The 69,674-nt window shown below is 47.9% G+C and overlaps 2 protein-coding genes across 16 annotated transcripts in view; both read left to right on the top strand.

Moving 5' to 3' along the window:
• The window catches only part of LOC105922610 (titin homolog), a 44,715-nt gene extending 33,321 nt beyond the window's left edge, over positions 1-11,394 (top strand). For 4 of the 5 annotated variants that reach the window (XM_036133811.1, XM_036133812.1, XM_036133814.1 and 1 more), the window contains 8 exons: positions 1-626; positions 711-930; positions 4,134-4,344; positions 4,655-4,843; positions 4,931-5,111; positions 6,286-6,365; positions 8,248-8,305; positions 8,928-11,394. The exon at positions 1-626 is cut by the window's left edge and continues 2,589 nt beyond it. In XM_036133811.1, coding sequence (XP_035989704.1) covers positions 1-626; positions 711-930; positions 4,134-4,344; positions 4,655-4,843; positions 4,931-5,111; positions 6,286-6,365; positions 8,248-8,281 — 1,541 coding nt within the window. In that variant the 3' untranslated portion in view covers positions 8,282-8,305; positions 8,928-11,394. The remainder of the gene's footprint in view (positions 627-710; positions 931-4,133; positions 4,345-4,654; positions 4,844-4,930; positions 5,112-6,285; positions 6,366-8,247; positions 8,306-8,927) is intronic. The other variant, XM_036133815.1, reaches the window with a different exon arrangement.
• Positions 11,395-33,118: 21,724 nt separating this feature from the next.
• abi3bpb (ABI family, member 3 (NESH) binding protein b) lies at positions 33,119-68,978 on the top strand. Of its 11 annotated transcripts, XM_036133824.1 has the most exons (23): positions 33,119-33,364; positions 36,229-36,408; positions 43,363-43,431; positions 43,499-43,631; positions 44,757-44,938; positions 45,076-45,128; positions 51,130-51,154; positions 51,296-51,370; positions 52,763-52,837; positions 54,311-54,511; positions 54,691-54,768; positions 55,185-55,367; positions 56,627-56,692; positions 58,455-58,517; positions 58,600-58,719; positions 58,812-58,901; positions 58,984-59,193; positions 59,299-59,404; positions 66,140-66,219; positions 66,751-66,780; positions 66,862-67,020; positions 67,106-67,228; positions 67,562-68,978. In XM_036133824.1, exons 1-23 carry the CDS (start codon positions 33,271-33,273, stop codon positions 67,675-67,677), a joined length of 2,511 nt encoding a protein of 836 aa, XP_035989717.1. In that variant the 5' UTR covers positions 33,119-33,270; the 3' UTR covers positions 67,678-68,978. The 11 variants fall into 11 exon arrangements, with proteins under 11 accessions (XP_035989717.1, XP_035989718.1, XP_035989719.1 ...); XM_036133825.1 differs by lacking the exon at positions 52,763-52,837 and having other exon boundaries at positions 33,120-33,364; XM_036133826.1 differs by lacking the exon at positions 54,691-54,768 and having other exon boundaries at positions 33,120-33,364.
• The last annotated feature ends 696 nt before the right edge of the window (positions 68,979-69,674 follow it).

Raw genomic sequence — 69,674 nt, 5'->3', positions numbered from 1 at the left:
AGCCTTCACAGGAGGAAGGAGAACGCTCTGGACAGGAAGTAGAGCCTTCACAGGAGGAAGGAGAACGTTCTGGACAGGAAGTAGAGCCTTCACAGGAGGAAGGAGAACGTTCTGGACAGGAAGTAGAGCCTTCAGAGGAGGAAGGAGAACGTTCTGGACAGGAAGTCGAGCCTTCACAGGAGGAAGGAGAACAGGAAGTAGAGCCTTCAGAGGAGGAAGGAGAACAGGAAGTCGAGCCTTCACACGGGACGATAGAGACAGAACCTTCCAGAGGAGAAGTAGTGAGCCGTATCCCTCCATCTTCTCCTCCCTCTCAGCCCAAAGCTAACAGAAGTTCTTCTGCGGTTGAAGTCCAGCCGTCTGAGCACGGCTTCTCCGACCTGCCCAGTATCGACGTCAGCTTTGATCTGTTCCACTATGGAACCGGGGAGGCTGACGGGGAAAGCAGCGGCTTCTCCAGCGAAGCCCAGGGCTCAGACCTGGGAGCTCTGGCTCTACCGGCCCGGCCGGGCAGAGCTCTGACCGTTTTCTTCAGCCTGAGGGTGACCAACATGGCGTTCTCCATGAACCTCTTCAACAAGAGCTCCTCGGAGTACCAAGCTCTGGAGCAACGCTTCCTGCAACTGGTGAGAAGGTCAAAGCTTTTGTTGCCATTGAATGCGTTCCCGGGTAGGATCTCCTCATAACGCCTCTTTGGTTTCCCTCCACAGCTTGTCCCTTACCTCCAGTCCAATCTGAACAACTTCCAGAACCTGGAGATCCTCAACTTCAGAAACGGCAGCATCGTCATCAACAGCAGAATGCGCTTCGGCAAACCGGTTCCCCAGGAGGTCACCAACATCATCTACCTGATCCTGGAGGACTTTGCTACCACCGCCTACCAGACCATGAACCTGGCCATCGACAAGTACTCCCTGGACGTTGAGTCAGGTAGGACCGGTCCGCCTGGAGCCGCGCCGTGAATACTGGACGGTAGTTTATGAGTAGAAACCCAGGTTGGGTTGGGTAGATCAGTAGGAGCTCATGATAGAACAAGTGGTACCAAGGTTCACCAAGGCTGAAAGAGCTTCAACCAAAGCCTTCAGTACTCTGGAGTTTGTGTTTCACTGGGCAGCAGCTCACCATTTTCCTCCAGAAGCAGTTTGTTGTTCATTAGAGGGGGAACCTTGATCATTTGAACCATCTGCCCTGGTCTGGTTCCTGATCCTCCACGTGTCTGTTAGGATTAAAGGGTTCTAGTGGAGTAGAAGACCATTCAGTGCACTCAGGCCAAGCTGGTCCTGCAGCATCCCAGCTGCCCTTTCACATCTTAGGATCTGATCTAATACCTCAGCTAATCCGTCTGGGAGGAACGTGAGCTGCTGCACAGCACTGACTCACTGAACATCATGTCTGTCTGGACACAAGGTGTCTTCAGGTACTTCACTAGTTTCACTCAAGACCCTTTTATCTACAAAAAAAACTAACCCTACCCTTGCCCCTACCTCCACCCCTGCCACTGCCCCTACCCCTGCCACTGCCCCTACCCCTGCCCCTACCGCTGCCCCTACCCCTGCCCCTACCGCTGCCCCTACCGCTGCCCCTACCGCTGCCCCTACCCCTGCCCCTACCTCTGCCCCTACCCCTGCCCCTACCGCTGCCCCTACCCCTGCCCCTACCGCTGCCCCTACCCCTGCCCCTACCTCTGCCCCTACCCCTGCCCCTACCCCTGCCACTACCCCTACCCCTGCCCCTACCGCTGCCCCTACCCCTGCCACTGCCCCTACCGCTGCCCCTACCTCCACCCCTGCCACTGCCCCTACCCCTGCCCCTACCGCTGCCCCTACCACTGCCCCTACCGCTGCCCCTACCACTGCCCCTACCACTGCCCCTACCGCTGCCCCTACCTCCACCCCTACCACTGCCCCTACCCCTGCCACTGCCCCTACCCCTGCCCCTACCCCTGCCACTACCCCTACCACTGCCCCTACCGCTGCCCCTACCACTGCCCCTACCACTGCCCCTACCGCTGCCCCTACCTCCACCCCTACCACTGCCCCTACCCCTGCCACTGCCCCTACCGCTGCCCCTACCTCCACCCCTGCCACTGCCCCTACCCCTGCCCCTACCGCTGCCCCTACCACTGCCTCTACCGCTGCCCCTACCATGAATCTCAGCAGCTTTTAAAATCCAGCTGAGTCAGCAGGTTAGCTGGATCTGTGAAAGAGATACAGGTAAAATCCCAACAGTCCTTAGAGGTAAACCTGAGCTGCAGTTCATCACTTAGCAGTTAATGATAATTGTTCTAAGGTTCTAAACAGGCCGCCCAGGGGAACCAGAACATTTCTAAGGCTCTAAAGAGGCCGCAGAGGGGAACCAGAACATTTCTAAGGTTCTAAACAGGCTGTTAAGGGGAACCAGAACATTTCTAAGGTTCTAAACAGATCACTCAGGGAAACCAGAAGATTTTTAAGGTTCTAAACAGGCCGTTGAGGGGAACCAGAACATTTCTAAGGTTCTAAACAGGCTGTTAAGGGGAACCAGAACATTTTTAAGGTTCTAAACAGGCCATTGAGGGGAACCAGAACATTTTTAAGGTTCTAAACAGGCCGTTGAGGGGAACCAGAACATTTCTAAGGTTCTAAACAGGCCACCGAGGGGAACCAGAACATTTTTAAGGTTCTAAACAGATCACTCAGGGAAACCAGAAGATTTTTAAGGTTCTAAACAGGCCGTTGAGGGGAACCAGAACATTTCTAAGGTTCTAAACAGGCTGTTAAGGGGAACCAGAACATTTTTAAGGTTCTAAACAGGCCATTGAGGGGAACCAGAACATTTTTAAGGTTCTAAACAGGCCGTTGAGGGGAACCAGAACATTTCTAAGGTTCTAAACAGGCCACCGAGGGGAACCAGAACATTTTTAAGGTTCTAAACAGATCGCTGACGGGAACCAGAACATTTCTAAGGCTCTAAACAGATCGCTGAGGGGAACCAGAACATTTCTAAGGCTCTAAAGAGGCTTTATGTCATATTTTACTGCTCCTGTTGTCTCATGAATGTGAACAGCACGGCTGACACTAACACCACCTGGTGTTTCTGTAAGATTTGTAAGTGAAAACGGTCTTTTCTGCATCTCTGCTGAGCGTTTTAATCTGTCTGAGCCATTTCTAAGTTTCTAAACAGGCCGTTAAGAAGAACCAGAACATTTCTAAGGTTCTAAAGAGGCTTTATGTCATTGGGTTTGTAAGTGAAAACGGTCTTTTCTGCATCTCTGCTGAGCATTTTAATCTGTCTGAGCCATTTCTAAGGTTCTAAACAGATCACTGAGGGGAACCAGAACATTTCTAAGGTTCTAAACAGATCACTGAGGGGAACCAGAACATTTCTAAGGTTCTAAACAGGCCGTTAAGGGGAACCAGAACATTTCTAAGGTTCTAAAGAGGCTTTATGTCATTGGATTTGTAAGTGAAAACGGTGTTTTCTGCATCTCTGGCGGGCGCTTTAATCTGTCTGAGCCATTTCTAAGGTTCTAAACAGGCCACTGAGGGGAACCAGAACATTTCTAAGGTTCTAAACAGGCCGTTAAGGGGAACCAGAGCATTTCTAAGGCTCTAAAGAGGCTTTATGTCATTGGATTTGTAAGTGAAAACGGTCTTTTCTGCATCTCTGGCGGGTGCTTTAATCTGTCTGAGCCATTGTTAGGAGCTCCTGACTGACTAATGGAGCTAATCTACAGCAGTGAGTCACTGGGGTCTGACCTCTTCATAAGCACTTTACCCTCCTCTTCCCTGGACTCTGCAGACAACCTTTCCATTGCACAAGCATCTGCTAAACCCGCCAGGTCACGCAGAGGCTACCGGGCTCCTTAGGGTCAGCTATGATAGCACTTTGTAGGGAATGAAGGTTAACAGACCTTGGTGCAGGTTATTAGAGACTCAATCATAAAAGGTGTGGTTCTGGGTTTGTAGAAATGACAGCATGTCTTGGTGGTGGCCCGTCTTCAGCGTGGTTCTATCCTGGTTAATTAAACTCTGTTCTTGCTCTGGTCGCCGCTCCTTGGAAACCTTCAAGCCCTGCATCCTGTACAGAAATATTGACTGCATGTCTTTGGGATGGCTTCAGGTGGGTGAGACAGATTGTTCTGTGTTCATCAGGTGAGCGGGCGGATCCCTGTAAGTTCCAGGCCTGCAACGAGTTCTCCAGGTGTATGGTGAACCAGTGGTCAGGTGAAGCTGAGTGCGTGTGTGACGCAGGCTACCTGAGCATCGACGGCCTTCCATGTCAGAGCATCTGTGACGTTCAGCAGGACTTCTGCCTCAACGACGGCAAATGTGACATCATTCCTGGCAAGGGCGCCATCTGCAGGTGGGAGGGGGACTTGTTACCCTGTAAAGAGTATCGCGTGTGTTTAACAGATGAAGCATTACAGCCTTCTGATTACTACTTTATGTAATTATGGACAGTCTATGGACAGGATGTTGTATATAATCACTATATTTCTGTTCTAACTGAAGCTGGTGGTTCAAACTGAATGCTGTGGGGAAATTTGTGGAGCAACAGCTAATTATATTTAGTAAATAAACATATTTATAAAAGATCAGATCATCTGCATATGGGTAAATATTTGCATTTAAAGCAGCAGAAGCCAAGTGAAAGACTAAGTTTGTTGGTGCAGGTGTCGTGTTGGGGAGAACTGGTGGTACCGTGGTGAGCACTGTGAAGAATACGTCTCTGAGCCGTTGGTGGTAGGCATCGCCATCGCCTCGGTGGCTGGCTTCCTCCTGGTGGCTGGTGGGATCATCTTTTTCCTGGCAAGAACGCTGAGAGAGCAATATGACGGTGAAGACACAGAGGACCCGCTGAGGTTGGCCAAACTTTTCATTTAGGAGCTGATTTAGTCTCGTCTAAGTATTTATAATATAATAAAATGTTTTATCTTCTTACATTTTAGACGGCACGAGAGTCTTCCAACTTTGGAACGAGCCACAAAGTTCAACCCAATGTTTGAGAGCGACCCGGTCACTTCTCAGTACTACCGCCGCTATGACTCCACCCTACCCCAGTACTGCTGTAACGAGCGGAGCAGTGAGGAAATACTGAGCCTCTGCCAGAACACCACCCTCACCAAAGAGGTAACGTCATTACAGCCGTGGCTCTAGGTCTGAAACAAAGGGACCCAGCACCCTGTGGAACACCCAGCCACGTCACGCTCCTTGAATAAAGGTAGACAACGTTTCAATGTGTGAAACGCAGCTGAAACACTTAAAAAGCCGCCCTCCAAGCCCAAAGCGTGGTTATGTAGGGATGTGAAGTTCAGGAAAACATCTGATCATGTTAAACAGCAGACCCTGGGTTAGTCTTTCTCTGTTATTTATGGCAGCTCCTGGTTATCAGGCCACTTTCTCCTCCGCCTTGGCTGCAGCTTCTTACTTTAGTCGTTATTGTCCTCCGCCTTGGCTGCAGTTTCTTACTTTAGTCGTTATTGTCCTCCGCCTTGGCTGCAGCTTCTTACTTTAGTCGTTATTGTCCTCCGCCTTGGCTGTAGTTTCTTACTTTAGTCGTTATTGTCCTCCGCCTTGGCTGTAGTTTCTTACTTTAGTCGTTATTGTCCTCCGCCTTGGCTGCAGTTTCTTACTTTAGTCGTTATTGGACTCCGCCTTGGCTGCAGCTTCTTACTTTAGTCGTTATTGTCCTCCGCCTTGGCTGCAGTTTCTTACTTTAGTCGTTATTGTCCTCCGCCTTGGCTGCAGCTTCTTACTTTAGTCGTTATTGTCCTCCGCCTTGGCTGCAGTCTCTTACTTTAGTCGTTATTGGACTCTGCCTTGGCTGCAGTTTCTTACTTTAGTCGTTATTGGACTCCGCCTTGGCTGCAGTTTCTTACTTTAGTCGTTATTGTCCTCCGCCTTGGCTGCAGCTTCTTACTTTAGTCGTTATTGTCCTCCGCCTTGGCTGCAGTTTCTTACTTTAGTCGTTATTGGACTCCGCCTTGGCTGCAGTTTCTTACTTTAGTCGTTATTGTCCTCCGCCTTGGCTGCAGTTTCTTACTTTAGTCGTTTTTGGACTCCGCCTTGGCTGCAGTTTCTTACTTTAGTCGTTATTGTCCTCCGCCTTGGCTGCAGCTTCTTACTTTAGTCGTTATTGGACTCTTCAGGCCAAGCCGACCCAATGTTGTGACGTTTCTTTGGCTCAGACGTTTTCAGGCTCAGCAGGATGTTTATACTACGCAGACGAGTATTTTTACTTCTCCTCCTGCTGGGCGCTTACATAAACTTGATCTCCGTGCGTTGACCTCTGACCTCTCTGCAGGAGATCCAGGAGCGTCTCAGAATAATCGAGTTGTGCTCCAGAGATCAGCGCTTTGCAGACTTTGTCCGGCAGACCCAAGTGTGAGTGTGCTGAATTTTGTCTTTTTCACCCGCAAACTGAGACACTTTGCTTTGATTTTATCCATAAACATCTTTTAAAATTATAGAAAAAACTGCTAAATCTATATACATCCAGATAACGCAGAACGTTTGTGCTGCTGTTGTTAAATTCTCTGGTTTAAATTTCAGATATCTAAAAATGTCTGAATCTAAATCTTAGATCTGATCAAACTTTTGTTAAACTAAAATGTCACGTAGATGTAAGCTATGCTGCAAAAATGATAGAAAATTATCAGATTATCTATAAATGAAACTTCAGCTACAGGATAAAACAGACAAATAGTGAAATTATCAAAATGATCACATCAAATAAATGCATAAAGCAAGTAATTGTTGATAATAAAACATTAACATTAAAAAGGGTCTATGTAAGACCAAAATGTTTAGTTAAAAAAGAATACTTTATAAGATTAAGAAAGGTAAATTAATATTTAACATAAACATCACATTTCAAACCAAGCAGCTTTTTGAACAACTCACTGATTATGTTCAAAGAATATATTCAGTGAACTTTACTATTATAAACATATTTTACATAATTGTTATATCATAATTTAACATGTATTATGTTAAATTATGATCCTGGACCAATTTTAGTCATTTGGTGTTTTCTTCCCTGAGCCGCCTGTTTAGACCCTTAGAAATGTTCTGGTTCCCCTCAGCTGCCTGTTTAGAACCTTAGAAATGTTCTGGTTTCCCTCAGCGGCCTGATTAGAACCTTAGAAGTGTTCTGGTTCCCCTCAGCAGCCTGTTTAGAACCTTAGAAATGTTCTGGTTCCCCTCAGAGGCCTAATTAGAACCTTAGACATTTTCTGGTTCCCCCCAGTGTTCTGTTTAGGACCTTAGAAATGTTCTGGTTCCCCTCGGTGATCTGTTTAGAACCTTAGAAATGTTCTGGCTCCCCTCAGAGGCCTAATTAGAACCTTAGACATGTTCTGATTTCCCTCAGTGTTCTGTTTAGAACCTTAGAAATGTTCTGGTTCCCCTCAGCAGCCTGTTTAGAACCTTAGAAATGTTCTGGTTCCCCTCAGCAGCCTGTTTAGAACCTTAGAAATGTTCTGGTTCCCCCCTTTGTTCTGTTTAGAACCTTAGACATGTTCTGGTTCCCCTCAGAGGCCTAATTAGAACCTTAGACATGTTCTGGTTCCCCTCAGCTGCCTGTTTAGAACCTTAGAAATGTTTTGGTTTCCCTCAGCGGCCTGATTAGAACCTTAGAAATGTTCTGGTTCCCCTCAGCAGCCTGTTTAGAACCTTAGAAATGTTCTGGTTCCCCTCAGAGGCCTAATTAGAACCTTAGACATGTTCTGGTTCCCCCCAGTGTTCTGTTTAGGACCTTAGAAATGTTCTGGTTCCCCTCAGTGTTCTGTTAAGAACCTTAGAAATGTTCTGGCTCCCCTCTGCGGCCTGTTTAGAACCTTAGAAATGTTCTGGTTTCCCTCAGTGTTCTGTTTAGAACCTTAGAAATGTTCTGGTTCCCCCCAGTGTTCTGTTTAGGACCTTAGAAATGTTCTGGTTCCCCTCAGTGTTCTGTTTAGAACCTTAGAAATGTTCTGGTTTCCCTCTGCGGCCTGTTTAGGACCTTAGAAATGTTCTGGTTCCCCTCTGTGGCCTGTTTAGAACCTTAGAAATGTTCCGGTCCCCCTCAGTGATCTGTTTAGAACCTTAGAAATGTTCTGGTTCCTCTCTGCGGCATGTTTAGAACCTTAGAAATGTTCTGGCTCCCCTCAGAAGCCTGATTAGAACCTTAGAAATGTTGCGCCCCCCCCCCCCCCTCAGTGTTCTGTTTAGAACCTTAAAGGCCAGACGCAGCAAACTGACCCTGTTTTCTCTGTGGATGGAGTAGGTTCCTGGAGAGGAGAGGGAGTTCCACCACGTAGCCTCCAGGCAGCCGGACTCCTCAGGTACCAACATCCCTGCATGGCTGTTCCTCAGCATAACTAGGCAAACAGTAGACTTTGACTAGGACAATGGAAGTTCTCAGTTAAAACCAGAGACGGTCCTATTTATCACTTTATCTCGATTATTGGCTATGAAAGTACTTTTTAAGTAGTTCTATTTTTATTAAATTAGCAGTTGTTGATTGCCCCGTGGTCCAGTTCTGGTTAAAGATGTGAGAAACAGCTGCGTTTCTACAACAGAAATGGACCACAGGGTCCGTCTGGAGAACCTCAGACAGCTGACCAGCCCAGGGTCCGTCAGGAGAACCTCAGACAGCTGACCAGCCCTGCAGCGTCTTCTCTCACCAAGGCTGTAAAAACAGTGAAATCAGAGGATCTTTTCATGTAGCGGCTCAGGAGACGAGGAGTATCGTGTTTGGGGGCTCGTCCGTGATGCGCTACCGTCTGCAGACCTGAGCTGTAGTTGGTTCAGTAAAGACTGCGTTTCAGAGCCATCCAGGCTGTCATCCAGGCTGGACAACAGAAATAACAACAGAAGTCAGACTTCAGGGACACTGCTAGCTTGTTGTAGACAGAAATGTGTCTTTTCCAGCGTTGAGGTGTTAACCTGGCCGTTTCTCCACAGGAACCAGCCTCTGTCTTTAACTGGAGCAGCAACACTAGTCTACCCTGGTGCTGACGCTGCCGGCTGAAGGGGAGCTGAAAGGGTCCAGAGGCTGACGGATGCTGGAGTTTTTTTTTTTCAAAGACCCTTTTTTCCTTTTGGTCTTGAAGTGGACTCTGATTTTTGATGTTGTTCTGTGTTTTTGTATCCGGAGGAAGACTTTCATTCCTGAGTACCTCTGTCTTACACGTTCTGCCAGATCTTCTCTGCGGCTTGGATTTAAGGGTTTCTGGGTGACTTCCTGGTCACCACTTTGGTCATGCATCTGGTGGGCTTCTCTGTGGCGTTCTCCTGGACAGGCGTGACCAGCAGCGTTCCTATCCCTGGTGCCTTCACTGCTCCGTCAGTTCTCCTGGGATGTGACTCGGAGCCCTTGGTCTAAAGTGACTGTGACATAAACCAACAAACATCCTGGACCTCCTGCTTTTTCTACTGCTTTCTCATCATGTTTACATTTCTGTGTCAGGGCTAGATCTTTACTCTGACTGCGTGAAACCACGAGGATGTGTAGTTTGTGTTCTCTTTCCCCTAGAGCCACTCACCCCCAACCTCCTCCTTCAGTGTTTATTTCTTTTGGTCTGCACGTCTGAATCTGCAGAGCAAATGTTTGTCCAAGAGACAACTCTTCCTGACACGAGTTTCACTCTCCGAGATCCTCCTGGTTCTGAGAGGGAACGGCTGCTGATAGGTAGAAGTTCTGGTACCAGAGCAGAACACCAGGCAGACCTTGCATCCATGGCTCACCTCTAATCAAGCTAGCTTAAAGCTGCTAACCAGTTGATCTGGTCCCTAAAATCTGCCGACTGGTTCAAGGAATGTTCCGGCTTGTCCCTGTGAGCTTCCATCGTTCCTTCTGGTTCTAAAGAGGTTCCCCCGTCTCTAACCACGGTTTAACAAGCAGCCGCCATGTTCCAGCCATAGACTACCCTCCTACAGCTGCACTGTTGGGACTAACCATCTGCTTCATGCTAGGTACTACCCAGGTTCTCATGAGGTTCTGAAGATGTTCTAAGTCAGTCTACCAGCGGACAAACTGGTTCTAGCTACATACATTGTCATCTTTTTCAAGTTATCTGGCCTCAACATGGTGTAAGGTCTAGGTCAAGCAAAGGTAATTTATTCAGATCAAACACTGCATACTTCTCTGGTTCCATCTTGGTTCTAACAGCTTCTCTGGTTCCATCGTGGTTCTATCAGCTTCTCTGGTTCCAGCATGGTTCTATCAGCTTCTCTGGTTCTGACGTGGTTCTATCAGCTTCTCTGGTTCCATCGTGGTTCTAACAGCTTCTCTGGTTCCAGCGTGGTTCTATCAGCTTCTCTGGTTCTATTGTGGTTCTATCAGCTTCTCTGGTTCCATCATGGTTCTATCAGCTTTTCTGGTTCCATCATGGTTCTATCAGCCTTTCTGGTTCCATCATAGTTCTATCAGCTTCTCTGGTTCCATCGTAGTTCTATCAGCTTCTCTGGTTCCATCGTGGTTCTAACAGCTTCTCTGGTTCCATCATGGTTCTATCAGCTTCTCTGGTTCCATCGTGGTTCTAACAGCTTCTCTGGTTCCAGCGTGGTTCTATCAGCTTCTCTGGTTCCAGCATGGGTCTTAATCTCTGATGTACTTATGGTTTCCAAGAAGTATGTGGTTCTGTAGAGTACTAACTAAAATAGAAGCTTTCAGGGTTCTCAAATGAACCACTGGGTTCCAGCAAAGAAATAGCCTGTAAACGTAGTACCTAGTTCTTGCTAATTGATCAGCTTTCATTCAGGTACCACCCGGTTCCAGGGATCCATCTTAGTTTAAACTGGGTACAGACTATTTCCAGCAAGGTTCTATGTACGCCACTGATCCTATTAATTCCTGAGGTTCTCATCCGACTGGTTTTCTCACAAAGTGGTACTTCTTCATTCTCAGAACATGGTAATACAATAAGATGGGGACTAAGTATGGAGGTATTTCCTAGAACCAGCAGAACCTCTACCTGAGGTACCTCAGACAATGTACTAATGGAGACCAGGAAGGTTCTAACACGTAGTTCCTGCTCTGCTTATCATGATGGTTAAAAGAGACGTTCCTACTCTGAATCTGGATTTCCAGGATCTCCAGTTTTATGACGCTGATAATAAAAGTTCAGTCCAGGAATTGTTTCCACTTTTACGTTCTTGAAGTTGTTGGTTCTGCTGAAAGCTAATGCTGTTCTGTGTAAGTTCTGTCCGGTGTGTTTTGATGTTGTTGTGTTTCTTAGTAATTGTCTCATTAACTGCATCCCTTCCTGAATTTCTCGTTCTGGTCCACAGACGGTTTTAATCATGTTCTCCTTCCTGTTCCGTCTGTATCGTGTGTTTTTATCCCCTCTTAGTGCACAGACTGAAACTTTAACACAAGTGTGCCACGTCACACTTTTCTAAAATAAAATGCTGACATTTTTTACACTCATCAGACTGCGTGCCTTTAATAAAGAGCTAGAACTGGTAAGCTGAAGGTTCTCCTGAGAACCTGCAGACACGTCAGAGGAACGTGACTGAGCTCGGCTAACGCTGAAGGAACCAGGTGGTCAGCTGACGTCATCGCCACAGCAACCTGAGGACAGCACAGGTAAAGGTGAGGGAACGTTTACTGGAGAACATTTTAGGTTAAATTATTTATTTAAAATATGTTCTATTATAGGAGAGTGGGAATAAAAATAGAAAGTTCTAGTAACATATCGTTTTCTTTGAGTATTTAGTATCCTGTGGTAGCAGGTTTTAGACAGAGTCATGAAGGAACTCAGGAAAGCCCAGAAATCAGCATCAGAACCAGCGGTTATGCACACGTTCTGGAGCAGAACGAGGAGACGGTTCCATTTGCAGCTGTGGCTATTGAAGAAGTTCTGACTCGTTTCCTCCTGTGATCCAGATGCTCCTGTGACCTTTAGAAGCAGATCTAAGATCTTCTGAGATCTTCTTTGGCATCTAGCTGGTTTTCCTCATAGTAAATTATCTTCAACATCATTAGAAAGTATTCACCTGCCACCAGAAAGTATTCGCCTGCCTTCAATGTTTGCATGTTGTAGACTTTTTTTTTGGCTTTTTAAGAAAATACAAAATTGGACGTTTCTATACATTAATACAAAGTTAAACTGAATATGATCATAAGTATTCACACCCTCTCCGTTTGAGACTGAGCTCAGGACTTACTGATAAACAATGAGATGCTTCTGCACCAGGAGCTGAGTCCATTAGTGGTAAATTCTGCTGAGGGGATGCGGCCCCCCCACTCCATGTCTGACCTCCAGGGGGGTCCGGACCCCCACCTCCATGTATGTGACCTCCAGGGGGGTCTGGACCCCCAACTCCATGTCTGTGACCTCCAGGGGGGTCTGGACCACCACCTCCATGTATGTGACCTACAGGGGGATGCGGACCCCCACCTCCATGTAAGTGACCTACAGGGGGGTCTGGACTGCCATGTCTGACCTCCAGGGGGGTCCGGACCCCCACCTCCATGTATGTGACCTCCAGGGGATACGGACCCCCACCTCCATGTCTGTGACCTCCAGGGGATACGGACCCCACCTCCATGTATGTGACCTCCAGGGGGGTCTGGACTGCCATGTCTGACCTCCAGGGGGGTCCGGACCCCCACCTCCATGTATGTGACCTCCAGGGGGGTCTGGACCGCCATGTCTGACCTCCAGGGGGGTCCGGAACCCCACCTCTATGTATGTGACCTCCAGGGGGGTCTGGACCGCCATGTCTGACCTCCAGGGGGGGTCAGACCCCCTCCTCCATTTCTGTGACCTCCAGGGGGGTACGGACCCCCACCTCCATGTCTGACCTCCAGGGGGGTCCGGACCCCCACCTCCATGTATGTGACCTCCAGGGGGTCTGGACCTCCATGTCTGACCTCCAAGGGGGTCCGGACCCTCTCCTCCATTTCTGTGACCTCCAGGGGGTAAAAAGACCCCCACCTCCATGTCTGACCTCCAGGGGGTTCTGGACCTCCATGTCTGACCTCCAAGAGGGTCCGGACCCCCTCCTCCATTTCTGTGACCTCCAGGGGGGTACAGACCCCCACCTACATGTCTGACCTCCAGGGGGTTCTGGACCCCCACCTCCATGTCTGTGACCTCCAGGGGAGTCTGGACCCCCACCTCCATGTCTGTGACCTACAGGGGGGTCTGGACCCCCACCTCCATGTCTGTGACCTCCAGGGGGTACGGACCTCCACCTCTATGTCTGTGACATCCAGGGGGGTCTGGACCCCCACCTCCATGTCTGTGACCTCCAGGGGGTTCTTGACACCCACCTCCATGTCTGTGACCTACAGTGGGGTCTGGACCCCCACCTCCATGTCTGTGACCTCCAGGGGGTACGGACCTCCACCTCTATGTCTGTGACATCCAGGGGGGTCTGGACCCCCACCTCCATGTCTGTGACCTCCAGGGGGTTCTGGACCCCCACCTCCATCTCTGTGACCTCCAGGGGGTTCTGGACCCCCACCTCCATGTCTGTGACCTCCAGGGGGTACGGACCTCCACCTCTATGTCTGTGACCTCCAAGGGGGTCCAGACCCCCACCTCCATGTCTGTGACTTCCAGGGGGGTCTGGACCCCCACTCTAGCTTGGTGGTCCAGAGCAAGCAGCCGTCATGAGCAGCCAGAAGGTGATAAATTGAGATGTTCTGGAAGCTGTTCATATTGGTGCTAAATCAGCTCAATCTTGTGCTATAGAACATAAAGCGGGAAGGAGACGAGGTTGTTTCATTAGGGGCTGTGATCCAGGTAGTTCAACGCGTCTCCCTGGGCAGGTTTAGTGACAGCAGCCTGATTATTCCAGCTGAAAGGGGCAGAGAAGAGGCCCTGCCTCTGCTCCAGGGTCTTCACTCATTAAATCCCTCTTACTGTTCTTTGTGAAGGTTCCCCTGGTTCCCCTTTTCATGGAGCTGCTTTGAGTTAGAACTGAACTCTCAGCATCTTCAGTCCCAGACACCTCTGGAGACTTTATTTTGGAAACGGAGGAGACAGAGCCGAGCGAGGAGACAAAATAAAGGACTAATATTTTATTACTGCTGCATGTGAGACCTCGATGACCCTGAGACTGAACCGGTCTGGGAGCTGGCCCAGGATCAGTCCACGATTGATCAGAACCAGCTGCTTCACCTGTGATCCATCAGCCATTTAGTGGCTGGTGCTGCAGAGCCATGCATGTTGCAGGCGTTAAGACTCAATGAATCAAACCAAGAACTGAACTCTTTCTCCTCTGTTGAACACGGAGCAGAGGAACAGAGACACTTTCCAAACACCCATCCTTCATTCTGGGCATCAGCCCTGTCTTCATCTTACTTTTTAGCCACACCTTTTCTCTTTCTGCCTTTCCTCCTTTGACCATTTTATCCACCTAACTCTGACTACCCATGATGCAATGCGGCACTGATGGGTGTGGCGTCCTGTCATCAAACAGAAACTTCCTCCTAATATGGAAATGGCGCTCTCTAGCAGAGCAAATATGGCTAAAACCATCAACATTCACAGAATGAAATATCATAATCTAAGAGCTGGATCAGATCCACACCCTGCAGGGCTTGGGTTCTGGTGGGGAATGCAGACGGTTCCTGCTATGCCAGAACCGGGGCAGCCTGCAGAACCTAGCATAATTCACATGTAATATGGTTCTTTCTGTGTTCTTCAAGCTGAGAGTAAAGTGATTCAGTTTTGGACTTGTTTTAGTTTACAGTGTTAAGGTTAGACCAGAACCTGGACCAGAACCTGGACCTACCGTTAACCCTGCAGCCTTCCTGGAACCTGGACCAGAACCTGGACCAGAACCTGGACCTACCATTCCCCTTGCAGCCTTCCTGGAACCTGGACCAGAACCTGGACCTACCGTTAACCCTGCAACCTTTCTGGAACCTGGACCAGAACCTGGACCTACCGTTAACCCTGCAACCTTCCTGGAACCTGGACCAGAACCTGGACCTACCATTCCCCTTGCAGCCTTCCTGGAACCTGGACCAGAACCTGGACCTACCGTTAACCCTGCAACCTTTCTGGAACCTGGACCAGAACCTGGACCTACTGTTAACCCTGCAGCCTTCCTGGAACCTGGACCAGAACCTGGACCTACCGTTAACCCTGCAACCTTCCTGGAACCTGGACCAGAACCTGGACCTACCATTCCCCTTGCAGCCTTCCTGGAACCTGGACCAGAACCTGGACCTACCGTTAACCCTGCAACCTTTCTGGAACCTGGACCAGAACCTGGACCTACTGTTAACCCTGCAGCCTTCCTGGAACCTGGACCAGAACCTGGACCTACCATTCCCCCTGCAGCACCACCAGGTGGAAAACTTCTCCATCCGTTGCTGCTGTGATCTTCTTTTCCATCCTCTTTGCATCTTTCTGTTGTCCCTCCTCCTCCTCCTCTTTTATTTTCCTGTCAGACCATCTTCTGTTTCTCCTTTCTTCCCTTCCCCTGCTTTTCTAGGTCATGCATCTCCTCCTCTGTTGCTTTTCCCCTTTTTTTGAGCCTCAGGATTCCAGAGTTGCTGCTTGCTTCATTTGGAGGAGCAGTCTTCCTCTCCTTTGTGCCGTGATAAAGATTCATCTGAACCTCTGCAGAGGAAGCAGAGCTCAGAGCTTGTGAGTCTGACATGCAGGAGAACCGCGGTGCTCTGCTCACCGTTAAATCAGCTGAAGAAGGATCTCCGGTCAAGTCAACGCTGCCGTGTTTTTATTAGCGGCTGCAGGCGTGTTTGCTTTGGCCTCAGTGCTGAGAGGAAACCAGAGCGCTGCAGCGTGACACCATCCTCTACAGGGAGGTCATGATGGAGCCACATGAGTTTTACTCATCAAGTCACCTTCACCCCGACCCGCCTCGCTGTGCGCCGATGCTCCTGGTATTTGGCCTTTTTAGTTTAAATATTAGAGCCATTAAGGCAGATTTAGATTTCAGCCGCTCACACATGGACGCAGCACTGAGCGGATCAGGAGCCGTTCCTCAGTGCCATGGAAGCGTTGCGGCTCTGATGCTAACCTCAGACCTGACCCTGGCAGGTCCCAGCTCAGAGGGGCAGCTTTAGGAGCAGGCAGGTGCTACCCGACCTCTGGCAGCTTGGGTTCCAGCAGGAGGAACCTGAAGTTTTCTGGCTTTGTTGGAGTTTAATGGGAAACACAGTCCTGGGAGAACAAGCGGCCCTCTGATTGTTGCCTGCAGCCGTCCTGTCAGACTCCGTTAGCTTCGCTTACATAACGCCTCCACACACAGAGGAAAAACACACAAATGGTTTTCCCCTTTTCTGCAGCGCTGCCGCTTCCATGAATCCACCTCCTCTAATGGGAGACAGGCGTGCTGGAACACTCGGAACCTTCGGCTCTGTTGATCCAGCAGGTGACGTCTGGAGGCCCGAACAGAGGTTCTTCAGAACCCACAGGAGCAGGTCCGCTGACCAGTAAGGCCTCGCGGTCCAGCAACGGAGGATGTTCAGCTGACCAATCAGAGCCCTGGATGTCCCGCCTGAGCGTTCATCCTGCAAGCTTACCAGAACCTGGACCGGAATCTGGACCAGAACCTGGACCGAAACCTTACCGGAACCTGGACCGGAACCTTACCGGAACCTTACCGGAACCTGGACCGGAATCTGGACCGGAACCTGGACCGGAACCTTACCGCAACCTGGACCGGAACCTTACCGGAACCTGGACCGGAATCTGGACCGGAACCTTACCGGAAACTGGAACGGAACCTTACCGGAACCTGGAACGGAACCTGGACCGGAACCTGGACCGGAACCTGGAACGGAACCTGGACAGGAACCTCGACCGGAACCTGGACCGGAACCTTACCGGAACCTGGAACGGAACCTGGAACGGAACCTTACCGGAACCTGGACCGGAACCTTACCGGAACCTGGACCGGAACCTGGACCAGAACATGGACCGGAACATGGACCGGAACCTTACCGGAACCTGGACCAGAACCTACCGGAACCTGGACCAGAACCTGGACCGGAACCTTACCGGAACCTAGACTGGAACCTGGACCGGAACCTGGAATTGGTTCAGATCAGGGAAGAGCGTCTGGATAGAAACGAGGTCAATAACTGTTCTTTCAGGCCAAGTAAAGATCTGCAGTCGTCAGAACCCGTTCAGAGAGAGAGAGAGCGAGCAGGGAACCCAGAGAACAGAGCTGGTAGAACAGGTCAGCAGAACCCCTCAGACACAGCTCTCTGGGACTAATTGGTTCACAGCTCCTGGAAGTCCTAGAGATCCACTAGAACAAACTTTCACTGGAGCCAGAGGTGGAACCACATGTTTTTTTCACAAGTAGGTCTCCTTCCACTCGGGTCGGCTCCCAAATCCAAATGTCCAGATTCTGACTTCTAAACAGGCAAGTTGAGAACCCTTAAACGGATCTAGTACCTGGTTTCATGTGCCTGAAAGAGAACTTCAGAACCCACAGCTGGAGAACATTAGATTCTTCTGGACCTTCCCTTTTTCTTTTATTGAAGCAAAGGTCTGGAAGTAACTAGAAAATAACAATGATTAGTAGAACATGGATCTAGAACATCTGAGCGGCATTCTACAGGAACATCAGAGAACTAATTAGTAGAACATGGATCTAGAACATCTGAGCGGCATTCTACAGGAACATTGTAGAACTAATTAGTAGAACATGGATCTAGAACATCTGAGCGGCATTCTACAGGAACATCAGAGAACTAATTAGTAGAACATGGATCTAGAACATCTGAGCGGCATTCTACAGGAACATTGTAGAACTAATTAGTAGAACATGGATCTAGAACATTTGAGCGGTATTCTAGAGGAACATCAGAGAACTAATTAGCAGAATATGGATCTAGAACATCTGAGCTGCATTCTAGTGGAACATTAGAGAACTAAATAGCAGAACATGGATCTAGAACATCTGAGCGGCATTCTAGAGGAACATCGGAGAACTAATTAGCAGAACATGGATCTAGAACATCTGAGCTACATTCTAGTGGAACATTAGAGAACTAAATAGCAGAACATGGATCTAGAACATCTGAGCGGCATTCTAGAGGAACATCGGAGAACTAATTAGCAGAACATGGATCTAGAACATCTGAGCGGCATTCTAGAGGAACATCGGAGAACTAATTAGCAGAACATGGATCTAGAACATCTGAGCGGTATTCTAGAGGGACATTAGAGAACTAAATAGCAGAACATGGATCTAGAACATCTGAGCGGCATTCTAGAGGAACATCGGAGAACTAATTAGCAGAACATGGATCTAGAACATCTGAGCAGTATTCTAGAGGTACGTTGGAGAACTAACTAGCAAAACATGAATCTAGAACATCTGAGCAGTATTCTAGAGGTACGTTGGAGAACTAACTAGCAGAACATGAATCTAGAACATCTGAGCAGTATTCTAAAGGTATGTTGGAGAACTAAATAGCAGAACATAGATCTAGAACATCTGAGCGACATTCCAGAGGAACATCAGCGAAATAATTAGCAGAACATGGATCTAGAATGTCTGACTGTCGTTGCAGACAGACATCGGTGAACTGACTAGCAGAACGTGGATTTAGAACATCTGACCGGTGTTGCAGACACATTTGTGAACTAACTAGCAGAACTTGGATCTAGAACATCTGAATGGTGTTGCAGACAGACATCAGTGAACTAATTAGCAGAACGTGGATCTAGAACATCTGACCGATGTTGCAGACAGACATCAGTGAACTGACTAGCAGAACATGGATCTAGAACATCTGATCGTTTTTGAAGACAGACATCAGTGAACTAATTAGCAGAACATGGATCTAGAACATCTGATCGTTCTTGCAGACAGACATCAGTGAACTAATTAGTAGAACGTGGATCTAGAACATCTGATCATTCTTGCAGACAGACATCAGTGAACTGACTAGCAGAACGTGGATCTAGAACATCTGAGCGGCATTCTAGAGGAACATCGGAGAACTAATCAGCAGAACATGGATCTAGAACATCTGATCAGTACTGCAGACAGACATTGGTGAACTAACTAGCAGAACGTGGATCTAGAACATCTGATCATTCTTACAGACAGACATCAGTGAACTAATTAGCAGAACGTGGATATAGAACATCTGATCATTCTTGCAGACAGACATCAGTGAACTAATTAGCAGAACGTGAATCTAGAACATCTGATCGTTCTTGCAGACAGACATCGGTGAACTAACTAGCAGAACATGGATCTAGAATGTCTGAGCGGCATTCTAGAGGAACATCGGAGAACTAATCAGCAGAACATGGATCTAGAATGTCTGAGCGGCATTCTAGAGGAACATCGGAGAACTAATCAGCAGAACATGGATCTAGAACATCTGAGCGGCATTCTAGAGGAACATCGGAGAACTAATTAGCAGAACGTGGATCTAGAACGTCTGATCGGTGTTGCAGATACATTTGTGAACTAACTAGCAGAACATGGATCTAGAACGTCTGATCGGTGTTGCAGACAGACATTAGTAAACTAAGCAGAACGTGGATCTAGAACGTCTGACCGGTGTTGCAGACCTTTAGATGTAAAATATCTGCAGAGTAAAGAGCGCGTGGATTATTGTACTTGCACTGCAGAGATGTACTGACCTTATAAATAATTAAAAATAGTCCACAGACTACACAGTAGTTGGCATGTGTTATTCCACAGTGAGAAGATGCCAAAGGAGGGGGGGGGGACCCGACCCGACCCGACCCGACCCGACCCGACCCTTGTCCCTCCTCCCATCACCTCCTCCTACCCCCCAGTGAGGAGTTGTACAGTTTGATGGCTTGAGGAACAAAGCAGTTCAGCAGTCTGTTGGTCCTAATTCTGTGGAGGAGCAATCTCCCACTGATCAGACTCAGATCCAGTTTATTGTCCAGCCACACTCCAAGGTATTTATGAGTCCACAGCCTCCACCTCAGCCCCCCCCCCCCCCCCCCCCCCCCCCCAGTAGAACCGGCTTAGTCTTTGGTCCATTCCTTCCAAAGTCTATGACCAGCTCCTTCGTCTTGGAGATGTTGAGCTCCGGATGGAAGTCCCCCACCAGACTCCTGTACTCCTCCTCTCTGTTGTCCCTGAAACACCCCAGAATGGCTGTGTCATCTGCGTACTTCTGTATGTGACACGGCTCAGAGATGGTGAAGAGGACGGGGGCCAGCACTCTTCCCTGGGGGGCTCCAGTGCTGCTGACTACAGGGTCAGAGATGGTGAAGAGGACGGGGGCCAGCACTCTTCCCTGGGGGGCTCCAGTGCTGCTGACCACAGGGTCAGAGATGGTGAAGAGGACGGGGCCAGCACTCTTCCCTGGGGGGCTCCAGTGCTGCTGACCACAGGGTCAGAGATGGTGAAGAGGACGGGGGCCAGCACTCTTCCCTGGGGGGCTCCAGTGCTGCTGACCACAGGCTCAGAGATGGTGTCTTCCAGCCTGACATATGGTGGCCTGTCTGTGAGCTAGCTGGAGATACATGCCACCAGGCAGGGGTCCACTTCCATGCTATTCAGATCTGATTGCAGGTCAGTCAGAGCCTGACATCCCACCATTAAATCAGCCGTGCTGAACCGGGCAGCACCTCCAGTTATTCCTCCAGCAGAACCTTCTGACCACTGGACCTCATGCAGACCAAGCATGTGACCTTCCTGAAGGCCATCTTCATCCTGTCTGACAGTCATTTCCTCTTCTGACTGACCACTGGATGCTCTGATGACAGCCCACTGCGCCCCCTGGTGGTCGCTCTGGTCATTGCAGTTCCTTGTGAAGGAAATCATTTCCACCTTCTGGTGTTTCTCTAGATTCTTCAGGTCTTACAGAACCTGTCGTTAACTCTTGCTCACCTCAGACCCAGATCTGCAGCTCAGCGTTTCATCCCAGTGGGCTGCTTTTACTGCTTTGACCTGACCAGCAGAGCTGTGAAGTAAAGCCTCTCTGGTTTTCTGGGGGATTTCCTGGGATCCTGGATGAGCTGGTCTGATTTATGTCTGCTGTTAGCAGCTCATTCAGAGTTATTTTGGTGGAAAGAAGGAGCGCTCAGAGGGCCGTTTCCCCCTCACAGCTCCTCCTCGTGTAGGCCTGCAGCAAAACAAGCCGTCTTCCTCTCCAGACCTGAGACCCTCCTGCCAGGGGGTGGGTGGGGGGTGGGTGGGGGCTGACATGGTGGCGCTGGCCTCAGCAGACGACATCTGCTAACGCTTTCCCAAGCTGAGAGCGGTTCTGCAGCCAGGGGAGAAACGGAGCCCTTCCTAATGTGAGTTTTGGCTGGAGGTGTTCTCCTGGGCAGATGCTGCTCCATCCATCTTCAGGAGGTTCAGGAGGGCCTCTGCAGAGCTGTCCCTGCAGCTGGGAGGAGATGTGGACCAGAACCATGCAGGTCACTGCCAGCTGAACCCACTGATGTTAAGAACCCCGTTCTATTACTGGACTTCTTTGTTCGGTTTCAGGTTTACGCCGGTTCTTCTCAGACGGTCTCCAGCTCTGCTTCTGTCAGGCAGCAGAGGCAAACTCTGAGTTGTGGGACGGTTCCGACCCAGGAGGCTGGATCAGTGGTTCCACCATGGGACCCATCAGGGTCCAGTCTCTAGAAACAGCCAGAACGGTCAGAACCCTGTTGGAGGCAACAGTAGAGCTCTGCTGTTTCCTTCCTCTGAGCTGAGAACCTACCAGGCTCGGATCAGAACCTGACCGGACTCATGATGGTTTGGGATAAAGCTGCAGACGGGCTCTGACCCACTTCTCTGCTCCACTTCCACAGTGGAAACTGGTGGATGGTGATGGATGGAGCTGATTAATCACCCGGATCCCAGGAGGAACAAGCGGTCTGCTCCTGGGTTCTGCTCCTGGGTTCTGCTCCTGGGTTCTGCTCCTGAGTTTTGCTCCTGGGTTCTGCTCCTGAGTTCTACTCCTGGGTTCTGCTCCTGGGTTCTGCTCCTGCGTTCTGCTCCTGAGTTCTGCTCCTGGGTTCTGCTCCTGAGTTCTGTTCCTGGGTTCTGTTCCTGGGTTCTACTCCTGAGTTCTACTCCTGGGTTCTGTTCCTGGGTTCTGCTCCTGAGTTCTACTCCTGGGTTCTGCTCCTGGGTTCTGCTCCTGGGTTCTGCTCCTGCGTTCTGCTCCTGAGTTCTGCTCCTGCGTTCTGCTCCTGGGTTCTGCTCCTGGGTTCTGCTCCTGAGTTCTGCTCCTGGGTTCTACTCCTGTGGTCTGCTCCTGGGTTTTGCTCCTGAGTTCTGCTCCTGGGTTCTACTCCTGGGTTCTGCTCCTGGGTTCTGCTCCTGGGTTCTGCTCCTGAGTTCTGCTCCTGCGTTCTGCTCCTGGGTTCTGCTCCTGAGTTCTGCTCCTGAGTTCTGCTCCTGGGTTCTGGAAAGTCCATTTATTTCTATGTCTTCAGATTGCAGGTTTTCTCCATGCGGGTCACAGCAGATCGGTTCTGGAGTCCCTGGAAGTGGACTCCAGCAGCTTTTCTGTCAGATCAGAACCTTAATCTGGTCGGTCCAGAACCACTACGGTACCTTGGCTGGGCTGTTTGGACCCGTTGTCCCATTCCTGGGGCGTTTGATGCATTCAGTGGGGATGAAGCCCACACCATGACACCTGCACCGCGTGCTTCACCGTCTCTGGACAGTTCTTTGACCACATGACTGGTCTGCATGTGGAGCCCAGTCCAGCAGAACCAGACCAGGTTCTGAGAGCTGAACGGTTCTGGTCCTCCCTGTCTATCCTAGGAGAACATGGATGCCATCGTTGCTACGTCACCACCAATGTCTTCAGAGTTTTCAGCAGAAGTGAAGCAGATTATTCCGACTCTATCTGGATGGTGATGCTTTTCAAGCTAGAATCATATTCCTGCTGGTCTCCCTTTGGGTTTCTGCTTTAGAACAGAGGCCAGGTCCGGTAGATGGTGGAAAGGTTCCTACCAAAGGCTGAATGGCTCCTAACCACAGCTGAGTATAAATGTAAATACATCAGAGGCGGGTGTTGGGGGGGGAGGGCTAACTAACTTATCCAAACCTTTTTATCTGAGTACCGGATGTGTGGCGTACATTAAAGCCCGACCAGAGGGAGTACTCATACTTCTCACATTTATTTAATATAATTACTTTATTACAGATGCTAAATAGCTGCAGCAGATACGTTCTTCTGACTATCAAAGTATAATTATTTCAGACCACGCCCCACTCACTTTGTCACTATCCCGTCCCCATCTTCCCCTAAGAACCGGACAGTGGCGTTTCAATTTAACTCTGCTGTCAGATGAAAACGTTGTAAAGTTTATTCAAGAGGAGATATGTTTTCTTTTTTGCTACTAACTCTTCCCACGAGACCTCCAGCCTCATGGTGTGGGATGCCTTTAAGGCCTAAATCAGAGGCCAGAGTATTGCCTATTCAGCAAAAATGAAAAGACAAGCCGCCTGTGAACAGAACAATCTAATTCAGCAAATCAAGAGGTTGACATAAAATATGCTCTGAATCAATGTCCTGAACTGTTTAAAAGACGTGTTGAACTTAAAACAAGGCTTGACCTATTATCAACACACTCAGCTGAACGCCTGCTTTCGCATGACAAATTCAGATTCTATGTGCATGGTGACAAACCTGATAAATTATTAGCCACCATGCAGGTCGGCACTCATATTTTAATGTAAGGAGACTGCTTAATATTGTTTATTCTGGAGCCACAGATTCGGCTGAGTGTGTTGTCTCTCTGGACGCTGAAAAAGTCTTTGACCGGGTTGAGTTTGACTATTTGTGGTCCTCAGTAGATTTGACTTTGGAGGAAACTTCATTTCATGGATTAAACTATTATACCAGCAACCATCTGCCACAGTTCGTACCAACTTTCAGACCTCAAAACCATTTAGATTACAAAGCGGCACTCATCAGGGATGTCCTCTTAGTCCCCTGCTGTTCGATCTGGCCATAGAACCCCTCGCCATTGCACTTAAAACCAGTAAAGAGATATCCGGCGTTTGGAGGAACGACATGGAACATAAAGTGTCGCTTTATGCAGATGACGTTTTACTTTTTATTTCCCAACCATCAACCTCATTGCCTTTTGCTCTCGACATATTTAGCCAATTTAATCAGATTTTCGGGTATAAGTTGAACCTTACCAAGAGTGAGCTTTTCCCCATAGGTAATAACGCTAAAAAGTCAGACTTTGCTAATCTGCTGTTCAGAATTAAAAGACAAAAATTCACATACTTTGGTATCACGGTGACAAAAAACAAAAATCTATTCAAAGAGAATTTGGTTCAACTGTTGAACTAAGTGAAGAGATCCCTCACAAAGTGGACACCCTTTTCCAATTCAATTCAATTCAATTTTATTTATATAGCACCAATTCATGTCATCTCGAGGCACTTTCTAAAATCAAATTCAATCATATTATACAGATTGGTCAAAAATGTCCTATATAAGGGAACCAGTTGATTGCTTCAAAGTCTTTCCAAGCGGCATTCACTCCTGGAGAAGCGTAGATTCACAGGGAGAGTCGTCTGCATTGTTGATGGGTTTGCAGCAATCCCTCATACTGAGCAAGCATGAAGCGACAGTGGACCTTCACAATAAAAGCCTCTGTTACCTTTAAGACCTTCGCAATAAAAGCCTCTGTGACCTTTAAGACGTTCATAATAAAAGCATCTGGGCCGAAAATCAGTAACCACTTAGACTAAAAGCTTTCTGCTCTGACAGAAAAAGACCTCACACTGACCTTCACAATAAAAGCCTCTGACAGTTTTTGTCCGATTTCAACCATTCAACTTTTAAACTGTTCAGCTTCTTCTGGAATGGATGGCTATGTCTTTTTGTACTTTTAACTTTTCAACTTTTTTAAATATTCAGCTTTTTCTGCAAGTTTTCAGCTTTTTTTCTCCCATAGGAAATGAATGTAATTCACTAAAATTCCGCTCATTTCAGCTGCTTTTGACAGCTTACTGCTTCAGCCTACTTTCAGCTAGAAACGCCATTCAACTTTTAAAATGTAGTGATATCTTTCAGCTCTTATGGTATATTTCAGCTTTTTCATATCTTTTGCCATTTTCATATAGTACCTCCTTAAAATAATTTTGGCTTTTCAAGAAATTCAGCAAATGACATGCGTTGCTATGGTCGTCAAGGAGGCAGTTATAGAGTGCACACTGTAGAAATTCAACAAATTCTTCTTCTCCGAACAACTTCTTTTCACTCGTTCAATTTTCAACCTATCCACATAAATTATACATCAAAACGTAGGAATTTTTGTCTGGATTCAGGAAATGAAACCCTCATTGGTGTAGAGTTTATAGTTTTTTTTACAAATCACCTCAGACCGCCAACAAGTCTAAACCCTCCTGATTCATTTCCAATGGAGCGGTTTTGAAAAATGACGTCTGAAAATCCAAAACATCACACATTTTCGCATCGTCGCTACTCCTAAACCGTTTGATGTACAGGCATCAGACTTTCACGCATTCAAGCCCAGACCCTCCTGGCACTCACAAAAAAGGATTGTTTGGATAACTGTTACGATTTTGCCGCAGGAACAATTTGTTTGGAGTAGTGAATGTGCAAAATCCTGAAAATGCTTTAGAGCTGCATTTTTCCACATGATCCACTTTTTTACATCGTTGCTGTGCCTACACCGATTTTTGTACAAACATAAAAATGAGCATCATAGTCCTCAAAAGCCTGCTGATACTCACAGTGAAAGAATTACTTTGATATCTCTTATACTTTTTCAGCTAGAGCGATTTGTTCGGGACCGTTTTAGAGGATTTTTGAAATTCCTTAAAAATCCCCTTTATATCATAATTTTTTACGCCTTTATTAAAATATTTCCAGCAAAAACCGATAGCAAGTCTTCTTCTCCTATCCGTTAAGAAATAAACACAGAAAAAATTACGTCTCTACCATTTATGGATCAGGAGATATGGAGCGTTGTTTGAGGCAAAGTTCACCATTATAACCCAATGGGACATATTTTGAGCAAAGTGTCTGCACTTCTGTAGACGGGCAGCTGCAGGTGTGTGAGTGAGTTTCCATGACGACAGAACTCTGAGGGCCAGAGGGACAGGCTCCATTGGGATAGAATGGCAACTTTCGATACCCACTGCAGTGGCTGTGATTAATGTAGGAATCTGAAATTCGCACAGTCACTTCCTCTTGACATTTTAAAATTTTCAAGTGACTTTCGGCCATGTGTCCCTTTTCTGTCCCATTTTGGATTTCACATGCTTTCCTTTTGGGCCTTTGCTTCCAACAGGACCTGGCATGATAACCAGACACAACCCAATTGGCCAATACAGCACCACCCACATGTGGGAAATGGCGCTACTGACCATTTTGGTCAAATGTTGAGTTCTGGGCCCAGATGTGGTGAGGCTGAGTTGCTAAAGGAGGCCAATCTGACCCATGAACTTTGGTCACGTTTGGTGACATTAAGTATTGGCACCCCTTTTTGAGGCACTTCCCAGTACAGGATTTGGACCAAACTGACAGAGTACAATAACCCGGTGATACTGAACACAACCATTTTAGCGGCTAACGGTTAGCATGTTGCTAACCGGAAGTAGCCTCAGGAAGCTCGTACAAACTTCTGCTTCACAGAGTCTGTACTTCCTTTAGAGAGAAAGCTCCACAATAAATTTGGGCCGCATCGCGTAAAGCATCTCCAAGTTAGGAGGTGTTAAACATCCAATGCTTTTCAATGGGGGCGAAACCCCTTATACTCCTAGAAATGCAGGCCCACATATGGCTACAGTATATTCAAGTTTGAAATTCTACTTCTGCTTTGTTAAACGATTCAGTGTTTAGAATGAGTTAGGAAATGATTGGTGCCATTTCCTCAGTTTTTTTCTTCTTCTAATCATTCAGCAATTGTTCTTTCATGTTCAAATTCTTCAACTCTTTGAAATTCTTCAACTTTTTCAACTTTTCAACTTCTTCAAAGCTTTTCAGCTATTTTTTCTCTTCTTCAAAGATATTCTGCATCTTTTGCTCAATCATTCAGCTTACTGCATTCACAGTGCATTTTGGCAGGAAATGCAAATTTTTCTAGTTAAATTTAAAATGGTGAGAAATCTCAGACCTTCTCAATAAAAGCCATAGCTTTATTTCCCCAGATAAAGTCAGCATCTAAAACACAAAGCAGTTTTCAGTGTAAAACTCAGTGTTTAGGTCAACATCTTTACTGACGCAGAAACCAAACTGCATGTTTCAGTGAGTCTTCAAAGCTGGACTCTCACATTAAACTCCAATCTGAACAGGAAAATATGGATATTTACTCCACAGTTTTAGAGTAAAACATGATTAAGAAAACTGGCTCGACAAAGGAGATAAAACATGTTTATTGAAGATAAACTGCTTAAAATAAAGACCTGCTTCTCACTGTGAACTTAAGACAGCAACAGAACCATTTAGATCTTCTTCAAACATGATGTTTAAACCCTCTCAGAATAGAAACACTGCTTCCATGGAAATGTTCTGGCAGTGCTCGTCGTGGGCTTGTCTCAGGAAGATGTCAGAACCAAGTCGAGGTGTCCCTTCTGAACCATTAGGCCATCAGGTCCAGGTTCTGGTCATAATGTTCTGCCTGATTGGTGTTGGCCTGGGATGGCAGAACAAGGCTGGCTGTGAGAAGAACTTCTCAGCTGGAGGTTCTGGTCAGGGCGCGCTGTTTGTTGCAGCTTTTAGAAGTCCTGCTGGACCCTTAACACTGGCAGCAGAGAGGGTGGTTCTGATTAAACCTCAGTGTTTACGTGAGTTTAATGTTTGTTCTGAAATAAATGTGTTTAGAGTCGGAGCGGACCGCTAATTAGTTGCTGACTGGCCCACTTGGCAGCACAGTTAACGAGGTTCTCCTGATTGGCTCGGTTCAGAGTTTTTTTAATGGGTCAGAACCCACAGAGCCTCTCTCTGGTTGATGTGGGAGGCGCTCTGCTGCCTTCAGGCTAGCAACAAACTTCATTAAGGCAGAGTTGAAAGCAGAAACTCATGTGCAGCTGGTTCTGCCCTGAATCATGGGACCTCTGCAGGATCGGCTCGGACTCCTGGTGACCGCAAACCTTCAGGACACTTCCAGCCATCTAGCAACCAGTGGAATGCTTCAAAATACCTGAACGTGTAGATAAAAATACTCTTAGAATCAAATATAAAAAGTGTGGAATCAGGGATTTCAGGCCAAACCTACCCTAACCCTGAGGAACGTTTGGAGAACGTGGGACCATTAAGTGAATGAAAAGAAGCACAAATATATGTATACAAAATATATTAAGTACAAAAAGAAGATCATCTCTCCTATTAACAGACAGACAGACTGTCACTACTTTTAACGCATAAGTGATCAGAGGAGTGGATGAAGTGATGTCATCATGGGGCGTGGCATTAAGTTTAATTCATAAGTGATCAGAGGAGAGGATAAAGTGATGTCATCATGGGGCATGGCATTAAGTTTAATGCATAAGTGATCAGAGGAGAGGATAAAGTGATGTCATCATGGGGCGTGGCATTAAGTTTAATGCATAAGTGATCAGAGGAGAGGATAAAGTGATGTCATCATGGGGCGTGGCATTAAGTTTAATGCATAAGTGATCAGAGTAGAGGATGAAGTGATGTCATCATGGGGCGTGGCATTAAGATTAAAGAATAAGTGATCAGAGGAGAGGATAAAGTGATGTCATCATGGGGCGTGGCATTAAGTTTAATGCATAAGTGATCAGAGTAGAGGATGAAGTGATGTCATCATGGGGCGTGGCATTAAGTTTAACACATAAGTGATCAGAGTAGAGGATGAAGTGATGTCATCATGGGGCGTGGCATTAAGTTTAATGCATAAGTGATCAGAGGAGAGGATGAAGTGATGTCATCATGGGGCGTGGCATCCCAGACGAGCCCCCAATCACATCCAGCTTTTGAAACTAATCAACTAATTAACTATTACCTAAAATTCTTCCATCTGTTCATTTTCAGAAAAGTTAGTCAGTCAGAGAGAAAAGAAACACAGCACTGTCTTATCCTCCTCCTGAGGAGGAGTCTCTTCCTCCTCAGGCCTCTTCATCAGACCTCCTCCTTTTCCTCAGGCCTCTTCCTCAAGTCTCTTCCTCCTCAGACCTCCTCCTCTTCCTCAGACCTCCTCCTCTTCCTCAGGCCTCTTCCTCAGGTCTCTTCCTCCTCTTCTTTAGGCCTCCTCCTCTTCCTCAGGCCTCCTCCTCCTCTTCCTCCGCCCCCCCCCCAGCAGTGCTCCATCATGGCTCTTAGGCTGTTCACATGAAAACATGTCAGTGTTCCTGGCCTTTCCGGGCTGCGTGTGAAGGGACGTGCTGTGATGTTCCCAGCATGCTTCGCTTTCAGCTGTGGCGTTCTTCGTGTGAAATCATTAGCACTCTGGGCTTCGTGGATTACATTCCTCTCATTCCTCTTGGTGCAAACCTCACAGCTCCACCCGAACACGTGCGGCCGCCGCTCACCGAGCCAGAACGCTCCGACTGAGACCCCGGCGGAGTGATCCAGCTCCAGCATGTGGTCATAATTAGACGCTTCATTCAATAATGCGGTTCCTTTCACACAGAGGGGCCGCTCTCCACGGGCCTGTTCCACCACACCTTGTTGCTAACCTTGTGTGAGTTAATGAGTGACGCTACAGTCCAGATCAGGGGCCTCAGGGGCCACGCTCAAAGCCACTGTGTATGATGACAATCCATATTTGATGTTGTGCTCACTGAGTTCAGATAAAAAGCACAGTAAGGTCCAAGGAAGCAAAATAAGGTCCCAAGGAAGCAAAATAAGGCCCAGAGGAAGCAAAATAAGGTCCCAAGGAAGCAAAACAAGGCCCAAGGAAGCAAAATAAGGTCCCGAGGAAGCAAAATAAGGTCCCGAGGAAGCAAAATAAGGTCCCAAGGAAGCAAGATAAGGTCCCGAGGAAGCAAAATAAGGGCCCAATGAAGCAAAGTAAGGGCCCAAGGAAGAAAAATAAGGTCCCGAGGAAGCAAAATAAGGTCCGAAGGAAGCAAAATAAGGTCCGAAGGAAGCAAAATAAGGTCCCAAGGAAGCAAAACAAGGCCCAAGGAAGCAAAATAAGGTCCCAAGGAAGCAAAATAAGGTCCAGAGGAAGCAAAATAAGGGCCCAATGAAGCAAAATAAGGTCCAGAGGAAGCAAAATAAGGGCCCAATGAAGCAAAATAAGGTCCTGAGGAAGCAAAACAAGGTCCTGAGGAAGCAAAACAAGGTCCCGAGGAAGCAAAACAAGGTCCCGAGGAAGCAAAACAAGGTCCCGAGGAAGCAAAACAAGGTCCCGAGGAAGCAAAATAAGGTCCCAAGAAAGCAAAATAAGGTCCCAATGAAGCAAAACAAGGTCCCAATGAAGCAAAACAAGGTCCCAATGAAGCAAAACAAGGTCCCAATGAAGCAAAACAAGGTCCCAAGGAAGCAAAACATGGTCCCAATGAAGCAAAATAAGGTCCCAAGAAAGCAAAACAAGGTCCCAAGGAAGCAAAACAAGGTCCCAAGGAAGCAAAACAAGGTCCAAAGAAAGCAAAACAAGGTCCCAAGGAAGCAAAATAAGGGCCCAATGAAGCAAAATAAGGTCCAGAGGAAGCAAAATAAGGGCCCAATGAAGCAAAATAAGGTCCAGAGGAAGCAAAACAAGGTCCTGAGGAAGCAAAATAAGGTCCAAAGAAAGCAAAACAAGGTCCCAAGGAAGCAAAATAAGGTCCCAAGAAAGCAAAACAGGGTCCCGAGGAAGCAAAACAAGGCCCCAAGGAAGCAAAATAAGGTCCCAAGGAAGCAAAATAAGGTCCCAAGGAAGCAAAATAAGGCCCCAAAGAAGCAAAATAAGGTCCCAAGGAAGCAAAATAAGGTCCCAAGGAAGCAAAATAAGGCCCCAAAGAAGCAAAATAAGGCTCCAAGGAAGCAAAATAAGGTCCCAAGGTAGCAAAACAAGGTCCCAAGGTAGCAAAACAAGGTCCCAAGGAAGCAAAAGAAGGTCCCAAGGAAGCAAAATAAGGTCCCAAGGAAGCAAAACAAGGTCCCAAGGAAGCAAAACAAGGTCCCAAGGAAGCAAAACAAGGTCCCAAGGAAGCAAAATAAGGTCCCAATGAAGCAAAACAAGGTCCCAATGAAGCAAAACAAGGTCCCAATGAAGCAAAACAAGGTCCCAATGAAGCAAAACAAGGTCCCAATGAAGCAAAACAAGGTCCCAAGGAAGCAAAACATGGTCCCAATGAAGCAAAATAAGGTCCCAAGGAAGCAAAACATGGTCCCAATGAAGCAAAATAAGGTCCCAAGAAAGCAAAACAAGGTCCCAAGGAAGCAAAACAAGGTCCAAAAAAAGCAAAACAAGGTCCCAAGGAAGCAAAATAAGGTTCCAAGGAAGCAAAACAAGGTCCCAAGGAAGCAAAACAAGGTCCCAAGGAAGCAAAACAAGGTCCCAAGGAAGCAAAACAAGGTCCAAAGAAAGCAAAACAAGGTCCCAAGGAAGCAAAATAAGGTCCAAAGAAAGCAAAACAAGGTCCCAAGGAAGCAAAACAAGGTTCCAAGGAAGCAAAATAAGGTCCCAAGAAAGCAAAACATGGTCCCAAGGAAGCAAAATAAGGGCCCAATGAAGCAAAATAAGGTCCAGAGGAAGCAAAATAAGGGCCCAATGAAGCAAAATAAGGTCCAGAGGAAGCAAAACAAGGTCCTGAGGAAGCAAAATAAGGTCCAAAGAAAGCAAAACAAGGTCCCAAGGAAGCAAAATAAGGTCCCAAGAAAGCAAAACAGGGTCCCGAGGAAGCAAAACAAGGCCCCAAGGAAGCAAAATAAGGTCCCAAGGAAGCAAAATAAGGTCCCAAGGAAGCAAAATAAGGTCCCAAGGAAGCAAAATAAGGCCCCAAAGAAGCAAAATAAGGCCCCAAGGAAGCAAAATAAGGTCCCAAGGTAGCAAAACAAGGTCCCAAGGTAGCAAAACAAGGTCCCAAGGTAGCAAAACAAGGTCCCAAGGAAGCAAAAGAAGGTCCCAAGGAAGCAAAATAAGGTCCCAAGGAAGCAAAACAAGGTCCCAAGGAAGCAAAACAAGGTCCCAAGGAAGCAAAACAAGGTCCAAAGAAAGCAAAACAAGGTCCCAATGAAGCAAAACAAGGTCCCGAGAAAGCAAAATAAGGTCCAGAGGAAGCAAAATAAGGTCCCGAGGAAGCAAAACAAGGCCCCAAGGAAGCAAAACAAGGCCCCAAGGAAGCAAAGTAAGGTCCCAAGGAAGCAAAGTAAGGTCCCAAGGAAGCAAAATAAGGTCCCAAAGAAGCAAAATAAGGTCCCAAGGAAGCAAAATAAGGTCCCAAGGAAGCAAAAGAAGGTCCCAAGGAAGCAAAAGAAGGTCCCAAGGAAGCAAAATAAGGTCCCAAGGAGGCAAAAATAAGGTCCCTGTAGAACATGTCATAGAAAACCACATGGAACATGACATAGAACATGGCATAGAACATGTCACAGAACATGTCATAGAATATGACATAGAACATGTCATAGAATATGACAAAGAAAATCACATAAAACATGACATAGAACTCAGAGGGTAACAGCGACTGCTAGGGTTCTGTTTGCAGCCTTGTAGTGTGAGAATAGAACGTGACACAGAAGATGTCATAGAACATGTCATTGAAAATCACATAAAACATGACATAGAACATGGCATAGAACATGTCATAGAACATGTCATAGGAAATCACATAGAACATAACATAGAACTCAGAGGGGAACAGCAACTGCTAGGGTTCTGTTTGCAGCCCTGTAGTGTGAGAACAGAACATGTCATAGAATATGTCATAGAACATGTCATAGGAAATCACATAGAACATAACATAGAACTCAGAGGGTAACAGCAACTGCTAGGGTTCTGTTTGCAGCCCTGTAGTGTGAGAACAGAACATGACATAGAACATGTCATAGAACATGTCATAGAACATGACATAGAACATGTCATAGAACATGTCATAGAACATGTGATAGAACATGTCACAGAACATGTCAAGCAGAATCAAGCGGCCGTGAAACCAGCAGAGGGAACACTGAGCAGCAGCAGCAGGAGGCGGTGGAGGAGGAGCAGGAGGAGCTGGCTGAGCCTCAGGCCACGCCCACCTGCCCAGCCTATAGATGGAGGAGGTGCAGCAGGACAGGAGGAGGAGGCGGAGCCTCAGGCCACGCCCACCTGCCCAGCCTATAGATGGAGGCGCCAGAGGCAGCCTGTCCACAGCGAGGACGTCCCACAGCTGAACAAGTCCTAAGACGGCTGCTCACTGAGACGCTTAGTGAAGTTGTCCAGCTCCAGGTCGCTCCTCCATCTCTCCTCCTCCTCCTCATCTCCTGCCTGCAGAAGTCATGGCGGGCGTCGCTCTGCTCCTCAGAGTTCTCCTGCTGCTGCTGATCGGAGGGACGGTTCTCCTCAGCGGAACCCCGGCACAGAGGATCAGAGGCAAGTGCAGCGAGCTGCCAATTGGTCACCTTTCCTGGAGCTAATGTGAGAATCACCTGGCAGGTAGGCTGGAACTCCATGCATGCAGAACCTGCAGAGAACCTGCAGAGAACCCTGCAGAGACCAAGGCTTAACTGGGTCGGTTCTGCTGAGGAAAAAGATCAGCAAGTTTCACTCTCAGGTGAATTTTTAACCACAAAAGAAGCAGGTAAGAATTACCGGACCTCCAGAACCAAGGAATACAAATTCCAGCAAAGATTAGAACATGTAGAACCTGCCCCCAGGCTGCAGGAATGTGGAGCTAAATCACGTTATAAGAGAATGAAACAGAACGTTATGGCAGAACGTCTTTAGAACGTCGTCGTTCTCACAGTACAGGGTTTATAAAACATTAATAAGTAAACACTGTTAGACGCTGGAACGTTACTCAGAGACGGCGTCTATCGCTCCGGGTTCTAAGGGTTCTGCTAGTCACAGAAAATGTTGCTCAACCTGGACCAGGTCCTGGGATCTCTGGGTTCTGCCTGACATGACCCACCTGACTCATCGGGTCCAGTTTGGATCGACGGAACCAACCGGGTCGCTCCAGGTGGTAAAGCAGAACCTCAGTTGGATCAGAACCATTCCTGCTGCTGTGCAGAACCAGCTGATAGTTCCTAGTCTCATGACTAAAACTGTTCAAGCAGCTGAATACCAGCAGAACGTGTCGGGTCCAGCAGGAACCAGAACTTAATCAGTTAAGTTGTTTCTGTTGTAAGAACGTCAAAATGTTTTCTAACCAAAGAAATATGGAATAACTAGGCATGTCAGAACGTGACGTTAGAACATGGAAACACGCTGTGAGAACAAAGGTTTCATGTTCTAATGTCATTCAGCTCTATTTTCTTTGGTGGTGCCGCCTCAGAACGAACAGATGGCAGATGGATGTGAGAACAAGTGTAGAGAACAATAGGTGTGATGGATGGATGGCTTTGAAAGAGTGGGTTCTGTATCTGTGTGTGGATCTGATGCGGGTTCTGAAGGGAGTCCACAGCAGAGTCCAGGAGGCGGGATCCTACTGGGTCCGGGTACACAGCCAGTGTTTGTGGGCGGTTCTGTTCCCAGACTTTGGTTCTTCAGGGTTCAGAAGAAACCAGCTGCTGGTTCCTACTGTTGGATTCTGCTGAGTAGGCAGGAAAACAGCTGGACCTGCTTGGAGCTCCACCAGCCAGGCGTAGAAGACAAGAACCTGAGTCCTTCCTGGTGATCTCCAGTAGAACCGGGGAGGCTTGATTCCTCAATATGCAGATTATATGTTGGTTTCTCCCATAGTGCATCAGAGGGACTAAAGGTTCTGCTTCAGCTGTTGGACTAGAAAGTTGAGTGGAAGGAAGACCTGGTAGAGCTGCGGAGTGGGCAGCAGGGCTAACGGTAGAGGTTCAGGATGGGTTCATGCTAGCAGAACCGTGCCCCGTCCAGCTTCATGCTAGCAGAACCGGGCCCCGTCCAGCTTCATGCTAGCAGAACCGTGCCCCGTCCAGCTTCATGCTAGCAGAACCGTGCCCCGTCCAGCTTCATGCTAGCAGAACCGGGCCCCGTCCAGCTTCATGCTAGCAGAACAGGGCCCCATCAAACTTCATGCCAGAGAACCGGGCCCCGTCCAGCTTCATGCTAGCAGAACCGGGCCCCGTCCAGCTTCATGCTAGCAGAACCGGGCCCCGTCCAACTTCATGCTAGCAGAACCGGGCCCTGTCCAGCTTCATGCTAGCAGAACAGGGCCCCATCAAACTTCATGCTAGCAGAACCGGGCCCCGTCCAGCTTGATGCTAGCAGAACCGGGCCCCGTCCAGCTTGATGCTAGCAGAACCGGGCCCCGTCCAACTTCATGCTAGCAGAACCGGGCCCCATCCAGCTTCATGCTAGCAGAACAGGGCCCCGTCCAGCTTCATACTAGCAGAACCGGCCCCATCAAACTTCATGCTAGCAGAACAGGGCCCCGTCCAGCTTCATGCTAGCAGAACAGGGCCCCGTCCAGCTTCATGCTAGCAGAACAGGGCCCCGTCCAGCTTCATGCTAGCAGAAACGGGGCCCCGTTTAGCTTCATGCTAGCAGAACAGGGCCCCATCAAACTTCATGCCAGCAGAACCGGGCCCCGTCAGCTTCATGCTTGCAGAACCGGGCCCCGTCAGCTTCATGCCAGCAGAACCGGGCCCCGTCAGCTTCATGCTAGCAGAACCGGGCCCCGTTCAGCTTCATGCTAGCAGAAACGGGGCCCCGTTCAGCTTCATGCTAGCAGAAACGGGGCCCCGTTCAGCTTCATGCTAGCAGAACCGGGCCCCGTCCAGCTTCATACTAGCAGAACCGGGCCCCGTCCAGCTTCATACTAGCAGAACCGGGCCCCGTCCAGCTTCATACTAGCAGAACAGGGCCCCATCAAACTTCATGCTAGCAGAAACGGGGCCCCGTTCAGCTTCATGCTAGCAGAAACGGGGCCCCGTTCAGCTTCATGCTAGCAGAACCGGGCCCCGTCCAGCTTCATGCTAGCAGAACCGGGCCCCGTCCAGCTTCATACTAGCAGAACAGGGCCCTGTCCAGCTTCTTGCTAGCAGAACCGGGCCCCATCAAACTTCATGCCAGCAGAACCGGGCCCTGTTCAGCTTCATGCTAGGAGAACAGGGCCCTGTCCAGCTTCATGCTAGCAGAACCGGGCCCCATCAAACTTCATGCCAGCAGAACCGGGCCCCATCAGCTGCGCGTCATGAGCTCCCTGCGTTGGCTGAGCCAGTGACACGCTAATTGTACTGAATTGTGCTATATAAATAAATTTGCCTTGCCTTGCCTTGCCTTGCCTAATTGCTCGTGTCTCTTCTCTCTCTCCTCCTCAGTTCGCCGTCAGAACATGAAGGTCCGCATCAACGCCACCGGCGACACCATCGTCATGAAGTTTGTGCATCCGAGCAACGACGTGAAGCTGGAGGGCTTCATCCTGGGCTACGGCCGGAGCCTCTTCTCCAAACAGATGATCCAGCTGCCGGAGAACGGAGAGCCGTACGAGACCGAGCTGGGTAAGAACCGAGGGGGAGGGTCTGCGTGTTCACGCCTCAGACGCTCGTCCCAAACATGTGTTCTCAGCGTGGTTCTGAGGTGTGTGGGGGCTGCAGATCCAGACCTCTGCAGGTTTAACGGGGGCTGGAGCAGAGAGGGGAGCGAAGCAGCAGGTGCTTCAGGCCAGGAGGCAGCAGAACGTGGAGGCAGCAGAACCTGGAGGCAGTAGAACGTGGAGGCAGCAGAACGTGGAGTCCGTGCTCCCCTGCAGGAGGCACCGTTGCCCCCGTCAGAGACGTTCCTCAGACAGGACCCTGGTCTGTAGAGAAGCTCCACCTGCTTCTGCTCTCCTGAAGGGACGCAGCTCCAAGGCGTCCAGGAACATTAACCTTTGGTCTCCTGGAGGCTGGTCCACGCTTTACAACCAGAGATCTGAGAAGTCTTTACATTCTGCCCCTCTGAGTCATTAGCGGGGAGATTCACCTTCAGCTGGACTTTGACTAGGCCATCCTAACCCTGCTTGCTCAGGGTACTTGTCCTGCTGGAAGGTGGACCTCCACCCCGGTCTCAGGTCTCCTCCAGGATGGTCTTGATCCAGCTCTGACCTGCTGCCCACAGCATGACGCTGCCATCACCGCTGCGTTGTTGGGTCCTAATGTTTCCTACACGGTTTGGAGCAAGCAGGACTTCTGGTGTTGTTCTTGTGACGCTCGGTCCTTTGAATCTATGAAGATGATTCTGATAGAAGTCACATTAATGAAGAGCATGCCTGGGACCGGTCCTGTGGCCAGCGTCACTCACCTGAGCTGTGGACCTCTGCAGCTCCTCCAGAGCCACCACGGTCCTCCTGGTTAACTTCCACCTGAGCTGTGGGTCTCTGCAGCTCCTCCAGAGCCACCATGGTCCTCCTGGTTAACCTCCACCTGAGCTGTGGACCTCTGCAGCTCCTCCAGAGCCACCACGGTCCTCCTGGTTAACCTCCACCTGAGCTGCTGACCTCTGCAGCTCCTCCAGAGCCACCACGGTCCTCCTGGTTAACTTCCACCTGAGCTGCTGGTCTCTGCAGCTCCTCCAGAGCCACCATGGTCCTCATGGTTGACCTCCACCTGAGCTGTGGGTCTCTGCAGCTCCTCCAGAGCCACCATGGTCCTCCTGGTTGACCTCCACCTGAGCTGTGGGTCTCTGCAGCTCCTCCAGAGCCACCATGGTCCTCATGGTTAACCTCCACCTGAGCTGTGGACCTCTGCAGCTCCTCCAGAGCCACCACGGTCCTCCTGGTTAACCTCCACCTGAGCTGCTGGTCTCTGCAGCTCCTCCAGAGCCACCACGGTCCTCCTGGTTAACCTCCACCTGAGCTGTGGACCTCTGCAGCTCCTCCAGAGCCACCACGGTCCTCCTGGTTAACCTCCACCTGAGCTGTGGACCTCTGCAGCTCCTCCAGAGCCACCACGGTCCTCCTGGTTAACCTCCACCTGAGCTGTGGACCTCTGCAGCTCCTCCAGAGCCACCATGGTCCTCCTGGTTAACCTCCACCTGAGCTGTGGGTCTCTGCAGCTCCTCCAGAGCCACCATGGTCCTCCTGGTTGACCTCCACCTGAGCTGTGGGTCTCTGCAGCTCCTCCAGAGCCACCATGGTCCTCCTGGTTGACCTCCACCTGAGCTGTGGGTCTCTGCAGCTCCTCCAGAGCCACCATGGTCCTCATGGTTAACCTCCACCTGAGCTGTGGACCTCTGCAGCTCCTCCAGAGCCACCACGGTCCTCCTGGTTAACCTCCACCTGAGCTGCTGGTCTCTGCAGCTCCTCCAGAGCCACCACGGTCCTCCTGGTTAACCTCCACCTGAGCTGTGGACCTCTGCAGCTCCTCCAGAGCCACCACGGTCCTCCTGGTTAACCTCCACCTGAGCTGTGGACCTCTGCAGCTCCTCCAGAGCCACCATGGTCCTCCTGGTTAACCTCCACCTGAGCTGTGGGTCTCTGCAGCTCCTCCAGAGCCACCATGGTCCTCCTGGTTGACCTCCACCTGAGCTGTGGGTCTCTGCAGCTCCTCCAGAGCCACCATGGTCCTCCTGGTTGACCTCCACCTGAGCTGTGGGTCTCTGCAGCTCCTCCAGAGCCACCATGGTCCTCATGGTTAACCTCCACCTGAGCTGTGGACCTCTGCAGCTCCTCCAGAGCCACCACGGTCCTCCTGGTTAACCTCCACCTGAGCTGCTGGTCTCTGCAGCTCCTCCAGAGCCACCACGGTCCTCCTGGTTAACCTCCACCTGAGCTGTGGACCTCTGCAGCTCCTCCAGAGCCACCACGGTCCTCCTGGTTAACCTCCACCTGAGCTGTGGACCTCTGCAGCTCCTCCAGAGCCACCATGGTCCTCCTGGTTAACCTCCACCTGAGCTGTGGGTCTCTGCAGCTCCTCCAGAGCCACCATGGTCCTCCTGGTTGACCTCCACCTGAGCTGTGGGTCTCTGCAGCTCCTCCAGAGCCACCATGGTCCTCCTGGTTGACCTCCACCTGAGCTGTGGGTCTCTGCAGCTCCTCCAGAGCCACCATGGTCCTCATGGTTAACCTCCACCTGAGCTGTGGACCTCTGCAGCTCCTCCAGAGCCACCACGGTCCTCCTGGTTAACCTCCACCTGAGCTGCTGGTCTCTGCAGCTCCTCCAGAGCCACCACGGTCCTCCTGGTTAACCTCCACCTGAGCTGTGGACCTCTGCAGCTCCTCCAGAGCCACCACGGTCCTCCTGGTTAACCTCCACCTGAGCTGTGGACCTCTGCAGCTCCTCCAGAGCCACCATGGTCCTCCTGGTTAACCTCCACCTGAGCTGTGGGTCTCTGCAGCTCCTCCAGAGCCACCACGGTCCTCCTGGTTAACCTCCACCTGAGCTGTGGACCTCTGCAGCTCCTCCAGAGCCACCACGGTCCTCCTGGTTAACCTCCACCTGAGCTGTGGACCTCTGCAGCTCCTCCAGAGCCACCACGGTCCTCCTGGTTAACCTCCACCTGAGCTGTGGACCTCTGCAGCTCCTCCAGAGCCACCATGGTCCTCCTGGTTAACCTCCACCTGAGCTGTGGGTCTCTGCAGCTCCTCCAGAGCCACCATGGGCCTCCTGGTTAACCTCCACCTGAGCTGTGGACCTCTGCAGCTCCTCCAGAGCCACCATGGTCCTCCTGGTTAACCTCCACCTGAGCTGTGGACCTCTGCAGCTCCTCCAGAGCCACCATGGTCCTCCTGGTTAACCTCCACCTGAGCTGTGGGTCTCTGCAGCTCCTCCAGAGCCACCATGGTCCTCCTGGTTGACCTCCACCTGAGCTGTGGGTCTCTGCAGCTCCTCCAGAGCCACCATGGTCCTCCTGGTTAACCTCCACCTGAGCTGTGGACCTCTGCAGCTCCTCCAGAGCCACCATGGTCCTCCTGGTTAACCTCCACCTGAGCTGCTGGTCTCTGCAGCTCCTCCAGAGCCACCATGGTCCTCCTGGTTAACCTCCACCTGAGCTGTGGGTCTCTGCAGCTCCTCCAGAGCCACCACGGTCCTCCTGGTTAACCTCCACCTGAGCTGTGGGTCTCTGCAGCTCCTCCAGAGCCACCATGGTCCTCCTGGTTAACCTCCACCTGAGCTGTGGACCTCTGCAGCTCCTCCAGAGCCACCATGGTCCTCCTGGTTTACCTCCACCTGAGCTGTGGGTCTCTGCAGCTCCTCCAGAGCCACCATGGTCCTCCTGGTTAACCTCCACCTGAGCTGTGGGTCTCTGCAGCTCCTCCAGAGCCACCACGGTCCTCCTGGTTAACCTCCACCTGAGCTGTGGACCTCTGCAGCTCCTCCAGAGCCACCACGGTCCTCCTGGTTAACCTCCACCTGAGCTGTGGACCTCTGCAGCTCCTCCAGAGCCACCACGGTCCTCCTGGTTAACCTCCACCTGAGCTGTGGATCTCTGCAGCTCCTCCAGAGCCACCACGGTCCTCCTGGTTAACCTCCACCTGAGCTGTGGACCTCTGCAGCTCCTCCAGAGCCACCATGGTCCTCCTGGTTAACCTCCACCTGAGCTGTGGATCTCTGCAGCTCCTCCAGAGCCACCACGGTCCTCCTGGTTAACCTCCACCTGAGCTGTGGACCTCTGCAGCTCCTCCAGAGCCACCATGGTCCTCCTGGTTAACCTCCACCTGAGCTGTGGGTCTCTGCAGCTCCTCCAGAGCCACCATGGTCCTCCTGGTTGACCTCCACCTGAGCTGTGGGTCTCTGCAGCTCCTCCAGAGCCACCATGGTCCTCCTGGTTAACCTCCACCTGAGCTGTGGACCTCTGCAGCTCCTCCAGAGCCACCATGGTCCTCCTGGTTAACCTCCACCTGAGCTGCTGGTCTCTGCAGCTCCTCCAGAGCCACCATGGTCCTCCTGGTTAACCTCCACCTGAGCTGTGGGTCTCTGCAGCTCCTCCAGAGCCACCACGGTCCTCCTGGTTAACCTCCACCTGAGCTGTGGGTCTCTGCAGCTCCTCCAGAGCCACCATGGTCCTCCTGGTTAACCTCCACCTGAGCTGTGGGTCTCTGCAGCTCCTCCAGAGCCACCACGGTCCTCCTGGTTAACCTCCACCTGAGCTGTGGACCTCTGCAGCTCCTCCAGAGCCACCACGGTCCTCCTGGTTAACCTCCACCTGAGCTGTGGACCTCTGCAGCTCCTCCAGAGCCACCATGGTCCTCCTGGTTAACCTCCACCTGAGCTGTGGGTCTCTGCAGCTCCTCCAGAGCCACCACGGTCCTCCTGGTTAACCTCCACCTGAGCTGTGGGTCTCTGCAGCTCCTCCAGAGCCACCATGGTCCTCCTGGTTAACCTCCACCTGAGCTGTGGGTCTCTGCAGCTCCTCCAGAGCCACCACGTGCAGGAGACCAGAACCTATCTGGACCGGGACTTCTTCACTGACGGACCCTTCTAAACATCTAAACTGGGTCCGGAGAACCTTCTCAAAAAGTAGAACGATGCTCCTCTGGCGTTGTCCAGAGTCCGCCAGTCTACATGCAGGAGGTCCGACAGCAGTTCTTTCCTGGTGTTCCCAACGGGAGGGGGGAGGGGTTCTAAACCGGCCTCCAGGAGTTTGGAGAACCACTCCTTCATTCGTCATGAGAGAACCTACAAGAAGAAAGACCAGAACCTTCAGCCGTACTTCTGGGCCATGGATTAATCCTGCTGTTCTGCAGACGGAGGATGGAACCAGAAGCTCTGATCCACTCCGTCCAAAACGTTCTCCATTTCTGCTGTGACGTTACATCTGCAGCTGCTGAAGCAGGCTGTGCTGCGCTGACAGCAGAACCTTGATGCAGACAGTAGAACCGTAGAACCTTGATGCCGACAGTGGAACATTAGAACATTGAAGCTGACAGTAGATCCTTAGAACCTTGATGCTGAAGGTAGAACCATGATGCTGACAGTAGAACCTTAGAACCTTGATGCGGACAGTAGAACTGTAGAACCTTGATGCTGACAGTAGAACCTCAGAACCTTGATTTTGATAGTAGAACTTTGACTTTGACAGTAGAACCTTAGAACATTGATTTTGATAGTAGAACCTTGACTTTGACAGTAGAACCTTGATGCTGACAGTAGAACCTCAGAACCTTGATGCTGACAGTAGAACCTCAGAACCTTGATTCGGACAGTAGAACAGTAGAACCTTGATGCTGACAGTAGAACCTCAGAACCTTGATACGGACAGTAGAACCGTAGAACCTTGATGCGGACAGTTGAACAGTAGAACCTTGATGCTGACAGTAGAACCTCAGAACCTTGATACGGACAGTAGAACTGTAGAACCTTGATGAGGACAGTAGAACTGTAGAACCTTGACTTTGACAGTAGAACCTTGATGCTGACAGTAGAACCTTAGAACATTGATTTTGATAGTAGAACCTTGACTTTGACAGTAGAACCTTGATGCTGACAGTAGAACCTCAGAACCTTGATGCTGACAGTAGAACCTCAGAACCTTGATGCTGACAGTGGAACCTTAGAACCTTGATGCGGACAGTGGAACCTTAGAACCTTGATGGGGACAGTGGAACCTTAGAACCTTGATGCAGACAGTAGAACCTCAGAACATTGATTTTGACATTAGAACATTGATGCTGACAGTAGAACCTTGATTTTGACATTAGAACATTGATGCTGACAGTAGAACCTTAGAACCTTGATTTTGACATTAGAACATTGATGCTGACAGTAGAACCTTAGAACCTTGATGCCGACAGTGGAACCGTAGAACCTTGATACTGACAGTAGAACCTTGACTTTGACAGTAGAACCTTGATGCTGACAGTAGAACCGTTGAACCTTGTTGCGGACAGTAGAACAGTAGAACCTTGATGCTGACAGTAGAACCTCAGAACCTTGATACGGACAGTAGAACCGTAGAACCTTGATGCGGACAGTTGAACAGTAGAACCTTGATGCTGACAGTAGAACCTCAGAACCTTGATGCCGACAGTGGAACCGTAGAACCTTGATACTGACAGTAGAACCTTGACTTTGACAGTAGAACCTTGATGCTGACAGTAGAACCGTTGAACCTTGTTGCGGACAGTAGAACAGTAGAACCTTGATGCTGACAGTAGAACCTCAGAACCTTGATACGGACAGTAGAACCGTAGAACCTTGATGAGGACAGTAGAACTGTAGAACCTTGACTTTGACAGTAGAACCTTGATGCTGACAGTAGAACCCTGAGCTGCAAAGGCTCCAGATCCAACACCTGTGCAGAAAGTCACGTGTGGAGCGTTCCCTGTGGCGGCGTTCTGTCACAGGTGGGCCGGGTCACGTCGGGGTCCGCTGATGAACACGAACCAGAACCAGAAGCAGAACCAGAAGCAGAACCATAAGCAGAACCATAAGCAGAACCATAAGCAGAACGATAAGCAGAACCGAGGTGTTCTAGCAGGGCTGAAGCTCTCTCTCCATGTCTGAGGTGTTCACCACACGCTCCTCTGCTTCCAGATGCTGAACCAAAGTACCTGGTGGCCGTGCAGCCAATCCCAGCCCAGGGCCTGAAGAAGCAGTGCACAGGTAGCCCCGGCCGCCGGGACCACGCCCCCTGCAGGTGTGCACACGTCTCACCTGTGTTTCCCTCTAGGTAAGGTGAACCTGGAGAAGCCGCTGCACCTGGTCATCGGCTCCATCAGCCCCACGGCGGTGCTGCTGTCCTGGGGGAACCACCTGAAGACGCCCTATGAGAAGAACGTCATGAACGAGTGCCTGGAGGACGGGTGATTGTCCTCATGTCTCCTTTCCCTGGCAGCGTAGCGTTCTCTGGGGCCTTTAGAACCCCCCCCCCCCCCCCCAGACAAATGGCCTCTGTCCAATCAGCATGATGAATCAGGGCAGCCTTCCTCCTACGGCTCACATCTTTCCTTCCCTGTCAAACTCTTGGAGGAGTCTCTGGAAATCTTGACCTCCTCCGCCGCTCCATTAAAGCTAACGTCAGCTCCTTCTGCACAGCGCTGGCCGCCGCCTCACGCTTCTTGGATCTGCAGGGAGAGCGGCGGCGCTCCCTGGGCCGGCCAGGATGAACAACACGCTTGTTTCCATGCTGAGGTCATGCCGGCTGCAGACGGCCAGGGAGAAACCGCACGGCTGGAAGGAGCTGGGCTTGGAGCACGTCCGCTAATTAACTGTGGAACGTCGGCGTCTTGTCAGCCCGACACCTTCAGCACTGCAGTGGCTGGAAGTTTGACAAGAAGCAGACCCTCAGCCTTCGCTTACTTATCGGCCGTTAAGCAGATCCTGCTGCCTTACAGGCTGTTCGAGGCGTTTAGCTGCAGAAACAGTCCTCCTAGCATGTTCTCTCTATCTGCCTGGAAGTATGTTGAATTTTAGACCCTAAAAGATGACATCTGTCCACCTGAAGGACTTTAAGTTTGGCCTGATCCTCTCTCTGAAAAGCAACAGTCAGTCCATCAGATATTTGGCATTTGCTGCATGCCTGGTGTTTTCCCCTGTTTGGAGAGATTTGGGCTCACGTCTGAAGAAATGTTGCAGCTCTCCCAGTTTGGATTCATTGGGAAAGCCCCAGTTTTAGCAGCTTAAATAAAAACAGGAGCTAGAATACAGTCTTGTGGAGATAACTGAAAGTTCATGGAACAACAAAGCTTCCATTCATCGGAAGAACATCAACAAAAGAGAGATTTTATCATTGAACAGAAAGTTACTATTAAAACATGAAATGCCAAATCGGATGCAGTATTTTTGTAGATTTGTTATTTGTAAAGGTTGATATGAAGAATTTGAGCTAAGTAGAGAACCCTAAGGAACCCCCAGCATGACTTTTCCAGCTCAGTGTGGGGGTCGTCCTCCATCTTCCACTTGGTAAACATCTAAATCCGCTCCTCCAGGTTCTACACCATTCGCTACAGGGAGCGGAACAGGAAGTGGATCTACCAGACGTGTCCCACCAGCGACACGGTCATCGACCAGCTCAAGCCTGACACGCAGTATGAGTTCGGGGTTCGCTCCAACAAGGATGAGCGCAGCGGCATTTGGAGCAAGCCGGTCCTTCACAACACCAACATGGGCAGTAAGGAGAGCCGGCTTTCTCTGGCTTTATCTTCTCAGATGTTGTCTTATGTCCTCTGCTAAAGCAAACCCATGTCTACCAAAGATGTTCATGCCTTGTTCTCCTGTAAACTGACACTGCTGTTTCTGAATTCACAGATAAAAACGTTCAGAAAACATACAAGCCGCGCAAGCCTTCAGCAAACCCCACGGTACGTAACCTGCCTCCCACCTGGCAGCTGTGTCATTATGCAGCCAGGTTTAAGACATAAAGCAGTAATAGTGAACAGGAAACACATTCACAGGTAACCTGCCTGCTGCCTGGCAGCTGTGTCACTATGCAGCCAGGTTTAAGGCATAAAGCAGTAATAGTGAACAGGAAACACGTTCACAGGTAACCTGCCTGCTGCCTGGCAGCTGTGTCACTATGCAGCCTTGTTTAAGTTATAAAGCAGTAATAGTGAACAGGAAACACGTTCACAGGTAACCTGCCTGATGCCTGGCAGCTGTGTCATTAAGCAGCCAGGTTTAAGACATAAAGCAGTAATAGTGAACAGGAAACACGTTCACAGGTAACCTGCCTGCTGCCTGGCAGCTGTGTCACTATGCAGCCAGGTTTAAGACATAAAGCAGTAATAGTGAACAGGAAACACGTTCACAGGTAACCTGCCTCCCACCTGGCAGCTGTGTCACTATGCAGCCAGGTTTAAGGTATAAAGCAGTAATAGTGAACAGGAAACACGTTCACAGGTAACCTGCCTGCTGCCTGGCAGCTGTGTCACTATGCAGCCAGGTTTAAGGCATAAAGCAGTAATAGTGAACAGGAAACACGTTCACAGGTAACCTGCCTCCCACCTGGCAGCTGTGTCACTATGCAGCCAGGTTTAAGACATAAAGCAGTAATAGTGAACAGGAAACACGTTCACAGGTAACCTGCCTGCTGCCTGGCAGCTGTGTCACTATGCAGCCAGGTTTAAGACATAAAGCAGTAATAGTGAACAGGAAACACGTTCACAGGTAACCTGCCTCCCACCTGGCAGCTGTGTCATTATGCAGCCATGTTTAAGGCATAAAGCAGTAATAGTGAACAGGAAACACGTTCACAGGTAACCTGCCTGCTGCCTGGCAGCTGTGTCATTATGCAGCCAGGTTTAAGACATAAAGCAGTAATAGTGAACAGGAAACACGTTCACAGGTAACCTGCCTCCCACCTGGCAGCTGTGTCACTATGCAGCCAGGTTTAAGACATAAAGCAGTAATAGTGAACAGGAAACACGTTCACAGGTAACCTGCCTCCCACCTGGCAGCTGTGTCACTATGCAGCCAGGTTTAAGACATAAAGCAGTAATAGTGAACAGGAAACACGTTCACAGGTAACCTGCCTGCTGCCTGGCAGCTGTGTCACTATGCAGCCAGGTTTAAGACATAAAGCAGTAATAGTGAACAGGAAACACGTTCACAGGTAACCTGCCTGCTGCCTGGCAGCTGTGTCACTATGCAGCCAGGTTTAAGACATAAAGCAGTAATAGTGAACAGGAAACACGTTCACAGGTAACCTGCCTGCTGCCTGGCAGCTGTGTCACTATGCAGCCATGTTTAAGGCATAAAGCAGTAATAGTGAACAGGAAACACGTTCACAGGTAACCTGCCTCCCACCTGGCAGCTGTGTCACTATGCAGCCAGGTTTAAGACATAAAGCAGTAATAGTGAACAGGAAACACGTTCACAGGTAACCTGCCTCCCACCTGGCAGCTGTGTCATTATGCAGCCAGGTTTAAGACATAAAGCAGTAATAGTGAACAGGAAACACGTTCACAGGTAACCTGCCTGCTGCCTGGCAGCTGTGTCACTATGCAGCCAGGTTTAAGACATAAAGCAGTAATAGTGAACAGGAAACACGTTCACAGGTAACCTGCCTGCTGCCTGGCAGCTGTGTCACTATGCAGCCATGTTTAAGGCATAAAGCAGTAATAGTGAACAGGAAACACGTTCACAGGTAACCTGCCTCCCACCTGGCAGCTGTGTCACTATGCAGCCATGTTTAAGGCATAAAGCAGTAATAGTGAACAGGAAACACGTTCACAGGTAACCTGCCTCCCACCTGGCAGCTGTGTCACTATGCAGCCAGGTTTAAGACATAAAGCAGTAATAGTGAACAGGAAACACGTTCACAGGTAACCTGCCTCCCACCTGGCAGCTGTGTCACTATGCAGCCAGGTTTAAGGCATAAAGCAGTAATAGTGAACAGGAAACACGTTCACAGGTAACCTGCCTCCCACCTGGCAGCTGTGTCACTATGCAGCCAGGTTTAAGGCATAAAGCAGTGATAGTGAACAGGAAACACGTTCACAGGTAACCTGCCTGCTGCCTGGCAGCTGTGTCACTATGCAGCCAGGTTTAAGACATAAAGCAGTAATAGTGAACAGGAAACACGTTCACAGGTAACCTGCCTCCCACCTGGCAGCTGTGTCACTATGCAGCCAGGTTTAAGGCATAAAGCAGTAATAGTGAACAGGAAACACGTTCACAGGTAACCTGCCTCCCACCTGGCAGCTGTGTCACTATGCAGCCAGGTTTAAGGCATAAAGCAGTGATAGTGAACAGGAAACACGTTCACAGGTAACCTGCCTGCTGCCTGGCAGCTGTGTCATTATGCAGCCAGGTTTAAGGCATAAAGCAGTAATAGTGAACAGGAAACACGTTCACAGGTAACCTGCCTCCCACCTGGCAGCTGTGTCACTATGCAGCCAGGTTTAAGGCATAAAGCAGTAATAGTGAACAGGAAACACGTTCACAGGTAACCTGCCTCCCACCTGGCAGCTGTGTCATTATGCAGCCAGGTTTAAGACATAAAGCAGTAATAGTGAACAGGAAACACGTTCACAGGTAACCTGCCTCCCACCTGGCAGCTGTGTCACTATGCAGCCAGGTTTAAGGCATAAAGCAGTAATAGTGAACAGGAAACACGTTCACAGGTAACCTGCCTCCCACCTGGCAGCTGTGTCACTATGCAGCCAGGTTTAAGGCATAAAGCAGTGATAGTGAACAGGAAACACGTTCACAGGTAACCTGCCTGCTGCCTGGCAGCTGTGTCATTATGCAGCCAGGTTTAAGGCATAAAGCAGTAATAGTGAACAGGAAACACGTTCACAGGTAACCTGCCTCCCACCTGGCAGCTGTGTCACTATGCAGCCAGGTTTAAGGCATAAAGCAGTAATAGTGAACAGGAAACACGTTCACAGGTAACCTGCCTGCTGCCTGGCAGCTGTGTCATTATGCAGCCAGGTTTAAGACATAAAGCAGTAATAGTGAACAGGAAACACGTTCACAGGTAACCTGCCTCCCACCTGGCAGCTGTGTCACTATGCAGCCAGGTTTAAGGCATAAAGCAGTAATAGTGAACAGGAAACACGTTCACAGGTAACCTGCCTCCCACCTGGCAGCTGTGTCACTATGCAGCCAGGTTTAAGGCATAAAGCAGTAATAGTGAACAGGAAACACATTCACAGGTAACCTGCCTGCTGCCTGGCAGCTGTGTCACTATGCAGCCAGGTTTAAGGCATAAAGCAGTAATAGTGAACAGGAAACACGTTCACAGGTAACCTGCCTCCCACCTGGCAGCTGTGTCACTATGCAGCCAGGTTTAAGGCATAAAGCAGTAATAGTGAACAGGAAACACGTTCACAGGTAACCTGCCTACTGCCTGGCAGCTGTGTCACTATGCAGCCAGGTTTAAGACATAAAGCAGTAATAGTGAACAGGAAACACGTTCACAGGTAACCTGCCTCCCACCTGGCAGCTGTGTCATTATGCAGCCAGGTTTAAGACATAAAGCAGTAATAGTGAACAGGAAACACGTTCACAGGTAACCTGCCTGCTGCCTGGCAGCTGTGTCACTATGCAGCCATGTTTAAGGCATAAAGCAGTAATAGTGAACAGGAAACACGTTCACAGGTAACCTGCCTCCCACCTGGCAGCTGTGTCATTATGCAGCCAGGTTTAAGACATAAAGCAGTAATAGTGAACAGGAAACACGTTCACAGGTAACCTGCCTGCTGCCTGGCAGCTGTGTCATTATGCAGCCAGGTTTAAGGCATAAAGCAGTAATAGTGAACAGGAAACACGTTCACAGGTAACCTGCCTGCTGCCTGGCAGCTGTGTCACTATGCAGCCATGTTTAAGGCATAAAGCAGTAATAGTGAACAGGAAACACGTTCACAGGTAACCTGCCTGCTGCCTGGCAGCTGGGCCACTATGCAGCCAGGTTTAAGGCATAAAGCAGTAATAGTGAACAGGAAACACGTTCACAGGTAACCTGCCTGCTGCCTGGCGGCTGTGTCATTATGCAGCCAGGTTTAAGGCATAAAGCAGTAATAGTGAACAGGAAACACGTTCACAGGTAACCTGCCTCCCACCTGGCAGCTGGGCCACTATGCAGCCAGGTTTAAGACATAAAGCAGTAATAGTGAACAGGAAACACGTTCACAGGTAACCTGCCTGCTGCCTGGCAGCTGTGTCACTATGCAGCCAGGTGTAAGGCATAAAGCAGTAATAGTGAACAGGAAACACGTTCACAGGTAACCCGCCTGCTGCCTGGCAGCTGTGTCATTATGCAGCCAGGTTTAAGACATAAAGCAGTAATAGTGAACAGGAAACACGTTCACAGGTAACCTGCCTGCTGCCTGGCAGCTGTGTCACTATGCAGCCAGGTGTAAGGCATAAAGCATTAATAGTGAACAGGAAACACGTTCACAGGTAACCCGCCTCCCACCTGGCAGCTGTGTCATTATGCAGCCATGTTTAAGGCATAAAGCAGTAATAGTGAACAGGAAACACGTTCACAGGTAACCTGCCTGCTGCCTGGCAGCTGTGTCATTATGCAGCCATGTTTAAGGCATAAAGCAGTAATAGTGAACAGGAAACACGTTCACAGGTAACCTGCCTGCTGCCTGGCAGCTGGGCCACTATGCAGCCAGGTTTAAGGCATAAAGCAGTAATAGTGAACAGGAAACACGTTCACAGGTAACCTGCCTGCTGCCTGGCAGCTGTGTCATTATGCAGCCAGGTTTAAGGCATAAAGCAGTAATAGTGAACAGGAAACACGTTCACAGGTAACCTGCCTGCTGCCTGGCAGCTGTGTCACTATGCAGCCAGGTTTAAGACATAAAGCAGTAATAGTGAACAGGAAACACATTCACAGGTAACCTGCCTGCTGCCTGGCAGCTGTGTCACTATGCAGCCAGGTTTAAGGCATAAAGCAGTAATAGTGAACAGGAAACACGTTCACAGGTAACCTGCCTCCCACCTGGCAGCTGTGTCACTATGCAGCCAGGTTTAAGACATAAAGCAGTAATAGTGAACAGGAAACACGTTCACAGGTAACCTGCCTGCTGCCTGGCAGCTGTGTCACTATGCAGCCAGGTGTAAGGCATAAAGCATTAATAGTGAACAGGAAACACGTTCACAGGTAACCCGCCTCCCACCTGGCAGCTGTGTCACTATGCAGCCAGGTTTAAGGCATAAAGCAGTAATAGTGAACAGGAAACACGTTCACAGGTAACCCGCCTGCTGCCTGGCAGCTGTGTCATTATGCAGCCATGTTTAAGGCATAAAGCAGTAATAGTGAACAGGAAACACGTTCACAGGTAACCTGCCTCCCACCTGGCAGCTGGGCCACTATGCAGCCAGGTTTAAGGCATAAAGCAGTAATAGTGAACAGGAAACACGTTCACAGGTAACCTGCCTCCCACCTGGCAGCTGTGTCATTATGCAGCCAGGTTTAAGACATAAAGCAGTAATAGTGAACAGGAAACACGTTCACAGGTAACCTGCCTGCTGCCTGGCAGCTGTGTCATTATGCAGCCAGGTTTAAGGCATAAAGCAGTAATAGTGAACAGGAAACACGTTCACAGGTAACCTGCCTGCTGCCTGGCAGCTGTGTCACTATGCAGCCAGGTTTAAGACATAAAGCAGTAATAGTGAACAGGAAACACGTTCACAGGTAACCTGCCTCCCACCTGGCAGCTGTGTCACTATGCAGCCAGGTTTAAGGCATAAAGCAGTAATAGTGAACAGGAAACACGTTCACAGGATGAAGACAGACAGGATGACCTTCGGTTTTCTTTCTGACTTAACCTGAGCTGCTCAACCTCTGAACTAAATTTCTCTCAGAGATTGTTCTTTGATTTTAGTCTTTTTTTTCCTGTCTTGCAGAAACATCACATCCTTCCAGTTGCGGGTAAGATTCGAACACATTCTATAAAGCTGCCTCATCAGCTACTTCCACATGTTTTCAGTCACAGAATGAATAAATGGGGACTACAGGATGTAGCTTCACTCTAAGATTAAAGAGCAATGATGACTGTGGACTTGTTTGCAGTTCTTCACAACAAGACTCGACTGCAACCAGGTTACAAAAAGCCGGGTAACCCTGGAGCACCACGGACCGTCTTTGGTGATTATCTCCTCCTTGACCTTCCTCTTTTTTCCACACTTTCTATGGGTCCAGTGAAGGCTGACAGATGGAGATAAGCCTCCAGAATGAATGTCAATGGTTAGAAGCACAGCTTCAATGATTGCTGCAGCATTTATAGACGGAAGCCATGTTGAGAACATGTTGACAGCCTTCTGTTTCATGAAATCTTTACTCAGGTTTGGGAGAGATCGGCGACAGACAAATAAAAACGCAAACACTGCTTTTGCTAGAATAATAATGCCCATATTTATTATTCCCCACAGAATACAGCAACACAGCTAGCACTTCTCAAACACTGTTTCTGCTAGAATAATAATGCCCATATTTATTATTCCCCACAGAATACAGCAACACAGCTAGCACTTCTCAAACACTGTTTCTGCTAGAATAATAATGCCCATATTTATTATTCCACACAGAATACAGCAAAACAGCTAGCACTTCTCAAACACTGTTTCTGCTAGAATAATAATGCCCATATTTATTATTCCCCACAGAATACAGCAAAACAGCAAGCACTTCTCAAACACTGTTTCTGCTAGAATAATAATGCCCATATTTATTATTCCACACAGAATACAGCAAAACAGCAAGTACTTCTCAAACACTGCTTCTGCTAGAATAATTATGTCCTTCATTATTCCCCACAGAATATAGCAAAGTAGCAAGCACTAAAGCCGACAAGCTTTCAAACAGGCGTGATGTACAAGAGATTCTCAGAATCAGCTCTTACCATGACACAGGACTGGGAAGCTTGGTCAGTCCGGATTAGAGCAACATCAACATGGCCGGGCGTCCATACGCGACCCACGGCAGACTCTGGCGACTGAGGGCAGTACCCTCCTTTAAATACCCATAACCAAAGTATCAGATGGGAGCGAGAGTGGCCAGTTGTCTCTCCCAGCTGATCTGTTCATCCCGCTTCCAAAACATGTTTCCAAAACAGAAACCGTTCCCAGCATCTCAGCAGTGTGTGAAGCAAAATAACATTGCGAACTCAGAATACAAATATAAACAAAATAAGGAATACAGAGCTTGAATCAGTCTTTCCCACAACACATTGTCATAAGTTCCCACCACAAGTTAAAACAAATTATAACACAATAACACATGTCGTTCTCAGTTTTATGTGAGAAACATAATAACAGGCAAAACTCAGAGCACAAGCATATATGTTGCTTTTAGTTTATGTGAACTCAAAAACAAGTAATGTAAGTGAACCAAGTTATATAACTGAGCAGGTTATCCCATAATATATTGTCAAAGAGCAAAAATAATTCTTTGGTATATCACCTGCCAACTCTTTTCCACTTCCACTCCTGATTTTTCCTCTGTTCTTTATCTATAAAGTGAACGTACTGTTTCCTACAGAGTCCCCTGAGAGCCAGCAGGAAACTGTCCCTCTGCCCGGCTCTGCTAAGCCTAAACCTACTCCTGAGTCGCCCGGTAACCGCAGAGATGCTTCTTTGACCTTTAACCATCCGCTTCATCCATTCATTCAGCTTTAGCAGGTCAGCTGACGGGGCGGGGCCTGCTGTGGTTGGCTGTGTGAAAGCATGCGCCGAGCCCAGTCAGAAAGCCCACATTTGATGCTTATTTCAGCGGATGAGAGTAAGTGGATGTGGCCCCGCCCACCCTGTCATTGGCCGGAACTGAACATTCAGGTCATGCTTGAGCCTCCATCGGCCGTCTGCTTTCTGTGACTCTCCTACTTTAATTTGTCGTCTGTCCATTTAGCTTTTTTTGCCTTTCCACAGTTTCATTCATTTATCTCCCACAGCAGCGGATTTGTTTCACATAAAATTCATCAGAAATCCTTGGTTTTTTCCTACTTTAGTCTTAGTTATACCATGTAAACAATCAGCTGATGATCATCTGCATATCTGCAGATTTCATTAGAGTTTATCGGTTTGCAAGGTTTATAAGCCAACTTTTCTCACTTTAAAACTTTGAATTAATCAGTATTAGTGGTAAATACAATAACTGGTGGTTTTTAATTGATTGATGTTAGAAATCTTAAAACCACACAAGTCTTTCTAACTCTAGTTCTGTCATCAAAGTGTAGCTTCACCGACAGGAACTACAGACTGATCAGAACAGAGATTATGATGGGTTTTACCATTTAAATCAACCCGACTGAATGGGCTGAACTTATATACTATATACACTATACTGCTAGTGGTGTAAACACTATATCTAGCAGAATGACTGGTGGAACTGGTCTGAATGGCTCAGTTCACCTTCGACCTGCTGGAGCTGTGAGTCAAGAACTAAAAGGTTCTCAGTTCACTCCTTTTTTAAGGAGTTCCTCAAGGTTTTACTACCAGAACCCTTTCTCTTTGCAATATAACTCAGACCTATAGTGTCATAACATGTTCAGATGTCCTCTAGTTCCCATTATTGGACCTCTTTTCAAGCTCAATCTTTAAAAACAACTGGTGAATAAATGTCCTTGGGCCAAGAAGCTTCCTCCTCTACCACCACTTTCTCTCCTCTTCCTGTCTTTTTTCATCAAAGCTGCATTTCATACATCAGACTGCATGACAAGACTGCATGACAGCAAGTTCAGACGCAGACGTGGTCGCACTTTCTCTCCAGAGAAAGACGATACAAGTCGTTCTGCAAGATCCTGAAAAGTTTCTTTTTAACGTTCGGTATTTCTGTGAGGTACATGATTACTGGGACCAAAACATTTCAACTGTAGTTTGAAGAATCTGTTTGGAGCCAAATGTTTAAATGAACATTTCTTAAATTGAAAGAACCTGAAGACGAAATAAGCAAAAAGGTCTCAGTAGTCGGACCTGAAGAAAAACGATTTAGTATGTGATGTAAGGTCAGCTATGCTGGCGGTAGGGGACCAGCTGATCTCTAACCAGGCAGTTTCCCATGATCACAGTACCTCTCTCCTCTCTATCCCAGAAAAAGGAAACAGTCTTAGAATCAACAGAACCCGACCTGCAGATGGTCTGACTCCTGCCCTCCTTACCCTCCTGCCAACCAGCACCCCCCGCGCCTCCACCACCACCACCACCGCCTCCCCTGTAACTAACTCACTGGCCAACGGCGGCCGCACCACTAAGGCCCCCAGTAGAGCGCCTGAGAAGCGTCCTAATCCTGCGGGTAATTTCCTCCTTTAACCTTCTTCTGTTTAACAAATAACCCTTCCTGATTCCTCTGAGGTTTTTTTTTCAGGAACAAAGCCAAGCCTGTGGTTACTGTAACTGTCTGCTTTTACTCTGACAGGACGGGAAGCGTCTCTTACAATGAAAAATGTTTCAACCTTCTTTCTATCGTCGCAGCCGCCGTCCAGTCTCAGGATGGCTCCTTGTTGCTGAGATCAGCGTTAGCCAATGAACGGGCCAAGCCTAGAACCTGGGGTAATACGGATCTCAGCGCCTGCTTCCTGTCTTGCAATGAGAGGCAGCTTTGCTCTGTGTGTCCGCTCTGTGTGTTCAGCTTCCAGAGGAGTGTTTTTATTCCCAGGTCTGGCTGTTCCACCCCAGGATCTCCACCTTTAGACCATCTCACCCAGTGTCTGCATGTAGCACAACCTTTCAGTCATGGCTGTTTGTCCCCACTCAGCTTGAGTGACTGAGGAAGAGCTGAAAGACTCATCATCATCATCATCATCATCATCATCACCCCATCCTTCATCCATGTCTCACTCACATTAATCCCCATCTGGTGGTCCATCACTAATGCCACAGCTCAGGGCTGCTGCTAGCTGGCTATTTCTCCTCGGCCGATAAGGAACGCGTCAAACTGTAACCACACACTGTGTTTGATCTTCTAGGTCAAGGCAGCAGCAGAAATGTGAGTCCATCACTGGCTCTGAAAGCCTCCAGCCCAGCAGCGTCCACAGTGTCCATGAGGCATGCGTCCAGGACCCCCCTTTACCCCCTCTCTAACGGCTTCAGACAGCTCCACTCTTCTTCTAGATCCATAGGCTCCTCCCCGACCTCTGGGATACTTGGGGGTAATCTTCCTCCATGCTGTCTGACCACTACTCCCAGCATTACAGAGACATAGAAGAGGTGTTCCCCACATGAGCTGAAATGCAACAAGTACAGGATCCAGCAAGAATTTCTCTCTAGGACTGCTGGAGTTAGTGGTAGGAAGCCTGTGGCACCCAGCTGGAGAGTCCTGGTGGTACGTTAGCTGTGTATGTGTGGCGTAAGGACCACCTCACATCCAGTCAGCCGTGAACTGAACAGGGCCGGGGTTTGGCTACAGGAAGCAGACTCAGAAAGACAGACCTAAAGCATATCTCCAGTGGTAGGACCACACCTAGAACCCTTCAGTGCTCTGGGTTGTCTAATCTGGCCCAAACTGCTCTAAATGCTTGGATTTGATGATAGTTTTAGATTCCTGCAAATGATCTGGTCTCACTTAAAGACCTTTTCCTACTGGAAAACAATGAAGGGCTGCACCAATAGATGGTCACCGTGTCATAGATGGTCACCATGACCCACTGTAACCCCAGGGTGACATCACCTCAGCCGTCTCAGCCAGTTTTGAATCTTTAAGCAGAGCTTGCAGCTGTTGCCACTTTAACTCCCTGAATGAAATAGTCTTTAGTCTTCTGCCCTGCAGTCACATCAAAGTTACCAGAAGTCATGGCTCAGCTCTCCTTGTGGAGCTTCTTCATGTTCTCCAGCGTATTATGGAGCATGCTGTCCTGGTACCAGACATGAATGGATGAAGATGAGCCCATCTGGACCGCAGAGCTCTGCCAGCCAAAGCCAGGGAGCAGTTTAATCACGTGTTTATCCTCGCTCACATCAAAGACGTCTGCTTTAGATGCAGATACAGCGCGTCTGCACAGCTGTCCATCCCATCTAGAAGTCCAGAGACCGTAACAGGCAGCAGGTCTCCTGGAGGAACATCTCCATCCAGACCAAGCCTGCTGAAGGACATCCTGCTCCTCTAATGACGGCAGAGCTCAAAGCAAACTGCTCTGGGCTCTGTCACTACTCGTCTCCAGTAAATCTGAACCTCTGACATGGAGGCAGACCACAGAGCTCTGCCAGCCAAAGCCAGGGAGCAGTTTAATCACGTGTTTATCCCCTGGGGAACAGCTGCTGTGTCTGCAATGCTTCTGCAGGTCAACAGCTCGTCCTCAGATCCCGGCCATGTCTGCTTTGCTGTGCCCAGAAGTCACCAGACAGTTTAGAGCAGGAACAGCTCTGCTTGCCTCAGAACCTTCTCTGCTAACGCTCGGCTCTCTCCCAACAGCAACCGGACAGCCACAGCGGGGCCTTTCCCCCCCCAAACCGGCCTTATGGCCCCGAACTCGACTGGGTAAAGAGACTTTGTGTGTCCTCCTGTGTGTCCTCATTAACCCTTCACTGCTTTGCAGCGTTTCCTCTCCACTGCGGTCCGTGTTGCTGCTTGGTCCACATCCATTAATATCCTGCCATCCTGTCGGCCATCTTTGTTGTTCCACATGTGGTCTGCTGGGTTCCAGCGTGGTTCTGGCAGAATGTCCTTGGGTGCTTGATTATCTGAGATGTTTGTGTCCGTTCGGAAGCAGCAGCCGGTTCTGTCCCTGTGTGCTCCATGTGCTGCTGGTGCTTTTCTGCACTCAGACCTGCTGGTTTAAAGGTGTTGAAGCTGTAAACTGGCTTCTACTCTAGGACTAGAACACTAGAACATCTGGTCTGACTGTAGAGAGACTATAGCCGTCTTTCAGTTGCACTCCCTTTCCTGCTGCAGTCAACAACTCCCTGAAGGAGGACAGGAAGCCCGGCAGTCCTGCTGTGTTCGGTGGCTCAGGGCTCGTGGCGGAGGACCGTCGTTATGGTAACAGCATGAATGCCGTCCGTCTGCTCCCGTAGCTTTGCTGCGTGCTTCAGCCGCTCCGATCAGCCGCCACCGCATGGTTTGGTGCCGACCGGGAAGACTGGCCGCGGCTCCAGAGCTCCGGCCAAAGACCTGGGCGCAGCTTGTGGAAAATACTTTCTTCCTGGAAAGTATGAACTCCCCTGATAGCTGCTTATTTTCAAGGCTTTGCACTTTTCCTCGCCACAGACGGTTAAACTGCTTCTCGTTAGGCTGTCATAAAGCGGGTGCCTGCGTTCAGCCCTCTGGAGTCCTTGGATGCTTTCTGCTTGGGTCTGAGCACGCTTGGCAGCAGACATGTTGCTGTATAGAAGTGAGAGCATGGCGTGCAGCGACTGTTTGTGTGTGAAACAATACATGCAGATATTTATTTCACTTAGTCTCAGCCTGTAATCACAAGGAGCTTGGCAACATAATTACCCAAGAGTTTCCATCAGGACCGTCCAGTATAAATCTGCTCAGCATTTATTGGATCCTGCTTCTGCTGGCAAAGGTTCCAGTTTATGCCCAAGAATAACAGAACAAGCGGAGTTCTTAGAAATCAGCCCATCTGAAGCAAAGTCCACGTATTGCTGCTGCGACAGGCAGCTTATCGTATTTACAGGCAAGTGATTGGAAGGAATGCATCGCTGCCGTTTCAAGTTACTGGCTAAGATGTTGTGGGACTCTCGTGTTGCTGCTTCTACATTTGTGCCATTTAGTTTTGGAAGCGGCTCAATTCCCTGATTGTGAGGAATTCTGGCTTTCTCCTAAATGGAGGAAGGGGGTGTAATTGGCTGCAGGTTGTGGACCTCACAATCAAAAACATATACGATCCTGTGGCTGTAGACGGCATTGTTCCTGTTTTAACATCCATTTGGCATCTGGAAGTCAGAACAGAGCTCTGTCTCGGTTGAACATGTACGTTTTCCCTGGAGATTAAAGATCTAAACCAGATCTGAAGTATCTGTTCAAGCTAAATGTTTGGTTTTATGAAGACGGAGCGTTCCCACAGGCCAAAATCAGGCCTGAATCTCATTAGAGGAAGACATTTCTGCCTTGAACCACTTCAAAAACCTATAAAAGCCCACAGTCTTAGTTTCAGAGGGGAAGCTGGACCAGTGGTTTGCATCAAATAGAAAAGAAACAGATTTAGTCAGGAATGGCCCAGTTTTCAGGGACAGAAAATCAGTGAAAGGGCAGCTGATCCAATAAGCCTGTTTGCTCTTCCTGTTGCTTTCAGGATCTCCAGTTCGTCCTGCTATCAACATCAGGCCAAACGACGTGAGGAAACCAGGAGAAACTGGTAAAAGCTCAGCATCACCACCGTTTCCACTCTCTACAGCCATGTGTGGGGGCAGAAACCTTTGCAATGTTGTCTCCTGCAGACAAGGTGACGCGCCCTGAGAAGAGCGGAAACCCAGAAACCCTGAAGCATAAAGTCCAGGTAGTGACGACCAAGCCGACCAAACAGGAGCGGAGACAAACGACTGCTGCACCCACCGCTGGTAAATCCTCAGAACACGCTGGGGGATGTAGTCCTGAAGCGATCGGAGCCTTTAGCACTCGTTATCTCATGGTAGCACATGTCTGTCTCCAGTGGCCCGACAGGAAACCTGGGAGGATTCAGACCTTTTCAAGTCCCAGCCAACCTCTGACGTTGATGCAATGGGCAAGAAACGTTATGTGGGTAAGCAGAAACCAGAAGCAGTTGTTCCCTCCGATTCTTTTAAGGTTGTGTCCGGCCTAATCAGAACCCTGTCCGCTCACAGCGCCTCACGTGGTCTACCAAACCGGAAAGAAGCCCGACGAGCCGTGCTCCATCACCTCCTCTCTCAACTACTTCCCTGAAGACGAGCCCGGCGAGGTGAATGTGACGTCTCCTCCAAAAAGCCCTCCAGCCAACCTGACTGTGGTGACGGTGGAGGGATGTCCTTCCTTCATCATCCTGGACTGGGAGAAACCCGACAACCACACCACCGGTAGGCAGTGCCCAGCTCAACGGCTCCAGAAGCATGGTTTCACTCAGACGTGAAGCAGCAAGCAGCCTGTTGCTCTCACGGCTTAAAGAACTGTCTGTGCTGCAGAATATGAGGTCATCTCAACCGCCAAGGGACCCGACGGAGAACGGGTGTCCATCCTGACCACCAACCAGACTCACACCGCAGTGGAGAACCTCAACCCTGAGAGCAGGTAGTCCACTTGTCCTGCTTCCGTTGGCCAAGCTTGTTCCCCAGCAGGTAGTGGAAGTGATCTCCAGAGGTACCGAAGGCTGTTGGTGTCCAGGACCACGTCCTGCAGAACGGTTGGCTAAAGGTTTAAAAAGGTTCTGCTGAGCTTCCTTGTTCTCTGTCTGCTTCTAGATGGGAATATTCTTAAGAAACTCCTCTGAATGTTTAGACATGACCCCAGTAGGACATGTTCCCAATAGGAACCTCTTCAGTCTTTGCTTCAGTCTTTGCTTCAGTCTTTGTTTCACTCTTTGTTCAGTCTTTGTTTCACTCTTTGTTTCAGTCTTTGCTTCAGGCTTTGTTTCAGTCTTTGCTTCAGGCTTTGTTTCAGTCTTTGCTTCAGTCTTTGTTTCAGTCTTTGTTTCAGTCTTTGCTTCAGGCTTTGTTTCAGTCTTTGCTTCAGTCTTTGCTTCAGTCTTTGTTTCACTCTTAGCTTCAGTCTTTGCTTCAGTCTTTGTTTCACTCTTTGTTTCAGTCTTTGCTTCAGGCTTTGTTTCAGTCTTTGCTTCAGTCTTTGCTTCAGTCTTTGTTTCACTCTTAGCTTCAGTCTTTGTTTCAGTCTTTGTTTCAGTCTTTGTTTCAGTCTTTGCTTCAGGCTTTGTTTCAGTCTTTGCTTCAGTCTTTGTTTCAGTCTTTGTTTTAGTTTTTGCTTCAGTCTTTGTTTCAATCTTTGCTTCAGTCTTTGTTTCAGTCTTTGCTTCAGTCTTTGTTTCACTCTTAGCTTCAGTCTTTGTTTCAGTCTTTGCTTCAGTCTTTGTTTCAGTCTTTGCTTCAGTCTTTGCTTCAGTCTTTGTTTCAGTCTTTGTTTCAGTCGTTGCTTCGGTCTTTGTTTCAGTCTTTGTTTTAGTCGTTGCTTCGGTCTTTGTTTCAGTTTTTGTTTCAGTCTTTGCTTCAGTCTTTGTTTCAGTTTTTGCTTCAGTCTTTGCTTCAGTCTTTGCTTCAGTTTTTGTTTCAGTCTTTGTTTCAGTCTTTGCTTCACTCTTTGTTTCACTCTTAGCTTTAGTCTTTGTTTCAGTCTTTGTTTCATTATTTGCTTCAGTCTTTGTTTCAGTCTTTGGTTCAGTCTTTGTTTCAGTCTTTGCTTCAGTCTTTGTTTCAGTCTTTGCTTCACTCTTAGCTTCAGTCTTTGCTTCAGTCTTTGTTTCAGTCTTTGTTTTAGTTTTTGCTTCAGTCTTTGCTTCAGTCTTTGTTTCAATCCTTGCTTCAGTCTTTGTTTCAGTCTTTGCTTCAGTCTTTGCTTCACTCTTTGTTTCACTCTTAGCTTCAGTCTTTGTTTCAGTTTTTGCTTCAGTCTTTGCTTCACTCTTAGTTTCAGTCTTTGCTTCAGTCTTTGCTTCAGTCTTTGTTTCAGTCTCTGTTTCAGTCTTTGTTTCACTCTTAGCTTCAGTCTTTGTTTCAGTCTTTGTTTCAGTTTTTGCTTCAGTCTTTGTTTCAGTCTTTGTTTCAGTTTTTGCTTCAGTCTTTGCTTCAGTCTTTGTTTCAGTTTTTGCTTCAGTCTTTGCTTCAGTTTTTGTTTCAGTCTTTGTTTCAGTCTTTGCTTCACTCTTTGTTTCACTCTTTGTTTCACTCTTAGCTTCAGTCTTTGTTTCATTCTTTGCTTCAGTCTTTGTTTCATTCTTTGCTTCAGTCTTTGTTTCATTCTTTGCTTCAGTCTTTGTTTCATTCTTTGCTTCAGTCTTTGTTTCAGTCTTTGCTTCAGTCTTTGTTTCAGTCTTTGTTTCAGTTTTTGCTTCAGTCTTTGTTTCAGTCTTTGCTTCACTCTTTGTTTCACTCTTTGTTTCACTCTTTGTTTCACTCTTAGCTTCAGTCTTTGTTTCATTCTTTGCTTCAGTCTTTGTTTCAGTCTTTGCTTCACTCTTAGCTTCAGTCTTTGCTTTAGTCTTTGTTTCAGTCTTTGCTTCACTCTTTGTTTCACTCTTAGCTTCAGTCTTTGTTTCAGTCTTTGTTTCAGTTTTTGCTCCAGTCTTTGTTTCAGTCTTTGCTTCAGTCTTTGCTTCACTCTTAGCTTCAGTCTTTGTTTCAGTCTTTGCTTCACTCTTTGTTTCAGTCTTTGCTTCAGTCTTTGTTTCACTCTTAGCTTCAGTCTTTGTTTTAGTTTTTGCTTCAGTCTTTGCTTCAGTCTTTGTTTCAGTCTTTGTTTCAGTCTTTGCTTCACTCTTTGTTTCACTCTTTGTTTCACTCTTAGCTTCAGTCTTTGTTTCATTCTTTGCTTCAGTCTTTGTTTCAGTCTTTGCTTCAGTCTTTGTTTCAGTCTTTGCTTCAGTCTTTGCTTCAGTCTTTGTTTCACTCTTAGCTTCAGTCTTTGTTTCAGTCTTTGTTTCAGTCTTTGTTTCAGTCTTTGTTTCAGTCTTTGCTTCAGGCTTTGTTTCAGTCTTTGCTTCAGTCTTTGTTTCAGTCTTTGTTTTAGTTTTTGCTTCAGTCTTTGCTTCAGTCTTTGTTTCAATCCTTGCTTCAGTCTTTGTTTCAGTCTTTGCTTCAGTCTTTGCTTCACTCTTTGTTTCACTCTTAGCTTCAGTCTTTGTTTCAGTTTTTGCTTCAGTCTTTGCTTCACTCTTAGTTTCAGTCTTTGCTTCAGTCTTTGCTTCAGTCTTTGTTTCAGTCTCTGTTTCAGTCTTTGTTTCACTCTTAGCTTCAGTCTTTGTTTCAGTCTTTGTTTCAGTTTTTGCTTCAGTCTTTGTTTCAGTCTTTGTTTCAGTTTTTGCTTCAGTCTTTGCTTCAGTCTTTGTTTCAGTTTTTGCTTCAGTCTTTGCTTCAGTTTTTGTTTCAGTCTTTGTTTCAGTCTTTGCTTCACTCTTTGTTTCACTCTTTGTTTCACTCTTAGCTTCAGTCTTTGTTTCATTCTTTGCTTCAGTCTTTGTTTCATTCTTTGCTTCAGTCTTTGTTTCATTCTTTGCTTCAGTCTTTGTTTCATTCTTTGCTTCAGTCTTTGTTTCAGTCTTTGCTTCAGTCTTTGTTTCAGTCTTTGTTTCAGTTTTTGCTTCAGTCTTTGTTTCAGTCTTTGCTTCACTCTTTGTTTCACTCTTTGTTTCACTCTTTGTTTCACTCTTAGCTTCAGTCTTTGTTTCATTCTTTGCTTCAGTCTTTGTTTCAGTCTTTGCTTCACTCTTAGCTTCAGTCTTTGCTTTAGTCTTTGTTTCAGTCTTTGCTTCACTCTTTGTTTCACTCTTAGCTTCAGTCTTTGTTTCAGTCTTTGTTTCAGTTTTTGCTCCAGTCTTTGTTTCAGTCTTTGCTTCAGTCTTTGCTTCACTCTTAGCTTCAGTCTTTGTTTCAGTCTTTGCTTCACTCTTTGTTTCAGTCTTTGCTTCAGTCTTTGTTTCACTCTTAGCTTCAGTCTTTGTTTTAGTTTTTGCTTCAGTCTTTGCTTCAGTCTTTGTTTCAGTCTTTGTTTCAGTCTTTGCTTCACTCTTTGTTTCACTCTTTGTTTCACTCTTAGCTTCAGTCTTTGTTTCATTCTTTGCTTCAGTCTTTGTTTCAGTCTTTGCTTCAGTCTTTGTTTCAGTCTTTGCTTCACTCTTAGCTTCAGTCTTTGCTTTAGTCTTTGTTTCAGTCTTTGCTTCACTCTTTGTTTCACTCTTAGCTTCAGTCTTTGTTTCAGTCTTTGTTTCAGTTTTTGCTCCAGTCTTTGTTTCAGTCTTTGCTTCAGTCTTTGCTTCACTCTTAGCTTCAGTCTTTGTTTCAGTCTTTGCTTCAGTCTTTGTTTCAGTCTTTGTTTTAGTTTTTGCTTCAGTCTTTGTTTCAGTCTTTGTTTCAGTCGTTGCTTCGGTCTTTGTTTCAGTCTTTGTTTTAGTCGTTGCTTCGGTCTTTGTTTCAGTCTTTGCTTCAGTCTTTGTTTCAGTCTTTGTTTCAGTCTTAGCTTCAGTCTTTGTTTCAGTCTTTGTTTCAGTTTTTGTTTCAGTCTTTGCTTCAGTCTTTGTTTCAGTTTTTGCTTCAGTCTTTGCTTCAGTCTTTGCTTCAGTTTTTGTTTCACTCTTTGTTTCACTCTTAGCTTTAGTCTTTGTTTCAGTCTTTGTTTCATTATTTGCTTCAGTCTTTGTTTCAGTCTTTGCTTCAGTCTTTGTTTCAGTCTTTGCTTCACTCTTAGCTTCAGTCTTTGCTTCAGTCTTTGTTTCAGTCTTTGCCTTAGTCTTTGCTTCAGTCTTTGCTTCAGTCTTTGTTTCATTCTTAGCTTCAGTCTTTGTTTCAGTCTTTGCTTCGGTCTTTGTTTCAGTCTTTGCTTAAGTCTTTGTTTCAGTCTTTGTTTTAGTTTTTGCTTCAGTCTTTGCTTCAGTCTTTGTTTTAGTTTTTGCTTCAGTCTTTGCTTCAGTCTTTGTTTCAATCCTTGCTTCAGTCTTTGTTTCAGTCTTTGCTTCAGTCTTTGCTTCACTCTTTGTTTCACTCTTAGCTTCAGTCTTTGCTTCAGTCTTTGCTTCAGTCTTTGTTTCAGTCTCTGTTTCAGTCTTTGTTTCACTCTTAGCTTCAATCTTTGTTTCAGTCTTTGTTTCAGTTTTTGCTTCAGTCTTTGTTTCAGTTTTTGCTTCAGTCTTTGCTTCAGTCTTTGTTTCAGTCTTTGTTTCAGTCTCTGTTTCAGTCTTTGTTTCACTCTTAGCTTCAGTCTTTGTTTCAGTTTTTGCTTCAGTCTTTGTTTCAGTCTTTGTTTCAGTTTTTGCTTCAGTCTTTGCTTCAGTCTTTGTTTCAGTTTTTGTTTCAGTCTTTGCTTCACTCTTTGTTTCACTCTTTGTTTCACTCTTAGCTTCAGTCTTTGTTTCATTCTTTGCTTCAGTCTTTGTTTCAGTCTTTGCTTCAGTCTTTGTTTCAGTCTTTGTTTCAGTTTTTGCTTCAGTCTTTGTTTCACTCTTAGCTTCAGTCTTTGTTTCAGTCTTTGTTTCAGTTTTTGCTCCAGTCTTTGCTTCAGTCTTTGCTTCACTCTTAGCTTCACTCTTTGTTTCAGTCTTTGCTTCAGTCTTTGTTTCAGTCTTTGCTTCAGTCTTTGTTTCAGTCTTTGTTTTAGTTTTTGCTTCAGTCTTTGCTTCAGTCTTTGTTTTAATCTTTGCTTCAGTCTTTGTTTCAGTCTTTGCTTCACTCTTTGTTTCAGTTTTTGCTTCAGTCTTTGCTTCACTCTTAGTTTCAGTCTTTGCTTTAGTCTTTGTTTCACTCTTTGTTTCAGTCTTTGCTTCAGTCTTTGCTTCAGTCTTTGTTTCAGTCTTTGTTTCAGTCTTTGTTTCAGTCTTAGTTTCAGTCTTTGCTTCAGTCTTTGCTTCAGTCTTTGTTTCAGTCTTTGTTTTAATCTTTGCTTCAGTCTTTGTTTCAGTCTTTGCTTCAGTCTTTGCTTCACTCTTTGTTTCAGTTTTTGCTTCAGTCTTTGCTTCACTCTTAGTTTCAGTCTTTGCTTCAGTCTTTGCTTTAGTCTTTGTTTCAGTTTTTGCTTCAGTCTTTGCTTCACTCTTAGTTTCAGTCTTTGCTTCAGTCTTTGCTTTAGTCTTTGCTTCAGTCTTTGTTTCACTCTTAGTTTCAGTCTTTGCTTCAGTCTTTGCTTCACTCTTTGTTTCAGTTTTTGCTTCAGTCTTTGCTTCAGTCTTAGTTTCAGTCTTTGCTTCAGTCTTTGCTTTAGTCTTTGTTTCACTCTTTGCTTCAGTCTTTGCTTCAGTCTTTGTTTCAGTCTTTGTTTCAGTCTTTGCTTCAGTCTTTGCTTCAGTCTTTGTTTCAGTCTTTGTTTCACTCTTTGCTTCAGTCTTTGCTTCAGTCTTTGTTTCACTCTTTGTTTCACTCTTTGTTTCAATCTTTGCTTCAGTCTTTGTTTCAGTCTCTGTTTCAGTCTTTGTTTCACTTTTAGCTTCAGTCTTTCCTTCAGTCTTTTTCAGGAAGCAAGAAACAGAAGTCAGAATTAACCTCGTGTTTCATGTCTGCTGGAATACTTGCTCTGTTTGGACGAAGCCTGTGTTTTTATTTTTGTTCATTTATTTATCTTGCTCTCTGTCTTTGATCTCTTTTCCCTTCTTTTTTAAAAATTTGTTCTGTTTATTACCCCTTTTCTTTTTTACCTTTTTTACCCTTTTTCTAATTTCCTCCTTTTTTCTCTTTTTACTCTTTGCCTTCTTTTTCTCCTTCTTTTCTCTTTTTTTCCTTCTGTTTCCCTGTTTGTTCCTTTTTCCTTTGTTTTTCCTCCCTTTAACGTTTGGTTCCTTTCCGCCCTTGTTCCTCCTTTTTTCTCTTTTTTACTCTATTGGGTCCTTCCTTTTCTCCTTCTTTTTCCTTCTTTTTTTTTCTTCTGTTTCCTGTTTGTTCTCCTTTTCCTTCTTTTTTCCTCCTTTTTTCTATTTTTTAAAAAAACTCCTGTTCCCTTCTTTTTCCTTCCTTTTTCTATTTGTACCCTTTTCCTTTTTTTCCCCTCCTTTTTTCTCTTTTTTTTTTACCCCTTTCCTTCTTTTTCCTCCTTTTTTCTCTTTTTACTCTTTGCCTTCTTTTTCTCCTTCTTTTCTCTTTTTTTCCTTCTGTTTCCTGTTTGTTCCCTTTTTCCTTCGTTTTTCCTCCCTTTTCCTTTGTTTTTCCTCCCTTTTTCCTCCTTTTTTCTCTTTTTTTACTCTTTGCCTTCTTTTTCTCCTTCTTTTCTCCTTCTTTTTTTCCTTCTGTTTCCTGTTTGTACCCTTTTTCCCTCCGAGCCTTTAAGACATAGCTGAACGTTTTCCTTCCCAGTCCAACTGTCGCTCTCTGCTCTCCTCAGTTATGAGTTCAAGGTGAAGCCAAAGAACGAGCTGGGAGAAGGTCCTCTGAGTGACCCGGTGACCTTCAACACCGAGTCTGGTACAGTTGCTCCCCGATCATCAGAGTCAACATCCAAACCCAAACAGCTCCTGAAACGCCAGAACCGTCATGTAGCTTCCCGTGTTTAGGATCCGTAAACTTTCCAAACCTGCTCTTGTCTCCTGTCAGCTGCTGTTACCTCAGATTAGTGGGAACATCAAGCTCCCATAAATAACCGAAGAACTGGTTGCTCCAAGAAACTCGTATTCCTGATGAATCTGACACTTGGCCTCCTGGCCCGTTAGGACAGTCAATCCATCAGGTGACAAATGGGCCATGAAGGAACTTCCTGTAGACTGCTTTGATTACCCCCGCGCCGCTACAGCTCAGATATGCTGTTATGGATTCTAAACTGGCGATTAAACCAGTACAATAGAAAATAAAACCCAGAACCCTTCGGTTCCAGAGCCCTTTCCTACAGGGCCAGTTCGTCATTGAAGGAGCCTGGCGCTGGTGATCAGGTCCTGCTTGGGTTTGGTCATGTAGTCCAGTAGGACTGTTTGGAGTAAATAAGTGTTTGTGTTCCTGCAGCGGATCCCCGTGTGAGTGAGAACGTCTCAGGTGAGTTCTGTCGTGTGTCCTGCAGTTCTGTCATCAAAGGTCTGAGCTGCATGTAGAGATCTCATCTTGTTCTGCTTGCAGGCAAAGATGCCATCTGGACTCAGTTCCCTTTCAAGACCGACTCCTACTCTGACTGCCATGGCAAGCAGTACGTGAAACGGACCTGGTACCGCAAATTTGTAGGTGTCCAGCTGTGCAACTCGCTCAGGTACAAGATCTACCTGAGCAACTCGCTCAACGGTGAGTGTCAACGTGGAACGCATGAACTGGGTTTACTGGTGAGTGGTTCTGGCCGTCACCGTCTCCTTTATGTTCTGGGTTAAAGGTCAGTTCCACCACATTGGGGATCAGAGCGGATTCGGAGAGGATCACTGTCAGTTTGTGGATTCGTTTCTGGACGGGCGAACAGGGAGGCAGCTCAGAGCGGACCAGCTACCCTCCAGAGACGGTGACTATAACACTTCCTGTTCCCGACACCGGCTTCTGCTGCGTTTTACCCAGCATATATCAGTGAAAGACATCAGTAATGTTTTAGATATGAAGCTCTGATAGGACCGCTGAGGACACTAGGAGGTTTAGTCCAGAAGCTGAGGTCTGCAGTCATTTCTGCTTCCTTTGGTTCTGACACAGCTTCTTCTGACATCCATAACCTGCAGACAAGGGTTGCTTGAATAGAACTGAGATAATTTTCTTTATGTGACCCCACAGAATCCACTGGGTCCTCTAGAACCTTGTGGTTGGTAGTCCTGGTCACTCAGTCGGTCTTTTCTTCCCGGTTCAGGTTTCTACAGAGCTCTGCGCCAGGAGCCCGTCCACTTCGGACCCATAGGAGGCCATTCCCACATCAACTACGTCTCCTGGTATGAATGCGGGATGCCAATCCCTGGGAAATGGTAGACGGACTCTGGTCCGCAGCAGGATGGGACTCGTTGACCTCCGCTGGGGGGGGGGGGCTTCGGTGGGCCTCCAACCAGCCGGACCTGAGCTTGCTCCCCGGTGCTGTAAAAACATGTACAGGACTTCCTCATCAGGGAACTGTAAGGAGAGAGCATTTGTACAACTATAGAAGACATGCCTCCTCTTTACTATTTATCACGACCCAGTGCTACAGTGGGGTTAGGAAAGGATCAAACTTATAGCAGATCTATTTTATTTTGTGTTAAATCGTGGGAAGCTGGCTCCCTGGATTACTATTTTCATCACTTGTGAGATGTTATTTATCCAAAGGTCTTTGGTTCCATTTGTTCATGAGTGCCGACAGGCAGGAGGTTCTCCAAGGTGTGGGTTCCGTAGCTCCCATCATGCTTCACATCCATGCGCGCTCTCAGTTCTCCGGTATAACCAGCCCACTGCTCAGGTGGAGGATTCACTCCATGATGTCGGTTCCTGAATCATTCTGAATCCAGAATGCTGTAAATAAGTTCATTTCTGCTTATTTTCTCTCTTCACTGATCCACCGGATGCAAGAAGTCGTAGCAGCTGTTCTCCAAAGCAGCCATCATGCTGCTCTGCCTCTTAGAGCTTTAGCGCCTTTTAGGCTTTGATGCTGAAAGCCGTTACACATTGACTGTGTTGGTCTTGTGCGCTTGTATTTTGCACAGGACAAACGTACAAAGACGTTCTATGGACAGCGTGTCAGTTATTTAAAATGTTTTTGCTCACCCTGGTCCAGGCTTCTTCTTCCTCTCATGCTAACACAAGGCAGGAAGCTAACGCTGCAGCCGTGTGGCTAGCAGCGCTACGCTAGCTGCCGACTGGCGTTCCTCACCACAGGGTTCCGTCCCAGCAGCTAAAAACTCATCCAGGCAGGACTATTTCACAGCTTTAAATCTTAGTGAGGTATTTGATCAAACCCAGAGGAAGCTAACTGCCTCCATCAGAACCTGTGATGGGGTCTGACAGGTTAGCTCCCTGCCTGTGAACTTGTTTCCTGTCCTGTGGAGCATGGAGGCTGAGGAGGCTCTCATCCGGTGCGGTGGAGTCCCATAACAGATGCAGGTCATTTTTCTACATGCTGTAGCCAGTCCTGCTGGAGCGTTGCTCTCTGCCCGCTAAACCGTGAAGCTGCAGCCTGGCTGAACTCGTGCAAAGGGCCCGTTATCATTAAACAGGAGAAGACAGGATGTTTTCATGTGTTGCTGAAGATTTATGTGTACATATAAATGTTTTTCCGTAATAAAGGTCTCTTTTTTTATAAATGTGTCTCTTCTAACCTCCCTTCCACACAAAGAGCTCATATATTCACACAATAAAGCCGTTTGTGGCTGAGCTGGAAGAGCTGCAGCATTAAACATGTTTTCCAGGCTTGTCTGGTGGCTTTCATTTCATGTCTCACATAAGAACTGGACCTGAAACCACAGTTTCCACTGTAAACTAGCCAGCCCTGTCGGAGCTCATGAGAAACACTCAGGATTAGCTTCAGCAAGGCCGGAGCCAGAGACAGAAGTACTGGACGTGGGCAGGGACCGCTCAGGACCCTCAGTCATTTCAGCCTGTTGGTCCAGTTTACCTCAGGGAGCCTTCAGCTCCGGCTCCAACATCCAGGTTCTATCAGTGACTCACGTAAAGCGGATCCCCCAACAGTTACTCATGGTTCTGTACAGATAGCCGCCAAATGTCATCAAGGTGACCGATAGGCGTCACAGCTAACAAAGTACAACAGTGTTTACTGTGGCTTTTAAAAGTATTCACACCCCTTGAACTTTTATTGTCACATCACAACCACAATCATAAATATATTTATTGGACTCTGATGTGGAAGAGCAACACAGAGAGCTTTCCACTTGTGAAGTAGAAAGAAAATTAGACATTTTTACAAATTTAAAACTAAACAATGCAATGTGCAGAAGTATTCAGCCCCTTTCCTCTGAGTATAACCAGTGGCCTTCAGACGT

Source organism: Fundulus heteroclitus, unplaced genomic scaffold (genome assembly GCF_011125445.2).
Source record: "Fundulus heteroclitus isolate FHET01 unplaced genomic scaffold, MU-UCD_Fhet_4.1 scaffold_68, whole genome shotgun sequence".
In the NCBI taxonomy this organism is placed as follows: Eukaryota; Metazoa; Chordata; class Actinopteri; order Cyprinodontiformes; family Fundulidae; genus Fundulus; species Fundulus heteroclitus.
This window is presented reverse-complemented; position numbering and strand designations above follow the sequence as displayed.

Bases quoted from the DNA above. Each gene is read 5' to 3' on its own strand.
- abi3bpb (XM_036133824.1), top strand. From the start codon at position 33,271: ATGGCGGGCGTCGCTCTGCTCCTCAGAGTTCTCCTGCTGCTGCTGATC. The intron at 58,518-58,599 runs GTAAAAGCTCAG...TGTCTCCTGCAG, and splicing joins GAGGAAACCAGGAGAAACTG to ACAAGGTGACGCGCCCTGAG. The intron at 58,902-58,983 runs GTAAGCAGAAAC...GTCCGCTCACAG, and splicing joins GGGCAAGAAACGTTATGTGG to CGCCTCACGTGGTCTACCAA.